Source organism: Heloderma suspectum, chromosome 3 (assembly GCF_057233095.1).
Source record: "Heloderma suspectum isolate Gila_16-S chromosome 3, 16-S_ref, whole genome shotgun sequence".
NCBI lineage: Eukaryota > Metazoa > Chordata > Lepidosauria > Squamata > Helodermatidae > Heloderma > Heloderma suspectum.
In genome coordinates, this window is record NC_139460.1 from 11,179,427 (window position 1) to 11,251,515 (window position 72,089).

General features: G+C 46.8%; 1 long non-coding RNA gene across 1 annotated transcript; it reads left to right on the plus strand.

The window, feature by feature from the left end:
• Window positions 1-18,558: 18,558 nt before the first annotated feature.
• On the plus strand, window positions 18,559-48,085 carry LOC146349348 (uncharacterized). The gene is made up of 4 exons (XR_014788793.1): window positions 18,559-18,628; window positions 21,337-21,401; window positions 23,471-23,559; window positions 47,559-48,085. It is a non-coding gene; the product is annotated as an uncharacterized LOC146349348 (long non-coding RNA).
• Window positions 48,086-72,089: the final 24,004 nt, after the last annotated feature.

The following is a 72,089-nucleotide window of genomic DNA, read 5'->3' on the forward strand; positions in this document are numbered from 1 at the left end:
GGATTCTCCCCTGTTCAGCCTCCTGGACCCCAGTCGTTGAGCCCTGGGGTGCTGACAGACCCAGCCGTTAAGCACCCCTGAGCTCGGTGAGTGGCTGGGAACACTCACTGGCACCACTGCGCCCTTGCTTTGGCCTCCTCAGGTGGAGGCTGGGGTGAGAGCACTGGGGGCTGGCCTTGCTGGGACCCATCCTTCCCATGCCGGCTGTTGAGGGCTTCCTTAATAGCCTGCATGGGAAATATGGGCCTTGGTGGCACTCCATCGCTCATCCCAAGGAGGCCAGGGCTAGAGCGCTAAGGGAATGCTGAGGACTCGGCAGTCAAGCCCTTGTGTGCATAAAGTGCAAGGCCTTGACTGCTGGAGCCCCTGGTGCAGAGAGGAGAGGCAGCTCACGTGGCTTGGCAGGCAGGGAGGCTTGCCAAGCGGGTCCAGGCCACACGAGCTGGGGCGGGGCAGCTCATGGAGCTCCACCCACCCCAGATGGAGATGGGTCCATCCATCCCTAATCACTCCCACTTGCTTGCTTGACGCCATTGGGCCAAAGTGAGAGGCAAGTGAACCAGCAGGTTGCAACTGTGAAGAGGAGGAACAATTCCAGGGGGGTTCTTTTCACTGAGGTGTGGGCCCTTGGCAAGGGCCCAGCAAGGTCTACCCTTCCAAGGAATGCACTGCTCTCCCCAACAGCAGGGCCTACTGGTGAAGCTAGAGGTGCTGGAGCACTCTAGAGGTGCTGGAGAAATCCTCCACTGTCTGAAATGAGGCCGGATTCCACAGAATCTGACCTCCGGAGTCCGAGGCAGAGAGGCTGCACTTACCTCCTTCTCTGGGTGATTTCCCACAGAGGGGCTCCTGCTCCGTACGTGACTTGATACACTAATGGCAGCTGCCATTAGCCCGTTGGGGGAAAAAATCCAGCCGTAAATGGCATATTGCATGCATTTTGCAGCCACAACGCACTGACTCTGACCTAAATGCAGCCATAAAAGGCTGCAATGTAGTGCAAAGCCAGTGCTTTATGGCCACAAAAGACATACAGTAAGCCATTTATGGCTGTATTTCCCCCCGCAATGGGCTAATGGCAGCCGCCATTAGCGTATCGTGTCTTCTAGTGAGCTGGAGAGTTACTCGGCCAACTCTGGCTGAGCTCCAGAGGATTCCACAGGGCCCCAAGTGGCCTGGATTGCCCTTCAACAGACCCCCCTGGACCGGACAGTGGGGGGTTTGTACATCACTGGTAGAAAACTATCAAAATACCAAAAGTGTTTGGTTTTCTGAAGAAACGAAGGACAGAAAAAAACAAGAAGAGGTTCGTTGCCCCCTTGCTTTTCTGGAAGCTGGTCAGAAGCAAAGCAAAATGAAATGGAATAAAACAAAATAAGCCCTGGCCAGGCTATTGTTTTGGCAGCCCGACGTGGTATCCAAACAAAGGGCTCTCTTGAGCCTTGTGATTTGCAAGTATATGATACTTCCCTGATGTGAAGGACAAAGTGAACATCGAGATCATTTCACAGAGACGGTTCAGTCAGCAATTTGAGCTGAGCTGAGCAACAAAATGAGGCAGCAGTTGCAGACCTGATGACCTGGGGAAATCAGCTGGAGATGAAGCCGGGACTGCAGCATCATTCTGCTCATCGTAAGACACCGGTTTGCTTTTGTGTTCAGAGAGAAGGATGGGTGTGTCCATTCACTCGGTTCTTTTCCCTCATGTCCTGGAAGTATTGTATCCAAGATTTATTTTATACCCAATTAAGCATTTCAGGGAAACTTGAAAGAAAACAGATTTTATGGTGGGTTGTACATCGTCCAGAGTGGCTGGGTGACCAGTCAGATGGGCGATTAATAAATTTAATAAATAAATAAAAATAAATTATGGTGGTGGGAAACATTGCACAAATGTTGTCCTTAGGTCCAAAGCTTTATGGCTCACAGTTGCTCTTCTTTAGGTAGGGATGTCGTGGATGCCTGACTGGGTCCCGGAGTCCATTGGGCTCCCCCCCCCACCCACACCCTTGGACTGCGCCCGCCAAGACCCTGGCCTCACTCACCCCCGCTTGCTCCCTCCCAGATACTCCCCGCACTCACCTGGACCCATCCAGTATTATACCTCTAATACTGCATAGATGTAGCTTTCCCAACCCAAATGTGCACATATTTAAATATGTGCATTTTTGAGCTCCCTTTTTTCATAAAAAAAACAAGTTGGCAAAATGGAGGGTGCTCACTAGATAGGACGCAGGGTGACTGTGGGTGGCTCGCTGAGCTTGTGGGGGCTTGAGTGCTGGTCCAGGGGGTCTTGAGTGGGGGCGGTGCTTCAGCAGGCATCTGTTGATCCTGGACGGGGGTGGGTTTGCACATCCCTATCTTTAGGTGACTCTTGAAATTTGAAAACAGGCTTTAAAAAATTGGAACTGGAAGTAGCAATAGGCAAAGTCCCTTCTCCTCAATTCAAAATTGGCTTGGCATTTACGAACTTTCTCAGAGCTTTCTGGTGGGTGGAAAAGTTTGTTTGATCAGCTTTGTTTTAGCTGTGATTAGTGTCCAGGACCTGTACCATAAAAACATTCTGCACATGTGCAGAATCTCATTTTCCATTACAAGCTGTAGAAGAATTTCTCAAGGAGATGATGGTCGAGATTTGGAATAAATCTGGGCAGTGTGAACTAGGCAAATTAATATTCCAAACCAAGAAGTGACAAACTCCCTCAACATCATTGATCAAAACAGCTGTGCTTTGATTAGTTCCATCTGGGCACCACACTTTAAGATGGATGCAGACAAGCTGGAAAGGGTTCAGAGGAGGGCAACGAAGATGGTCAGGGGACTGGAAACAAAGCCCTATGAAGAGAGACTGAAAGAACTGGGCATGTTTAGCCTTGAGAAGAGAAGACTGAGGGGAGATAGGATAGCGCTCTTCAAGTACTTGAAAGGTTGTCACAGAGAAGAAGGCAAGGATCTCTCCTCAATCATCCCAGAGTGCAGGACACGGAATAATGGGCTCAAGTTACAGGAAGCCAGATTCCAGCTGAACATCAGGAAAACCTTCTTGACTGTTAGAGCAATACGACAATGGAACCAATGACCTAGGGAGGTGGTGGGCTCTCCCACACTGAAGGCATTCAAGACGAGGCTGGACAGCCATCTGTCAGAGATGCTTTGACTTGGATTCCTGCACTGAGCAGGTGGCTGGACTCGATGGTCTTATAGGCCCCTTCCAACCCTACTATTCTATGATTTTATGATCATGCTTAGGTCCATCTCAGTCTGGTTTCTATCTTTGTTTTGGCACTGGAACAGTCTTGGTCACCTTGATGCTGGACCTATGCTAGGACAAGGACAAAAGCAGTGTGGCCCTGCTAATTCTCCTGGAGCTTTCAGGTAGGGATGGATGAACAAGTGATGTTTGACCACACTAGGATTCTCAGAACATCAACTAGCTGCCCGCCTCACCTTGATTTGCACTTGCGTTTGCTATCACTGTTCATTTTGCGTGGACGGAAAAGTTGTGCAAAACAAACAGCTATCCAACATGAAAGTTGTGCAAAAAATCCCCAAATTGGGGCAGATTTCCAAAATTGTACACATTTCCTCCATAGACTAAAGCATGGGTGATTTAAAAGTTGCGCATTTCAAGAAATTGTGCATTTTTCAAAATGTGCCCAGTTTGAGACAGTTGTGCATTTTGAGGACATTGTGCATTTTGAGGACGTTGTGCATTTTCCAGAGAAAATCTGCTCCTGTTCGTGTTTGGAATTGTGAATGGGGCATTTTTGAGTGATTTGTGAACTGAACTGAAATTCTCAGAATCCCTGTTCTCAGTGACAATTGTGCCATTCCTCTGGCTGGGCTGTTCAGGCTGGAAATTTGGGCATTGCACTCTAGTGGTTCTGTTCCTACTTGGATGGCCATTTCCCAAATGTGTTACTGGGATACTACAGCTCTGATCCATGGCATCTTTGCTATGGTATTCTGCAGGGCTCAGTTTTGCCCCTCATGCTATTTAACATCTACATGAAACGGCTAAGTGTGATCATCTGTTACATTTATGTCTCTGTCTTCACTTATGAAATGGTGGAGGGTTATGATATTGGGATTATAAAGAGATAAGGAATGAGCTTGAATTTTGAATGGTGGTCTCCATTTTGTAAAGTGACAAAAGCTTCAACACACCGAAGTCTAGGCCTGTATAGTGAAAACAGTATGAATGATTCCAGATGAAGCTTTTATTGTGCAACTGCAGGGCCTCATTTATGGAATCTTACGAGGTGTCCAGCCATTGTCATCTTACATTTGTAGCCCCCCTGTGTTTTCCCACCACTTCTTCCATTTCCCTCCACCTTACCAGACAGAATCCGCTAAGGAAGAAAAGATGGTATAGCTGCACCATGCCTTTTAATTGTTAGCCATAGGAATGCTCCATCTGGAAGCACTCCAAGTAAATGTAACATTATTTTAATACTCTACATGACTGACATAGATATTTTGGTATCCATTTCTCACCTCTGGCCTGGTCGGTGAAATCAAATAAGAGAGGTAGGGCAGCTTAAACACCATCACCACCAGTCAGATGGCTCTCCCAAAGAAGAAACCTTGAAAAATACAGTACACCAGGGGTCCCCAACCTTTTTGGACTTGTGGGCACATTTGGGAATTTAAGAAAATGCTCTGGGCACCAACACAACTTGGATCCCTTGGAAGGGGTGCCCAGTCACATAATGGCTGATGACGGGCCCTGGGTAGTCAAAAGAGGTGTGTGTGTGTGTGTGTGTGTGTGTGTGTGGAGAGAGAGAGAGAGAGAGAGAGAGAGCAAGGCTAGTGGCTGAAAGGGAGGGGGAAACAGCAAGGCAAAGGGGTAGAGAAAGAGGAAGGCTGGAGACTAGGAGGGGGAGAAACAGTGAGCTAAAAAGTGGGGAGAGAAATAGTGAGGCTAGAGGCTGGGAAGGAGGAGAAAATATTGGGGGGAGGGGAGAGAAAGAACAAGGGTAGAGGCAATGGGGTAGAGGGGAGAGAAAGAGCAAGGCTAGTGGCTGGGAGGGAGTGGGAAACAGCAAGGCAAAGAGGTAGAGAAAGAGCAAGGCTGGAGACTAGGAGGGGGAGAAACCGTGAGCTAAAGAGATGGGGGAGAGAAATAGAAAGGCTAGAGGCCTGGAGGGAGGGGGAAAACAGGAAGGCAAAAGGGTAGAGGGGAGAGAAAGAGCAAGGCTAGAAGGAGAGAGAAAAGAGTGCCCTAACATTTTCCAAGGGTTTTAATGAAAACAACCATCTTTTTTGCAGGGGTTCAGGGAGTGGAGAGCTTCATGGGCACCCATGTGTACCCTGTTGGGGACCCCTGCAGTATATGCTACGCTTTGCCTTCTGGAAAGGAGAACTAGTAGGTATGAAAGGAAATCTCAGTGAGTAGTACCAGCAACTATATGGAAAAACTAGGAGTTGGTGGCTGGCGCAGAGAAGAGCTATAAAGAATCAGGTGCTTTATCGCTGATGTGATTAGATTAGAGACAAGCCCATTTTGAGAGGCTTCATGCATGCCGTCTGCGACACTGCAGCAATTTCCCCTTCTACATTCAAGTTAGGTATCAGGTGAATGATAAATCATTTGCATCTATTTCTCAATGAATGGAGGGGAGGCAAATTAGTATGCAAATATAACCATTGGCAAGCAGGACCGTGTCAACCCAAACAAAGTCAAATTAGTTGACGATTTTCCAAGAACAAATTTACATATCGGGGGAAAAAAACAGACACCACAGAAACTTCAACCTGCTCGCAGACCACACGTCCAGGTGATCCAACTGGGAACAGAGTATGCTTTTGGAAATGTTGTCTGAAAGAATGTGATTAGGAGGAAAACGGATGGTCAGTTTAGGCATTCAGTCAAATCCTGGCAAAGCATTTTCAGGACTTTGTCCCAGGGGGATCGCTGCTGATGCCTGCTCTCTGGCGTCCGATCAGTGCACAGTGGCAAGCTGCCATTGAAATGCCCCACAGTGCCCTCAAAGCTAGCACTGCTCCAGGGCATTATGGGAGATTAAAATGGCAGCTTCCCACCAGGCACTAATCAGAGCACAGCAGCCAGGTAAGCCTGCCCAGGGCCTCACTGCCATAGGGCCCATCAGAGCTCACTTTGCCACTTGGCCCCTCAAACCAGGGACTGGTCCTGTTCATGTGTACATGTTTGTGTGTGTCAAATAAATAAGGGGTTGTATGAAGGGATGGCATGGGTGCCCAGCTGGGGCTTGAAGCCCAGGAAGAAATTGTCGGCTCTGCCCCATAGATGCTGCCCCCTCCCTAAAAAGGCCATGTCCACAACAATACAGGCATTTATGCCTGTAATGTTGCTGACATGGCCCTTTCAAAGCCCCCTTTAAGGGTCCCCATCCTTCTGCCTCCCCCTGAGCAATTGCGCCTTCCTCTGTTGGTGCCCAGCAAGAGAGGCATGGCTAGGGATGTCAGAGAATTCCGCACGGATTTTAAATGGGATTGAATTCTGACAAATCCGGTCCACGGAATCCTCCTCGGAATGGGGCAGCCTGGTTGACCCAGACCAGAGCTCACACAGACCCTTTTCTTTTTGTCCGCTGAACGGCGGATTTTATGAAAATAAATCACAAAAAGAAATCTGTAAATCAGAAATGGAAGAAGAACGCAAACGGCTTTACCCTTTTAATGATATAGGCATTTTCCCTGTGACCCGAGGCTTTCTTTTGCTGGGGCTGAGTCGCGAAGTCCACGGAAATCCTCCATCTTTTCTGTTTATTGTCTGTAGAGGTGAGGTCAGGTGAGGTCAGGTGAGGTGAGGTCAGGTGAGGTGAGGTCAGGACAGGTCAGGTGAGGTAAGGTGACTGGAAGTTACGTGGGGAATCCCCAAGAAGGGCTTTACCCTTTTAATGAAAATAAATAGGCATTTTCCCAATGACCCAAGGCTTACGGAGACTGATGGCGGGCATGTGAAAAGGATTTTTCGGTGGTACTTATGGAATTGTTTATGTAAGTTCAGGGAGCTAAAAAAAACATGCAGGAATCCAGGGCATGTGGAGGGAGGAACGGGACAGCCCTCAGCTCTGCGGAACCCTCATGGAATGAAGCCGCTCTGCGAGGATTCCAGGAAGGAGGAACGGGTCACCTCACCCCCCTGCAGATTCCCCTCTGGAACGGACAGTGGGGAATCCATACTTCCCTAGGCATGGTGGCTCAGAGGCGGCAGGATGGGAACTGAGAGAAGCACCATGGGCCTTCCCTCTCAGCTCTCACTCTGCTGCTTCTGCCACTGCAAGCCCACAACCGGCCACCATTGTGTGCACAATGGTGGCTCATTGGGGAGGTGGGCTCGACGGACACCCGAGGACCTATGGGCAGCTCACACCCCAGCATGAGCAGGGGTGGGAAGCTGGCAGGGGAGTGGAGGATGAGTTGGCAGCAGATGAGTTCGTCCATCCCTGCTTGCATGCTCCCATTTATAAAAAAAGATCCCTGAATATTCAAAATTAGCACATCAAGTCTAAGGGTTCAGCCTAGCCTTCTCCCTGATATATTATTGTATAATATTATGGAAAAATAAAATGTGGAGTTCTTTTCCCATGTGGGAGCATTCAGGCACACGGAAGCACCTTCTACGGTCTGGAAGCGGCACAAGCCCAGGAAAGCGTTAGCATTTGGTTCTGCTGAATGTATAAGTTTGTTCAAAGCTAGCAATCATATGTTCCTCATGTTTTTTTTTAATTATTGTAATGCAAAGCTCTAGAAGGAGTATGCTATGAGGAGCTGATGTTTATTTGCTGCCCTAGACACATACAGTCAGGTTTTGGTCCAGGAACTGGGGGTCAACTCCAGTGTCTGGGTGTAACTAGGGGTGTGGATTTATTGAAGAATGAATGAAAAATGGAGGCAAAGGTGTGGCTTTGGGGTGTGGTGGTAGTACCTATCCCCAAATCCCCAAGAAGTACATTTCCTCCTATTTTTTACTGTGATTCAGCTAAATTTGGTCCCATTTAACTTCAGAACCTATACCAAATGGGTTCTAACACCCCAGTGGGTAACCAAGATAATCCAAATGGACAAACATCACTACAGGTAAATTGTAAAGTGAAAGCTATTTAACACTTCATTTTAGATTAATTACAACATTGAAAGAAAGTGGTGGCAAGGTGGTTATAGGAGGGTTAGAAACTTCCTTTGTGATTACAGGGAAAGAAGAGAATGCAACAAAAACATGAGATTAATGAAAAGAATTGTCATTGCCAATGCTGGTGCCATGAATTTAGCTAGTAAGATAATGGTTTGGAGTCCTAACATTGTTATGGCCCCTCCTCCTTTTCTCCTGGTTACTACTCGTGATATAATAAATCTAAACTGAAACAAATCTAAACTTAACTAAAACATCACAGTTGTGTCCCTCCTCTCTCCAGGTCCAGTGCCATTTTTTTGGGGTGGGTGGCTTTTCTTCTTCATTGAGAGATCCCAGCCAGTTAGAGATCACGTACAGAACATAATGACATCACAGTGGCACACGGCCAATCAGATCTGGCTATACAGTCATCTTCCTGGAGGCAAACACAACCAATGCTTTGTCCTCCATTGAAATTGGTGTGGAAAGGAGATACACTTTGGCCAGGTTGACTCAGTGAAGAGGATTAGGGACGTACGAATTCCCTTACCTGGAGTCTGGGGGGAGGCGCAGGGGGAGGCTGGCAGAATCCTCGCTGGCTTCCCCCCCAGAATCCTCGCTGGCTGGCTCTGCTCTGCGGTGAGTCCGTGGAGCCACCAGCCAGCTCCGTTCTGCAAGCGATACGGCTGCCATTGCCGTGCCGTATTGCTGCTGAGCAGAAACAGGAAGTGATCCAGACACAAATGGCGTCCGCTACGCCGTTTGTATCTCTGTTTCTTCTTGCGATAGGCTACGCATCTGTATTTACGTAGATATTTACACAGCCTATTGCGTGAAAAAACAGGGACACAAATGGCTTCCTCTAGGCCGTTTGCGTCCCTGTTTTTCCCCGCGATAGGCTACAGAAATATCTATGTAAATGCAGACACGTAGCCTATTGTGAGGAAAAACAGGGACACAAATGGTGTCGTGGATGCCATTTGCATCCAGATCACTTCCTGAACGGAGGCGCCGGGAGGGAGGATTCAGTCCACGTGGGTCTGGGAAGCGGAGGTGAGTACATCTGTTCCTCCATGAATTCAGCCTCATTTGAGTCTGTGGTGGATTCTGTGGACATCCCTAAAGAGGATATGTCCCTGGGAATTGTTTTCACTCCCTTTGAGTCCTTGCTGAAACAAATCACCAACCCTTTCGGGTGGGCAGTGGTGGGGTGATTTTCAAAAACATGTTCATTAAAATCAACCCATCTTCAGTTCAGCTTTGTTTGACGTCAAGAGTAAAACACCCACTATCCACCAATAAACCTCCCATGATGATGGTTCCATGAAAAAGAGTCAGAGAAGCAAGTAATTACAAGGGAAGAATGATGCAAAGGGAGCAAAGGGAGAAGCCACTTAGGAACAAACACCATTTTAATGTAAATCGACTGATGTTAGGTAATCTATACAGAGTGCTTGGCAAAGTATTTCCTCTCTAACATAAGGTTTGCTTGCAGCCCTCTCAGGAAAATTCTTCCTGCCCTGGATATGAGCAATAAACCAAATTATTTTACTGCAGACAGTAATTAGACAGGAGGGCTGCTAGTAAACCAAATACATAAATATATAGAAATCCTTCCCTATGCTCTCTGCTTGCTGTGCTAACCCTCTGCGCTCTTTTTATGGTGCTCCATGGAGTCGCCGTTTCCTGTCCCTCTTGAACATGCCTCGCTCGTTTTCCAAGGGCAGCCAATCACAGGCCAGCGCACATATTGAGTGGATATTTATGGCACCAGAGCTGCCTTCATAACTCAAAGCCTGTGGGAAGCCGTTGGACTTCTGTCTTCAAAAGCCGCAGTGGAGCAAAGATGGTTGGAAAACAAGAGGAGGGCTGTAACTGGAATGGCAACGTTAGTTTGCCATGGAAAGGAAGAAAGATGGGATTTTATAGTCAAATGGTTTAGGCTGCAGGGTGTTGAGGAAAGCACTGTTCAATTTAACTATTAATTAATTAATTAATTAATTAAATTTCTTAATTCCCATCTGGCTGGTTACCCGGCCACTCTGGGCAATGTTTGACGGTTCAATTTTAAACAGTAAAATTATACATTAAAACATTATTTAAAAATACCCACCCCAAATGCCTGCCTGAATAATCAAGTTTTCAGTGCATGGCGGAAGGTCATCAAAGAGAAGGCATGGCGGAGTTCCCTAAGGAGGAAGTTCCACAGAGTGGGGGCCGCCACAGAGAAGGCCCTCTCCCTCATCCTCAATAGCCTAGCTGTTCTGGCTGATGGGACGGAAAGAAGGCCACCAAGGCTGACCTTATTAAGCGCCCTGTCTGGTGTTGCTGGAGGCGCTCCTTAAGATAGGCTGGGCCAGAACCGCATAGGGTTTTAAAGGTCAAAACCAACACCTTGAATTTGGCCCGGAAAACAACTGGTAACCAGTCCAACTCCCTCAGCACTGGAGTGATGTGATCACGCTGGCGGCTGCCTTTAGTGTATTTTACTTCTGTTGTTAAACAATACCATTCAACTTAACGAACATCCAGGTCTTTTTGGATAAAACTGAAAGCCAATCATTCCAGGATTTGCTGCAGCATGCATCATTGCAAAAGTGTGTGTATTCTTGTGATAGGTAGTTTTCTGAACATATGGAGCTGCCTTCTACTGAGACAGACCATAGAATCAGAGAACTGGAGGTAGGGACGTTCATCGCTATATGTAATCCATCCATTTTTGGGCTCGACATACTCCCAAGGAGCATTTGACTCGGAGTTGGCTCACATTTGTGGGCTGAGCCATGTGGCTTTTCCTGAAATCTGGGAACTTTTTCTGGTTTTGTTAAGTTGCGTGATGTGCTCACATTTTGGCTGCAGTTTGCACAATTTATGCAAACTGTGCCTCCATTTTGCACACATTTACATTTATGTAAATAAATAAATAAATAAATAAATACATAAATAAATACAACCCAGGGAAATCCATGAGCTGGCCCAACTCGATACACAGTGAGTTGGGTCAGCTGCAGAGAAATGAGCCAAAGTATGGCGGGGGGGGGGGGAGGTGAGCTGATGAAAGCTTGGTGAGTTCCCCCCTCTGGATGGATTCCTCTGGCATCCCTAGTTGGAACGGACATCACAGGTAATCTCGTCCAACCCCCCTTGATGCAGGAGATCCAGTACTACCAGTGGTGGTGCAAGATGTCCTGCTGTCTGAGGTGGGGGACACGCACCAGTGCCACTGCCCTCCTCCCCTCCCCTCCCCTCCCCCTCTTTCCCCTCCTCCCTGGACAAGAGATTGGGCAGGCAACTTCTCTGGAATGCCCCAGTGACCGAATGCAGTGCTTTAAGGGGTTCTTTCTCAAAGTGTGGCCTTCTGAGGTGGCTCTGCAGGCTGCCTGTACAGGTCATCTCCAAGGCTGTCTCACAATGCCATGTTTTGAGGAAGGACCACTCAAAGCATGACATAAGGGACTGGGTGCTTCTCGGAGAGCCCACCTGCCTACTCTCTCACTTGGGGAGGGGGCTCAGAGTAAGAGATCATAGAATCACAGAATAGTAGGGTTGAAAGGGACCTATAAGACCGTTGAGTCCAACCCCCTGCTCAATGCAGGAATCCAAGTCTGAGGATCCCTGACAGATGGCTGTCCAGCCTCATCTTGTGAGCCTCTAGTGTGGGAGAGCCCACCACCTCCCTAGGGAATGGGTTCCATTGTCGTATTGCTCTAACAGTCAGGAAAATTTGTCTGATGTTCAGCCGGAATCTGGCTTCCTGTAACTTGAGCCCATGATTCCATGTCCTGCACTCTGGGTTGATTGAGAATTGATCCTGGCCTTCCTCTCTGTGACAACCTTACAAGTACTTGAAGAGCGCTATCCTATCTCCCCTCAGTCTTCTCAAGGCTAAACATGCCCAGTTCATTCAGGCTCTCCTCATAGGGCTTTGTTTTCAGTCCCCTGATCATCCTCGTGGCCCTCCTCTGAACCATCTCCAGCTTGTCTGCATCCTTCTTAAATTGCGGTGCCCAGAACTGGACACAGTACTCCAGATGAGGTCTAACCAGTGCTGAGTATTCACTATTCTGAGCAGAGGGGAACTAGTACTATGCTTCTATTAATGTAGCCCAAAATAGCATTTTTTTTGAAGCCACGTCACATGGTTGGCTCATATTCAGCTTGCGATCTACAACAATTCCAAGATCCTTCTCGCTTGTAGTGTTGTTGAGCCACGTATCCCCCATCTTGTAACTGTGCATTTGGTTTCTTTTTCTGAGGTGCAGAACTTGCCACGTATCCCTATTAAATTTAATTCTGTTGTTTTCAGCCCAGCGCTCCAGTCTATGAATTCTGTTTCTGTCTTCCAAAGTATGAGCTATCCCGCCCAATTTTGTGCCATCTGCAAATGTGATCAGCATTCCCTGCACCGCCTCCTCCAAGTCATTAATAAAAATGTTGAGGAGCACTGGGCCCAGGACTGAGCCCTGCGACACCCCGCTCGTTACCTCTCCGCAGCTTGAGAAGGTCCCATTGATAAGCACTCTTTGAGTCTGATTCTGTAGCCAGATGGGTGTGTGTGGCTGCTCCTCCAAGGAGACCTGCTTGCCACTCTCCTGCTGTGGCATTTGCCTCAGTGGGTGAGAGGGGCTGGTGTGGTGGCAGTGGTGGCAGTGCCCGCAGGTGTCCTCCCAGTGCTGCGTGGTAGCAATCTGCCATCTCTCCCGATCTGCTGCATGAGCAGGGGGTTTACTCTGATATGATAGCACTTTTCAAGTACTTGAAAGGTTGTCACAGAGAGGAAGGCCAGGATCTCTTCTCCATCACCCCAGAGTGCAGGACACGGAATAATGGGCTCAAGTGACAGGAAGCCAGATTCCAGCTGGACATCAGGAAAAACGTCCTGACAGTTAGAGCAAGATGACAGTGGAGCCAATTCCCTAGGGAGGTCGTGGGCTCTCCTGCACTGGAGACATTCAAGACGAGGCTGGACAGCCATCTGTCAGGGATGCTTTGACTTGGATTCATGCGCTGAGCAGGGGGTTGGACTCAATGGTCTTGTAGGCCCCTTCCAACCCTACTGTTCTATGATTCTATGATTCTGGGGGAAGACCGGCCCTGACTACTACAGCCATTCAGCCTCCTCTTGAAAGCCTCTAACGAAGGAGAGTTCACTGCATTCCAAAGCAGCCCATTCTACTATCAGCTTGGACTATCAGGATGTTCTTCCTAATATTTTGTCTAGACCCCTTCATTTTAATTTGAACCTGTTGGATTGGGTCATACCCTCTGGAGCAGGAGTAGGCAACTTCAGGGGACACAAGGGCCATGTTTACCCCCCCGACCCCCTCTACAGGTTGCACTTCTGCTACCACTGCTGCACCACTGAATTCCACAGTAGTAGCGGCCAAAAGTATCAGGCGTTTCCCACCAAAATTTGGCAACAAACTGCTATGGAGTGCTAAATAAGTCAAATTAAGCTTGTTCTCAAATTAAATGTGACCTTTGTACCACTCTGTAGAGATAATCTGCTCATTTTTTGTTGTTGCCACCATAGTGGCAGTGGCAAGGGGCAGTGGAGGCTACATCTGGCCCTTGATAGGGATGCTGGAGAAATTCGAGATGGATTAAAATGAGCTCGGATGTCTAAGGATCCAACCTATGGAATCCGCTGCAGAGCGACCCCCTCAGGCCGTGTGGAGTCCGTGGACTTTCGGATGATATTTTTTTTTACTTTCCTGAAATTTACGCATCTACATAAAAAATACATAGGTTTATGCTGAGGAAACATTGAATGGAATGGGGGACAATACACTAAATGTTACGTCCTGGGGTAAATTATATAAATACGTATGTAAATACTTATGTAAATATTTACGTAAGTATTTCCGTATTTTTCTGCATGATGAAAAATTTTTTTTGCATCCATCTATGGGCGGATGCCAGAACAAAAGGCACCTGACAATCCACAAATCACAGACAGATTGGATTTTATACACTCCATACATCCCTAGCCTTTGAGCTACCTGTTGCCCACCCCTGCTCTGGAACAAAAGAAAACAAATTTGTTCCATCATCTACATGACAGCCCTTCAAATATTTGAAGATGGCTATAATATTGCCTCTTAACTGTCTCTTCTCCAGGCTAAACATAGCCAGCTCCTTCAACCTTTATATTTGTCCATATCACCCAGTACTGTCTCCTCTGCCTGGAATGTATTTATTTTAGTATTAGACTTTCATCCCACCCTTCTGCCATGGAATGCAGGCTAGCACAGAAGTTTCTCCCCTGGGTCATTTTATCCTTATAGCAACCCTATGAAGGAGTTTAGGCGAAGAGAGAGTGATAGGCCCAATATCACCTGGTGAGTTTCATGGTTGAAGGGGAATTTGAACTCAGGTAATTTCATTTCATTTCATTTATTACATTTTTATACTGTTCAATAGCCTAAGCTCTCTGGGCCCTTTACAAAAATTTAACAGCTGAAAAATACAATATTGTACATAATATCAAAGGCATTTACATACAAATGTATAAACGGATAGTACACACATGCAGGTGCACGCACACACACACACATACACACACAATTTTAACAAACAACAATAAGAAATCCCAGGACCCAATTAAAACCCAATCATATGCTGCCAAATGCCTGAGAGTAGAGAAAGGCCTTAATTCAGTGTCAAAAAGATGACAATGTTGGCACTAGTTGGGCCTCACTGGGGTGTTTGTTCCACAATCTGGGGGCTACCACTGAGAAGGCCCTCTTCTCTATTGCCACCTTCCAAGCCTTTCTCGGAGGAGGCACTTGGTGGAAGGCCTTAGATGATGCGCATAGTAGGTTCATGAGTAGGTAATGGCTTTCTTCTCAGAGTTGGAGTTTTCCAGCCATCTTGGAGCTAGAAGTGATGGCAGATGTGGGACCACTGCCCCAAACAGCATTCTCCCTCTCTCTGTCCAGTGATATGTGACAGAACATGCATGACATGACATCAGGCTGTAATGCGGCACTTAACTGTTACATCTGAATGGAGGCAGTCAGCTATGCGGTTGTTCTAGACTGTTCTTAGCAATAAAATTGTTCTGTTACATATCAGTTTTGGCCTCTTGTCTGAAATAACTTGACACAGGAGTCTAAGACATGAGACTTAGAATGATTGCTTGCCATGACACAGTTTTCAGTCCCAGAAAGCCCCAACTTTGGCAGACCCTTTGAAAAATGCACACAAATACGCTTTCTTCAATGGCAGAAGAATGTGTACATTTCAAAGATGAGCACAATTAATGTGAACATTTGGGAAATATGCACAGATTTTCATTCAGAAAGAAAGAATAAAGCTCATAATCTGGTATGGATTCAAGATTGAATGAGCTGTCAGATGGAACTTGGAAAACTTTGGTGAGCTTGAGTTTTGCTGATTCGCGCATCCCTAACCATGAAAGGGAAGCCTCTGGGAATGATTGGGACCCCTGATGTATATAGTACAGACTAGAAGTAACTGGAGGAGGGGAGATGTAATGGGGAGCTCAACTATCCCTACCATACGTGGTGCTGTGCCCAAACTATGCCAGTCAGCAACACTGCTGTTCCAGAATGTTCTTAGCAACACAGTTGTTGTTTTGTTTAGGGGTGTGCAAACTCACCCCCGTCTGGGTTCTCTGGCCACCCATCCAGCCCATGTCCCTGCTCGCCAGTCCACAGAGCACGCCTGAGCCCCTCCCATGCTCAGCGAGCAGCCCGCACTCACCCCGGTGGCCTTGTCAAACTTAACAGTTGCCATTTTTTGAGAAATAAAATGGCAATGGCAAAAAATGTGCATGTTTCCGTATGCGCAAAATGTGCATATTTGCAAATGTGCATATTCGCATGAGCAGAAGTGTGCATTTTTGCAAAAATGCACATTTTGTGCACACGCAAATATGTGCATTCGCAAAATGCACATTTTCATGCATGCAGAAATATGCACATTTTTGCCATCGCCATTTTATTTCTCAAAAAATGGCGACTGCGAAGTTTGACAAGGCCGCCGGGGTGAGTGCAGGCCATTCGCCAAACATGGGCAAGGGGTGAGTGGTGACAGGGACTCAATGAGCAGGGCTTCGTGGTGCAGGCAGGGGCTGTCCTGCCAGATTCCCAGACTGAACTGGGTGCCTGCTCCATCCCCAGTTTTGTTAAGCATCCATTTTGGCTTGGCTTCTCTGAAAAAAACTGACAGTGGCACTGTTATTGTCTCCACCTCACCACAAGCACCAGCCAAAGAAGCAGAATGGGGACAGCCACAGTGCAAGGACATCACATCACATGTTCAGTAGACATTACAGGAAAGAGAGGAAGAGGAATCACACAGTGGCTGCATTCTTATGTAATGTCTACTGTTCGCTTGAGATCCTTTGAAGTGGAAATGTTGGGGATTGAGCCTAGGACTTTCCACATGCAAAGCATGTGGTTTATTATTGATCTATGGTCTCTCCCCAATTAGGTCTCTCCCTTTGCACCAAAACTCAAACAAAATAGTATCTTCATGGTTGTGTTCATCTGATAACTTGCATTAGACTGCAGGGTGTTGTGTTTGTTTGTTTGTTTTTTTGCATACAAACAGCACGGTTGGTGCCTTAGTACTGCCAGTATATTCCTTATTGATATTCATGTTAGTAGGAGCTGGATGATGCTAATTGGCCTAGAGAGGACATGAAATTTCACCCCATTCCAAATATTCAGGAGAATTCACTTATTTTGCAAAATTTGTTTTAGGATGGAATAAGCTTCATCTTGAGTAAATTTGACCACAAAGTTCCCCAACTCTAGATTGGATCGCAGGTTGACTACTAGCAGTCATAACATTTTCTCTCTCTCTCTTGGCATGCAGAAATCAATAGTTGTTGTTGCTGTTGTTGTTTTAAATAACCTTTGCTCTGCCTAATCATTTCCTAGAATTTTAAATCAAATTAATTCTAAACCAAACTAATTTCTGCAACTACTTTAATTGCAGAAAAGGGCAAGTGAAATGCTCAAGGGGCTGGAGGATCTCCCCTATGACAGAAGGTTACAATAACTGGGATTGCTTAGCTTTGAAAAAAGGAGGGTCAGGGGAGACATGATAGAGGTCTACAGAATTATGCATGGTGTGGAGAATGCAGATAGGGAGACTTTTTTTCTTCATCTCTCAAAATAGTAGAACCCGGGGTCATCCTATGAAGCTGATTGGTGGGAGATTCAGGACAGATAAGAGGAAGGACTTCTTCACACAGCGCATAGTCAGACTATGGAATTCGCTACACAGGATGTAGTGATGGCCACCAATTTGGATGGCTTTAAAAGGGGGTTGGACAGATTCCTGGAGGAAAAGGCTATCCATGGTTACTATTCCTGATGGCTATGTGCTGCCTACAGTGCCAGAGGCAGTGAGCCTACGTACACCAGTTGCAGGGGAACATGGGTGGGAGGGTGCTGATGTGCTCATGCCCTGCTTGTGGGTTCCCGGTTGACAGCTGGTTGGCCACTGTGTGAACAAAATGCTGGACTAGATGGACCCTTGGTCTGATCCAGCAGTGCTCTTCTGATGTTCTTATGTCAATAATTTCTTGGGGCCCCTTTCTCAATTCAAGGTTGCACATTGCCCGCTCTGAGCAAAATAATTGACAATGGCTCTGAGATTTCCAAGTTCATTCAGCACTCCAGGGTATGTTTTCTCAGGTGCAGCTCACATAAATCCATTCATATGAGTCAGTTCTGCTTGGACCTCATCCTTTTGTGCACGGGTCTGCATTTATCTCTTACTTTTATTCCTATTTTTCCCCATCACATTGTTATTCATCTGCTTTCTATCTATTTTCCCCTGAAGTTGTCTTTTAAAATTATTGTTATATTTACTTCTGCCCGTTATACGAATCACTGTGATTTGAAAAAGTGAATGTCGCTTTTATTTCATTATATGAACTTCAGTCTGTACACACTACTTTGGATATGTTTCTGTTTAGAAAGGCAGGATATCAACCCTAAAACTAGGGATGTATGAAATTGGCCTTACCTGGCTCCGCCGGGTTCTGCTGGGGGCGGAGGCGCTCCGTCCCTCCCCCCGGAATCCTCGCTGGGGGGGGAGGCACGGAGCGCCTCCCCCCCGGAATCCTGGCCAGCCGGCTGTGCTCTGCAGGGATTCCGCGGAGCTGCCGGCTGGCTCCGTCAGCAGCCGGACATCCGGCTGCTGGCTAGCAGGGAAGCAAACGGCGGCAGCCGTAGCCGCCGCCGTTTGCGTCCCTGTAGTCAGCCGTGATAGGCTACGTAAATCTTAACGTAGCCTATCACGTCTGACTTCTTTTTAAAAAAAGTGCGTGGATTCCGGGGGGAGGGACGGAGCGCCTCTCCCACCCAGCAGAACCCGGCGGAGCCAGGTAAGGCCTTTGCGTACGCGTGTTTTTTTTAAAAAAAGTCAGATGTGATAGGCTACGTAAAGATTTACGTAGCCTATCACGTCTTTTTTTTTTTACATGGGAAATGGCGGCAGTGGCAGCCAGTCGGAAGCCGCCGCCACCTGGAAGATCGACCCCAGGTAAGTCTCGTCCCGGGGAGATCCATGGGGGGGGGTTTTGGGGGGGTGGCAGGCCGTTCTGCCACAGATTTCAGGGGGCCAAATGCGATGCCATTCAGCCCCCCTGAGATCCGTGGCGGAATTCTCTGACATCCCTACCTGAAACAAAAGAAAATTAGAGGTGATTCAGATGTGTCCCATCTCGCCTCATTGCAAGAGGCTCGACTAACAGAACTCTGAAGGGTGTTCGGATCATGCTGTGTTGTGTAAGCTTCCCTGGCATCTTTTTGTTATAGGGCAGCATATCAATAAATGAATTCCTCTCATCTTCAGGCTGCTTTGTTGCCTGCATCCTGTCCACTTCTGACCATCCCGTTCTCTGCATCAAGCCAAAGGGAGAGCTGTCCATCTGCCCACTTGAAAATATTAGTTTAGCACTGGGAAGGCAAGCCTCTTTTTTTCCTGCCCCAAGCACCACACTTGATAGATTTGTAATTAATATGCAGAAGCAAGAAAATTGCTGCATGATGAATAGATTACAAAGCAAGCTCTTTCATCTTGTTTGCAATTCCCCCCCCTTGCCAATGGCTGTGATTACAATTCACGCGCCATTTCCATATTTCCTTGAGCATTTGAAGGAGCGCACTGATTTGATGGTTTATTCCATTTTCAATGCGTTGCAGGTGTTTGGTGACAATCAGGATTGCTATCATAGGTTGCTTCCATCTTAAGGCCCTTTAGGGCTGCTGATGCTCTCCTTTTCTGCAATCAGCTGGAACTGGAATGAAAATGGTGGTTCCACACAGCATTTAATATAGTGCTCTATTACCCAGCAATCCCCTTCCCATGGCTACATTCCTTCAATAATGTTTACTGAAAAGTAAGTCCCATTCAACAAAGATCACCTGCTAAGTTGGTTAGTAGCCCCCCCCGCTTACAAGTTCTGCCCCTTTTATTGCTTCCTATTCTGCATGGCTGTGGGATTCATGATGAATTGCCCCTTAATTAGACAGCTCCTGTTCCCCATGGAAGAGAGCGTTTAATTACTGGGTTAGAAAGAAAGAAAAAAGACGTAAAGGAAAGCAATAATTAAGCCCACTTGCATGACCCATTGAGACCCCCCCAAGTTATCTATTGAGAACTTTTAGCTCATTCCTGGTATTTATACTCTAGACTGCTGTCCCTGTGGGATCCTCAGAGTGAGTATCAACATATCTAACAATAAAACATAGAAAACAATAACACTGTTTAGAACAGGGGTGTCGAGCCTCTTTCAGCCCAAGGGCAGAAATTCCATTTCAGAGAAGCTCTTGGGGGCCACATTCCAGCAGTGGGTGGAGCCAAAGGCAAAAGGGGCAGGGGGAACTATCAGAAATACCAGCATATTTTATTTTTAAGCTCTCAATGCCCGTAACTGAGCCTTAGGAAAGGCATTTTAACCTTTTAGCAAGGGAGGTGGGGACACACGAAAGTCAGGAAACCACAAAATGATTGGTGATTTGGGGAAATGGACTGGGGCCAGCAGAAGGGGGCATGGCCATCTCGGGAAACCTAGGGGGCTGTCAGAAATGACTCCGAGTGTGTGGAGATGCCTGGCAGCTCAGATTCAGAATCAGAATCCAACCAGCCAGAATAGAGGGAGGCACCCTCCCCAGAAACAGTGAGACTTGCTTCCCAAGACGGTGACACACAGGTGGCCCAGCCTGAATGGCTCCCCCATTCCTCCACCATGATAACCCAGGTTTCGAAGGGGGAGGGATGAGGGCAAGGGACGTGACTTGAGGGTTCATCACAGAACCAAGTGGGAAAGGTTAGGGGCAGGGCTCAGAGGCTCTTCCAGGTTGGCAGTTCTTATTCATAAAGGCGTGTTGACCTCGTGGAATGAGAAAAAAACCACACAAAGCCAGGGGACCAAAAAATGGTCAGTGGATGGAGGAAGGGAGTGGGGCCATGGGGAAGGGGCAGGGCCACCTGGAGAACTCCATGGGGCTGGATCGGGCCCCCAGGTGGGCCCACTTTGGCCTGTGGTTCTGCACTCCTGATTAAAAAAAAAAAAGATCGAACAACTCATCTACCAGCAGCAATAGTCACAAAAACAGAGAAGTTGAGATCACACCGTTCCATAAAACACACACTTAGAGGAAGTCACGTTGAGTTGATTTCTCAGTACTCCTAGCTAGCTCACCCAGGGCAGAGAACTTTGTATTATGGGTGCCAGTAAAGAAAAGGCCAACATGCATTCCTGCACCGCCACCACTAGGAACACATCATACAAAAAGAACCTTGATAGAACTGTAGGTGCAATCATATCAAGATTGCATTTTTAGCTGTGTGTGTCTCATCAGTGCGCACCTGCATCTTGGAAATGCAGAGAGAAGAAAGGATTCATCTGTAATTTTTAAAATATAATTATATATATATATATATATATATATATATATAAAAATGAAACAATGTGTCCCTAAAAATACATCACTTCCACTAGGAAACAAGACCACATAATTTGGAACTCTGAAATCTGGAGAGAAACTAAGAATTTTGGAAGTGTCCTTAGAAGTCGGTAGAGAAGGTGGGGAGAGAATAGCAGATGATAGAAAGGATGAGAGCCAGTGTGGTGTAGTGGATAGAATGTTGGACTGGGAGACTGGGGTTCTTGTCCCCACTCGGCCATGATGCTGACTGGGTGACTTTGGGCCAGTCACTGACTCTCAGCCTAATCTACCTCACAGGGTCATTGTGAGGATAAAATGGAGAGGAGGATCATGTATGCTGACTTGGGCTCCATGGAGGAAAGGTGAGATATAAATGTAATAATAATACATGTAATAATAAATCAATAGAGACCCTCTGGGCAGCCTAGTACTGCACCAAGTTACAAGCTATCTCTGTTGCCATCTTATGACAAATCTCTAGTTGTTTATACATCCCTTGACATCTAGAAGAATTTATATATGTCAGGTGTACTCCTGTTAGATCATTTCCTAATATTCTGAGTCTGGTGGTAAATTTCTAGCCACAAGCTGTAGTCATGTGGCAGTTTTCCATCCTTGCCATCTTTCTCTTACCCTCCCCATGATTTCCCACACTTCTATCCTTGACACATGAAATTCTACTTCACAATCTCATTCCGAGTTTGGTTCCTGTTAACTTCTTACCACAGAGATGACCCAAAGCCACATGTATTGTTCTAGACTAATCACTTCCAGTCTTTTACTAACTGGAGTTGTTCAACATCTGTATGAAGTCATTGGGAGTGGTCATTAGGAGATTTGGGGCAAGGTGTCATCAGTAAGCTGCTGACACCCAGCTGTAGTTGTCTGTAACAACTGAGTTGGGAGAGGTCATGCACATTCTGAACAGGTGCCTGGATGCAGTTACGGGCTGGATAAGGGCCAATAAATGGAAGCTCAATCCTGATAAGACAGAGACTCTATGGGTTAGTTGTTCCCAGGTCCAGGAATTGGGTTGTTTACCTGTTCTCCTTGGGGTTGCATTCCCTCCGAAGGAACAGGTATGTAGTTTGGGAGTGCTCCTGGATTCATCTTTGTCACAGGAGGACTAGGTGACCTCAGTGGCTTGGAGTGTCCATTACCAACTTTGGTTGGTGCACCAACTATGCCCATTCCAGGGAGTCAAGAGGGTTAAATCCCTTCAAAATGCTTTGAGGGGTTACTCAAAACAACAATGATAGAAGCTCAGCTAGAATGTATACCACAGGTTAGGAAAGGTAGCACCAAGTTCAAGAGGTCACTAGTTATAAATGGCTACTAGTCCTGCGGTCTATATGCCACTTCCAGTATCAGATGCAGTATGCCTATGTAAACTAGTTGCAGGGGAACATGACTGGAAGGGTGCTGTTGCACTCACGTCCTACTTGTGGGCTTCCCACAGGCAGCTGATTTGCCACTGTGTGAGCAGAATGCTGGACTAGATGCACCCTTGCTCTGATCCAGCATGGCTCTCCTTATGTTCTTATGAGCTTTGACAGAGCACTATGAGAAAGCTGGCCAAAATGGTCTCACCCATGGAAGGGGAGTTGTTGCTTCAGCAAGGTGCACAGGCCTTCTGAGGCCTTGCAAAGGTTGAGTAGATTAGTCCTGCTATGGTTCCATTTCTTCTGAGGAATATCTGTGCTTTGAAAGGGCCTCTGCCTTATTCTGCAGCTGATGGCTCTTATGATATGAGTCTTCCAAATATGAGGAGTCTGGTAAAGAAATGTCCTCTGGCCTGGAAGGAGTTGGAGTGGGGGACCATGGCTCTTCAAGAGGCACGTCTTCTTCCCCATCTGTGTCCTCCTCTGTGCTTGAGTTAGGGTCCAAGCCAGGGAACACAACACTCACCACATCAGGTTTCTTTTCACCAACTGCTTTCAGAATCCCTGAAGCTCACATCTCAGGGTTTTGAGACAGATTTCCCTGCTCCTGACTCTGAATGACCTTGAATGCAGTGAGCCAAGCCTATGCTGTGAGGAGCTGCAGTAAGTAGGGATGTCCATTCTGGTGGGGAATTCGCAGAACCGTCCATTCTGGTGGGGAATTCGCAGGGGGGAGGTGATCCATTCCTCCCCCCAGATTCCTTGCGGAGTGGCTCTGCTCTGCAAGGATTCTGCAGAGCTGAGGGATGCCCTGTTCTGCCATCCACATGCCCTGGATTCCCCCATTTTTTCCGGCTCCCCAAACTTAGGTAAATAATTCCGTAAGTACCACTGAAAAATCCTTTTTGCGTGCCTGCCGTTGGTCTCTGTAAGGGTAAAGCCCTTCGAGGGGATTCCCCATGTAACTTCCAGTCACCTGACCTCACCAGACCTGACCTCACCTGACCTCACCTGACCTCACCTGACCTCACCTGACCTCACCTCCACAGACAATAAACAGAAAAGATGGAGGATTTCTGTGGACTTCGCGACTCAGCCCCAGTGAAAGAAAGCCTTGGGAAAAAGCCTCATAAAAAGGGTAAAGCCGTTCATGTTCTTCTTCCTCCATTTCCAATTTACGGATTTCTTTTCATGATTATTTTAGTAAAATCTGCCATTCGGCAGACAAAAAAAAAAAAGAGTCCATGTGAGCTCTGGTCCAGGTCGACCGTGCCGCTCTGTTCCAAGGAGGATTCCATGGACGGGATTTGTCAGAATTTGATCCCATTTAAAATTCGGGCAGAATTCTCTGACATCCCTAGCAGTAAGTGACTTGCAACTGGTGCATTTCCTGGGCCTCTTCAGTTTCCTACTCTTTTGGGACATGGGTCTTGGCTATTATTTCCATCTGGGTTCTCATTTCTGCCTTCAGGTCTGACTGCATGCACCTTTCTGCATGTCCTGAAAATTTACATTCTTCAGGCTCTTGGCAGAGATATAACTAGTTTAGATGAGGTAGGCTTGACACTGTTTCATTGGGCACCCTAGAACTGCAAGGCACCAGAGGCCCAAGATCCTGCTGCTCAAAATCCAGAAAAGCCTCCCCCTCCTCCCTCAGTCTTCGCAAATACAGTGCTCCATAAACATAGAACTGGTGCACCAAGATCGGGGATATACAGTTCTGGAAGTTTCAACCTAACACAACTTGGTCTCCTCTCACATCAACCTGACTGGGCACTGAAATTGGCATCAGAGGTCCTCCTCCAGGTACCTTTGCCAGGCAAGGTGTGCCATGGGACAACCAGAGGGCTTTCCGTTCTGTGGTGCCTTTTTCATGGAATTCTCTTCCCAGGGTGGTTTGTCTGATGCATATATTGTTATCTCATAAGTGCTAGCCAAAGATCTTTGCTATTTTCCCCATAAAAGAAGAATAGCTGAAGAGGGTAAAAATTATGCTTGTTAAAGAATGATTTTTACAGGTAAAGTCAGGGGTCCACACATTATGTCTGGACTTAGGAGCCAAACATTATTTCTATTAGCCAGCAAGAATATAGTAAGATGCCTCTGAATACATCCCTTTTCCACCTAGCAAATGGCAGCCTGCACCTCCTATAGGATAAGGAGAAGGGCCAATAGCATAGATGGCATTGTTCCTCATAAGTCTGAGTCTCTTCCAGGTCTCTTTCTGAAAATTAGAAATTGCACCCATCTCTCTGGCAAGCCCTAGCATGGTACAGCACAGCAGAGCGAGCATCTATTTTCAAAACGAGAGTTAGAAACTGAGAGTTGGTGTGAGAGCCATACTGAGGGCAAGTGTGGTGTAATGGTTAGAGTGTTGGACTGGGCCTCAGAAGATCTAGTTCTAGTCTCCACTCCACCATGAAGCTTTGGGCCAGTCACTGACTCTCAGCCTAACCTACCTCACAGGGTTGTTGTGAGGATAAAATGGAGAGGAGGAGGAGGATCATGTAAGGTTCCTTGCAGGAGGAAAAAAAGGTGGGATATAAATTTAATAAATAAATAAATAAAAAGGCTAGAAGGCACAGTCTTTCCGACTCTCCTAAGGAATCCAATCCATATTTTTCTTTTTCCCCTGCAGCGGCTCCCCTTCACAACCCAGTCTGTTGCTGTTATTTTTTTTTCTTACCTTAATCAATCTCCAGAGGACAAAGCAAAGGGAGTTGTTGTCTCCCTCCTCTTTATGATGTGGAAAGTGGGAGAGAGAGAACAAAGCCAGTTGCAAGTGGGGTTCAGGCATGCAAAAAGGCTGAGGGAAATAAAAGGGAGAATTGTTATTACCCTCTGCCTTCTCCCCTCCAGGCAGTTAATCAATATATATAGCAAAACTTCATTTTTCTTAAATATCTCCCTCCAGGCAGAATGAAGTGCACAAGAGATTGTTGACTGGAAGGTATTTGGAAAGAATATATTCTTAGAGTTAGAGGTTGGAACTGTGGTTCAAAGCATTTATTAGAAGCTGCTGCTGTAGCATTCCAAGGGGTGGAGGGTGCAGAGGAAAGAGAGCAAAAGAGACTGGGGGGGGGGAAGCAGTTTTGCACATGAAGAGACAGAGAGAGACAGAGAGAGATGATGATCTGAGCAGCACCGCAGATAAATTGAAAATGGTATAGCAATGCCCCCCACACTCAGCTCCCCTCTTAGCCCCCCACTCAGAGCTGTATTTTTCTTAGGAAGAGAAGAGAAGAGAGGGGAAAGGGAAGAAACCATTGCAGATGCCATTCAGAGATAGAGAACACAGATTCTCTCCTCCAAATCTACTCCAGGTTTTTCTGACAACCTAATTTAGTTGGTGTAATGTAACCTCCCTCCTTGAGCTTTCTTGCTCATGAAGTTCAATGGTGGGTTGTTGTTGTTGTTTTTGCCCCTGGACTGTTGTCAATTGGGTTTGTGGAAGGTTGGCTAAAGCATTTATTTAAGCCCACCTTTTGACCCAAATTAAGACCTCAACCTGGCTTTCAACATAAACATTAAATAGCATGAAAGCAAATTTTAAAATTCAGCACAGGAATAAAACAGGAAGAGATGTACAGCACTATCTTGTGCATGTTTACTCAGAAGGAAGTGCCATTATGTTCAATGGGACTTACTCCCCATCAAATGTGTATGGGATTGTAATCTTAAAAGCATGTTACCCTTCAGTCCCAATGCCGGCCAAATAAAGCCGTAATGAGCCTTTTAGATGCTAGAAGAAGTTTTCCCAGCCTGCCTTTAAGAACATAAGATGAGCCCTGCTGGATCAGAGGAAGGGTCCATCTAGTCCAGCATTCTCTCCACACAGTGACCAACCAGCTGCCCATGGGAGGCCCACAAGCAGGACATGAGTGCAACAGCACCCTCCTTTGTTTTACTGCATGGTATCATGTACTTTGTAGTTCAACAATTGCTCATAATAATATGGTTTGAAAACAGGCTGGTTTAGCTATCATATATGTGTAATTCATTTGCAAGAATGAAGTTGGCTTGGTCAGAACATCTTTAAGTATCATGAGAATACAGATGGCCCATTGCAAAAAGTTGACTTTCGCAAGAATGCATTATATGACAAGAACACACAATGACTGTTCATGTAATTCTGAACTATAACACATTAATTTCTGAAATGCCACCAGAATTTTTGGATCAGGACGCAGAGGTTGCTGAACTAAAATATGCAATGCAAATCCTGATCTTCAGATTTCGGTGACAATTTTTTTCTTTGGTTAAGGAGCAGTTTGTTCAATCAACCACAGAGTGACCCAGTTAAATCTCTCACTTTCTGCAGAATTACAGTCAGGACAAAACTGAAGGCATATATATGTCAGATTTTTACTGAACATTCAGTATTTTGAAGCTTCTGTCATATTCAGGCCTTCCTTACATAAAATATAGTGGAGTTTAAAATCAATGATCAGTATATGATTGAACTACTGAAAGCTTTCCAGAAAACATATCCTGAAAGTTTTATGAAGGCATTCTATAGGCATCTGAGTGTCACTGCAGTCAGAGGCTTACATCCGCCTTACTTGGCTAAACCTCCCATCTCTCTATTTTTAATTTTATATGTGTCAATTATGTGACATCTACTGGAAAACACTTAAAGACAGGTGGATCCATGAGCTGGGATTATCTACAGCTACATTAGGATGACAACATATGGGATGTGCAACAAAATGTTGCAGAGTGGTTGCAGTACAGGATCCCGGCCACTCCATTCAATTCCCCCTTCCATCTGGTTTCCCATTCTCCCTTCCATCTGGTTTCCCATTCTCCCTTCCATCTGGTTTCCCATTCCCCCTTCCATCTGGTTTCCCATTCCCCTTCTCCAACAGTCAGTCAGCATTCTAATGCTCCCTTGTCATTGGACTGTTCTTGGGATTTCACCTTCCCTTACAGTTCCCCCCACCCCACTGAAGAGTTTTTGTACTTCTACAGACGTTAGGGTTCCCCCAAGTATGCTGATTCCTCTTGTGCATGGGTGGTGCCATTCTGGCTACATAAGCAACGACACTCAAAGCTTGCGCATCAGAAACAGAGGGAATGATCGTTCTTCACCTACCATCGTTTAAGTTGTTTGTACATCAGGGGGGTCCCCAACCCTTTGGTTCAGTGAGCACTGCTGGAATTATTTGAGAGTGTTGTGAGAGCTCTCACAAAATATCTGCCATGATGGTGGGGCTTGCCCTTTTGTAAAATGGCTGCCATGGTGCTTGTGGCAGGTCACAAAACACTCATTTCCCAGAAGACAAACCGGTGAGACTGGAGCTGTCTGCAAGGGGCCTCTTGAAATTCTCCACCCTATATGGACAGAGGAATTTGGGGGGACAGTTTCACCATATTTCTCCAGGGGGAGGAGAACTTCTGAACAAGTTTTCATATGCAGGGCTCACGGTTGGCGGGGTTTGTGGCACAGATTCTTTCTTTTTTATATAAGGGGTTTTGGTTTCGTTGTGCTGCCACTGCAAGTGGCAACAGCATCAACTGTGTTTGGAGCCTGACCCCCATTTTGTATGTACCACAATGCAGGTGTGTGTGTGTGTGTGGGGGGGCAGTGTTATGTCTAGTTCCAGGGAAGGGGTGGACCTCGTCCTGTGCCAAAATCTGCCCTCCAATTTCCTGAAAGTTTGTTTCTGCTTTGAAAGAAGCTTCCATTCTGCCCCATTCTCAGGGTGTTTATAATTAATTGTGCGGTGTTTTTGAGCTTACCTAATCACTTTGAGGCAGCCAAGGGTGCTGCGTGTTTCTTTTCTTTCTATTACACATAGAAATGCAGCCGCCCAGGCTGCATGATCTGGGGAAAAAAAAAAGACCTATGGGAGGAATTACCTTGTGCTTAGGGATGTTGTGGGAGTCTGAGAGGGGGGTGGAGTCCAGCAGACTCCCACCCTGCTCAGACTCCCGGATTCCAGTCTGCAGACCACTGTGCTTGCCCGACTTGGCACTCCCTAAGTTGGGCAAGAAGCGCAGCAGTCCCCTGCCCCCTTGCCGAGCCACCATTTTGTGCAAAATGGTGGCTCGTTCTTTTTACATGAAGGGGCTTTTTATGCAAATGGCAGCCATAAAGGGGCCATTTATGCAAAATTACAGGCACTCACCGGATGCCCATGGACTGTCCGGCAACTTGCATGGCAAAAGGGTCAGGCAAGCAGGCGGGGGTCCATCGAGCAGCACGCAAGGCGGACCTGGGTGAGTTCGCCCATCCCTACTTGTGCTGTCTCTCCTTGGGGTTTAATTGAAGTGTGGGAAGCCAAAGGGGCTACAGGCTGTTGGAGAGCTGGTTGTACAGTGACAAACAGGACACTTGCAGACATTCCTCAGCTACCTGCTATGCAATGAAAGCACAACAATCCCAAACCCAGCCAATGACAATTTCTCTGAAATTATCTTCACTATTATATTTCTTACGGAAAGCAACTTCTTTTCTATCAAATTGAATGAGAATCGTTGAAAACAACGTGGGAGAAATTTTCAACACAGCACTAGGTAAGACTAAAAGAAATGTAACTTGGCCAAGAACCTAAGTACAAGAGAGAGATGGGGTCTCAGCGCTGAAACACAAAACTACTCTTTTGAATCCAAATAAACATGGCGCTGGAGGGGTGTACCTCGCTTTGCAGCATGCCAGCCTCCCGTGTATTTTTTTTTAAATAATTAAGAGAATCTTAAGAAATTAAACAAAAATCAGGGGGGGGGGGAGGGTAGCATGGGGGTGGGGGTGGGGGTGCCAAGGCAGGTGTCTGCAGGCCAGCAGAGGCTCATGACTCTGATGTCCGTGGGGCTGTGAATCTGCGCTGGGTTTCAGTAAGAACCAGTCAGAACTCTAAAGGAGCTCTCCAAGAAGCTGTTGGATCTTGGATATATGCTGATTAACTAGAAATTCATACATTCTCAATGCCTTATTAAAATATATAAGCAGAGCCCATGAGAACAATTTTATAGTTTGCATCTCTTGCTCTTGCCTTTTGGGGGTTACATTTTTGCTTCCACTGCCTTTCTCTCTTTTTCTTCTTCTTGTTTTTACTCTATGAAGAAATGCAGCTTCCTTCTTATTTTAATCATTGTTTGAAACGGCATTCTTTCACAGGCTTTACTGCAGTTGCAAACTGTCGACTGCAGTTTTTCAAATGTGTGTGTGTGTGTATGTGTGTGTATGTATATATATATATATATATATATATATATATATATATATATGCCTGTCAAATCAACAGTCACTTATGGAACAGTCTCATCTTTCTCAAAACATCTTTGCCATCTTTTCCTTTCTTTCTGCCTTTACCAGCCACTTCATGTCTTCCTCTGTGTGTACTCAGAAATGTAGACATGCACATTCCCAACATCCTGATAGAATTTTGGTTTCCTGTTTTAGGAATTAAATGTGCAGACTATATGGGCAATATTCTGATACGAATATAGGTCCTGGGTTGGCTGTTTTAACTGAAAATGAGCACACAATTTGGTGATAAACTGACTGGGATTCGCATTTCAGATGCAACGGAATAGGTGAGGGTGGAAGCACACGGCACCCTCTTTTCCACCCAGCGGAGGCTGGTGGCGCCAATGTCTGTGGGTCTGTGAATCTGAGCTGGGTTTCAGTCAGAACCAGGCAGAACTCTAGAGGAGCTCTCCAAGAAGCTCTTGGATCTTGGATATATGCTGATTAACTAGTAATTCATACATTCTCAGTGCTTTATTAAATATATAAGCAGAGCCCATGAGAACAATTTTATAGTTTGCATCTCTTGGTCTTGCCTTTTGTGGGTCACATTTTTACTTGTGCTGCCTTTCTCTCTTTTTTTCTTCTTGTTTTTACTCTATGAAGAAATGCAGCTCCATTCTTATTTTAATCATTATTTGAAATGGCATTCTTTCACAGGCTTTACTGCAGTTGCAAACTGTGGACTGCAGTTTTTCAAATGTATATATATATATATATATATATATATATTAGGGGTGCACAAATCCCCTTACCTCGTGTCCGTGGGGGGGGGTCCGCCAGGGTGGGAGGTGATCCGTTCCTCCCCCTGGAATCCTCGACGGGGGGGAAGTGATCCGTTCCTCCCTGCTGGAATCTGAGCTGACCGGCTGTGCTCTGCGGAGCTGCCGGCCGGCTCCATCCCGGCTCCTATCTGCGCGGAATAGTGCTCTCCAGATGCAAATGGTGTCAGCTACGCCATTTGCATCCCTGTTTCTTCTCGCAATAGGCTACGCGTCTCTATTTACTTAGATACTTACGTAGCCTATCACGTCAAAAACCAGGGACGCAAATGGTGTCCGCTATGCCATTTGCTTCCCTGTTTTTTTCACGCGATAGGCTACTGAAATTTCTACGTAAATAGAGATGCATAGCCTATCGTGAGGAAAAACGGGGACGCAAACGGCGTAGCGGATGCCATTTGCATCCGATCACTTACTTCTGGGTTCTGCACAGACAGTGGAACAGAACTGGCTTGGGGGGGGTATTCGGTCTGGAGAGGCACGGGTAAGTGTGTTTGTTCCACTGTGGACTTCAGGGGGCCAAATTCACTGGAATTTGGCCTCACTGGAGTCCGTGGCAGATTCTGCGTACATCCCTAATATGTTTGCCTGTCAAATCAACAGTCACTTATGTCCTCATCTTTATCAAAATGTCTTTGCCATCTTTTTAGGGATGTACGAAAGTCACTTACCTTTTCGAAGGGTGACATTCGCAGTGGGGGGGAGGTGCTCCATCTCTCCCCCTGAAATTCTCTCTGGCCAGCTCCGCTCCGCGGAGATTCTGCAGAGCCACGGGCTGGGGCCACACGCAGCTGGCCGTCCGGCCGCTGGGCAGCCTGCAGGGATGCAAATGGCGGCTGCTGTAGCCGCCACCATTTGCATCCCTGTATTTTGCCGTGATAGGCTACGGAAATATTTATGTAGCCTATCACGGCAAAAAAAGAAAAAGAAAAAAACAGTGGATGCAAATGGTGGCAGCTACGGCGGCCGCCATTTGCATCCCCTTTTTTTCGCCGTTTTAGCCTACGTAAATATTTACGCAGGCTATCATGGCGAAAAAAAAAGGGAACGCAAATGGTGGCCACTACGCCATTTGCGTTCGCTGTTTGTTTTTGCCATGATAGGCTACGTAAATACTTAGGTAGCTATCATGGCCTCTGCAGGGACACAAATGGTGTCCCTGCATTAGCCGTGATAGGCTACATAATTATTTACGTAGCCTATCATGGCTATAATGAGGAAGCGAATGGCGGCTGCAGACGTGGCCACCATTCGGAAGTCAGCGCGGACAGCAGCAGGTAAATGCTTTGTTTCGTGCGCCTTTCATGGGGTGGGGGGTGGGGGGGTTCGTTTCACCCCAGATTTTGGGGGGCCAAATGCACTGGCATTCGGCCTCACCGAGATCCGTGGCGGAATTCTCTGACATCCCTACATCTTTACCTTTCTTTCTGCCTTAACCAGCCACTTCATGTTTTCCTCTGTGCATACTCAGAAATGTAGACATGCACACTCCCAACGTTCTGATAGAATTTTGGTTTCCTGTTTTAGGAATTAAATATGCAGATTATATGGGCAATATTCTGATATGAATATTCTGTAGGTCCTGGGTTGGCTGTTTTAACTGAAAATGAGTGCACGATTTGGCGATAAACTGACTGGGATTCGCGTTTCAGACTCAATGGAATAGGTGACGGTGGAAGCAAACGGCACCCTCTTTTCCACCCAGCAGAGGCTGGTGGCGCCGATGTCCATGGGGCTGTGAATCTGCGCTGGGTTTCAGTCAGAATGACTCGAACACTAAAGAAGTTCTCCAAGATGCTTCTGCAACCTTGGATAGGTCCTTTAGAGTTCTGGCTGGTTCTGACTGAAACCTGGAGCAGACTCACCGCCCCACGGATATCGGCGCCACCAGCCTCCACTGCTGGAGGCACACTGATGCTCACAGACACTGTATTGGAGACCCCAGCTGTACATGAACAGCAGAAGGATTCTAAGCAGAGAAGTCAGGTGGGAGCAGTGGAGGCTGGTGTCTCCGATGTCAGTGGGGCTTTGAATCCTCTCTGGGCTTCTGTCAAAACCAGTCAGAATTCTAAAGGAGGTCTCCAAAGTGCTGAACCCTATCTCCCAAATGGGTTCAACACCTTAGATGGCTCCTTTGGCGTTCTGACTGGTTCTGACTGAAACCCAGCACAGATCACAGCCCCACCGACATCAGAAACACCAGCCTCCCCTGTGTGGAAAAGAGGGTGCCATTTGCTTCCACCCTCAATGATTCCATTGAGCCTAACATCTCAGGAATCCCAGTCACTTTATCACCAAACAGCACACTCATTTTCAATTAAAACAGCCAACCCAGGACCTATATTCATATCAGAATATCACTTATCTCATTTGCACATTTAATTTTTTAAAAAAAGAAACCAAAATTCTATCAGAAAGTTGAGAGCGAGCATGTCTACATTTCTGAGTACACACAGAGGAAGGAGTACACAGAGGAAGACATGAAGTGGCTGGTAAAGTTAGAAAGAAAGAAAAAGATGGCAAAGATGTTTTGGCAAAGAATTTAGGGATGGGGGAGAATTTCTCCCTGAAACTTCGGGGGGCCAAGTGCCAACGCATTCAGCCCCCTGAAATCAGCAGTGAAATTCTCCGCCCCCAATGCCCCCCCCCCGGGATGGGACTTACCTTTCACGAATGTCCCTCCCAGAGGCGGGTCCTGGCGGCGGTTCGTCAGGTCTTCGTCAGGGGTGGGGGTGGCAGCCGGTCTTTCGACCAGCTGCCGCCGCCACCATTACAAGGAAAGTAAAAAACAAAACAAAATCCCGTGATAGGCTACGTAACGATTAACGTAGCCTATCACGGCTAGATCTCCAAAGTCAGCCGTGATAGGCTACGTTAATCGTCACATAGCCTATCATGGGTGACTTTGAAAAAAAAAAAAAAGCACGTACGCAAATGGCGGCTCCCACAGGGAGCCGCCATTTGCGTTCCTTATTTGGTCTCTGTAGTCTAGGTAAAGATTTACGTAGACTATGGCAAAAATAAGGGCAACGCAAATAGCGTTGTCCTTATTTTCGCCATAGTCTACGTAAATCTTTACATAGACTACAGGGACCAAATAAGGAACGCAAATGGTGGCTCCCTATGGGGGCCGCCATTTGCGTACGCACTTTTTTTTTTCCAAAGTCACCCGTGATAGGCTACGTGACGATTTACGTAGCCTATCACGGCTCACTTTGGAAATCTAGCCATGATAGGCTATGTTAATCATTACGTAGCCTATCACGGGTGTGGTTTTTTCTTTTCTTTTCGCAGCTGGGTAGACGGGGCGCTTCTACCTGGCCTGAATTTCGCCGGCGAGGGATGGGGCGCCTCCCAGCTGGCCTGAATTTCGGCCGGGTGAGGCGGGGCGCCTCCCCCCCTCGCATGAACTTTGGGGGGAGAAGCGAAGTGCCTCCCCCCCACTGCGAAGCAAGCTTCGAGGACAGGTAAGGGACTTTCATCCATCCCTAGCAAAGATGAGGACAAAGATGAGACTGTTCCATAAGCGACTGTTGATTTGACAGGCGCATATATATATATACATACATACATATACATTTGAAAAACTGCAGTCAACAGTTTGCAACTGCAGTAAAGCCTGTGAAAGATGCCGTTTCAAACAATGATTAAAATAAGAAGGAAGCTGCATTTTACTTTCTTCATAGAGTAAAAACAAGAAGAAGAAAAAAGAGAGAAAGGCAGCAGAAGTCAAAAATGCAACCCCCCAAAGGCAAGAGCAAGATATACAAACTATAAAATTATTATCATGGGCTCTGCTTATATATTTTAATAAGGCACTGAGAATGTATGAATTACTAGTTAATCAGCATATATCAAAGAACACATTTAAAAAATTGTCACAAATCCCAGGAGCAAAATCTGCATATTCAGAAATCAAGTGATAGGCACTTTGACAAAATCTGAATGTAATTTCAGCCAACAGAAGGAAAACCAGAAACCCAAACCCAAACCAAGCCATGTTCTTGGAATCCGTTGATTTTGAACTTTTGCCCCAGCTGATTAATTGGGCTGTAAGTTCCAAGACTGCCAAAATGGAGACATCTGAAGATTGTCAAGTCATGGCAGGCTCTACTTTCCAGACAAAAAAAGGGCCTCTGTTCACTCACCCACTCAAATGCCAATCAAACGACTTCTCCCGGAATGGCTTCATCATCATACTGCATAGAAAACAGGCCTAGTGCGATACCGAGAACTAGGATTTAGATGGTTAGTTCGCTCAAGGCATTTTTGTAGAAACTTAGGCTTAGACGAGGTCAGCCCAACATGGGCAATCCTGGCAGGCAGAGGCACTCCAGGACCTCAGGCAGGGGTCCTTCCCATCACCTTCCACCTGTTCCTTTTGACGGGGGTGTCTGGGATTAGAATTATAGAATTCTAGAGTTGGAAGGGACCTCAGAGATTATCTAGTCCCACCTGCTGCTCAGCGCAGGATGTAACTACAACATCCCTGACAGGTGGTCATCTGGATGTTGCCTAAATGCCTCCAGCAATGTACAGCCCACCACCTCCCAGGGCAGCCCATCCTGCTGATGACGTTCCTTCTAATGTTTGGTGAAATCTGCTTCCCTACAATTTCTACCCTTTGGTTCTAGTCCTGACTACTGAAGCAATGGAGAACGTATCTGCTCCATCTTCCGTGTGACAGCCATTCAGATATTTGAAGATGGCTATCATGTCTCCCCCCTTCATGGATCACTGCCTTGTTGTGGCGAAGGGGCTTGCGTAACTCAGTGAAGCCATAAGCTATGCCGTGCAGGGCCACCCAAGACGGACAGGTCATGGCAGAGAGTTCTGACAAAATGTGGTCCACTGGAGAAGGAAATGGCAACCCACTCCAGTATTCTTGCCAAGAAAACCCCATGGAACGTATCACAAGGCTAAAAGATATGACGCCGGAAGATGAGCCCCTCAGGTCGGAAGGTGTCCAATATGCTACTGGGGAAGAGCAGAGGGTATTTCCAAGTAGCGCCAGAAAGAGTGAAGCGGCTGGGCCAAACCCGAAAGGACACTCAGCTGTGGATGTGTCTGGCGGTGAAAAGAAAATCCGATGCTGTCAAGAACAATATTGTTTAGGAACCTGGAATGTCAGATCAATGAATCAAGGTAAGCTGGAGGTGGTCAAACATGAGATGGCAAGATTGAACATTGACATCTTGGGAATCAGCGAACTAAAATGGACAGGCATGGGCAAATTTAATTCAGGTGACCATCATATCTACTATTGTGGGCAAGAATCCCTTAGAAGAAATGGAGTAGCACTCATAGTCAACAAAAGGGTGGGAAAAGCAGTACTGGGGCACAATCTCAAAAATGATAGAATGATCTCAGTACGAATCCAAGGCAAACCATTCAACATCACAGTAATTCAAGTCTATGCCCCAACCACTGATGCCGAAGAAGCTGAGGTTGATCAGTTCTATGAAGACCTACAACACCTTCTAGAACTAACACCCAAAAAAGATGTCCTCTTCATCATAGGGGATTGGAATGCTAAAGTAGGAAGTCAAGAAATCACCGGGATAACAGGCAGGCATGGCCTTGGTGTACAAAATGAAGCAGGACAAAAGCTAATAGAGTTTTGCCAAGAGAACATGCTGATCATAGCAAACACTCTTTTCCAACAACACAAGAGGCGACTCTACACATGGACGTCACCAGATGGTCAATATCGAAATCAGATTGATTATGTCCTTTGCAGCCAAAGATGGAGAAGCTCCATACAGTCAGGAAAAACAAGACCTGGAGCTGACTGTGGCTCAGATCATGAGCTGCTTCTTGCAAAATTTCGGCTTAAATTGAAGAACGTCGGGAAAACCACTAAACCATTCAGGTATGACCTAAATCATATCCCTGATGAATATACAGTGGAGGTGAGGAATAGATTTCAGGGATTAGACCTGATAGACAGAGTGCCTGAGGAACTATGGACGGAGGTCCGTAACATTGTTCAGGAGGCAGCAACGAAATCCGTCCCAAAGAAAAAGAAATGCAAGAAAGCCAAGTGGCTGTCTGATGAGGCTTTACAAGTAGCTGAGGAAAGAAGGGAAGCGAAAAGCAAGGGAGAAAGGGGAAGATATACCCAACTGAATGCAGAGTTCCAGAGAATAGCAAGGAGAGACAAGAAGGCCTTCTTAAATGAACAATGCAAAGAAATCGAGGAAAACAACAGAATGGGAAAGACTAGAGATCTCTTCAAGAAAATTGGAGATCTCAAGGGAACGTTTTGTGCGAAGACGGGCATGATCAAGGACAAAGAAGGCAGGGACCTAACAGAAGCAGATGAGATTAAGAAGAGGTGGCAAGAATACACAGAAGAACTATACAGGAAAGATCTGAATGTCCCTGATAGCCATGATAGTGCGGCCACTGAACTTGAGCCGGACATCCTCGAGAGTGAAGTCAAGTGGGCCTTAGGAAGCATTAGTAACAACAAAGCTAGCGGAGATGACAGTATTCCAGCTGAGCTATTTAAAGTCCTAAAAGATGATTAAAGTGCTGCAATCAATATGCCAACAAAACTGGAACACTCAACAGTGGCCACAAGACTGGAAAAGGTCAGTTTACATTCCAATTCCAAAGAAGGGCAACGCCAAAGAGTGTTCAAACTACGGCACAATTGTGCTCATTTCACATGCCAGCAAGGTGATGCTCAAAATCCTACAAGCTAGGCTTCAGCAGTATGCGAACCGAGAACTACCGGAAGTACAAGCTGGGTTTCGAAGCGGCAGAGGAACTAGAGATCAAATCGCCAACATTCGCTGCATCATGGAGAAAGCAAGAGAATTCCAGAAAAACGTCTATTTCTGCTTCATTGACTACGCTGAAGCCTTTGATTGTGTGGATCACAACAAACTGTGGCAAATTCTTAAAGTGATGGGAGTACCAGACCACCTTACCTGTCTCCTGAGAAACCTGTACGAGGGTCAAGAAGCAACAGTAAGAACCAGACATGGAACAACCGATTGGTTCAAAATTGGGAAAGGAGTACGACAAGGCTGCATATTGTCACCCTGCTTATTTAACTTATATGCAGAGTACATCATGAGAAATGCCGGGTTGGATGAATCAGAGGTCGGAATTAAGATTGCCGGGAGAATTATCAACAACCTCCGATATGCAGACGATACCACCTTAATGGCAGAAAGCGAAGAGGATCTCAAGAGCCTCTTGTTGAGGGTGAAAGAGGAGAGTGCAAAAGCTGGTTTGAAACTCAACATTAAAAAAACGAAGATCATGGCATCTGGCCCCATCACTTCCTGGCATATAGAAGGGGAAGAAATGGAAGCAGTGACAGATTTTACTTTCTTGGGCTCCAAGATCACCGCAGACGGTGACTGTAGCCATGAAATTAAAAGACGCTTGCTCCTTGGGAGGAAAGCTATGGCAAACCTAGACAGCATAGTAAGAAGCAGAGACGTCACCTTGCCGACAAAGATTTGTATAATCAAAGCTATGGTTTTCCCAGTAGTAATGTATGGCTGTGAGAGCTGGACTATAAGGAAGGCTGAGCGCCGAAGAATGGATGCTTTCGAACTGTGGTGCTGGAGAAGACTCTTACGAGTCACATGGACTGCAAGGAGGTCAAATCAGTCCATCCTAAAGGAAATCAACCCTGAGTGCTCATTGGAAGGACAGATAATGAAGCTGAAGCTCCAATATTTTGGCCACCTAATGCGAAGAGAAAACTCCCTGGAAAAGACCCTGATGCTGGGAAAGACTGAAGGCAAAAGGAGAAGGGGACGGCAGAGGATGAGATGGCTAGATAGCATCACCGATGCAATGAATATGAACTTGAGCACGCTCCGGGAGAGAGCGCAGGACAGGAAGGCCTGGCGTGCTATGGTCCATGGGGTCACGAAGAGTCGGACATGACTGAACGACTGAACAACAACAACAATCATGTCTCCCCTTAATCTTCACTTCTCCAGGCTAAACATGCTCATATTTCAACCATTTCCCATGCATGGTATCTTCTTCATATTACCCACTAGCACATCCACAAAAACACCACCCCTACTGTCTCATAGCTGTCATATCTACAACCATCTGTCCCCTTTAGAACAAAAGAATATAAGAAGAGCCCTGCTGGATCAGACCAAGGGTCCAGCTAGTCCAGCATTCTGTGCACACAGTGGCCAACCAGCTGCCCACAGGAAACCCACAAACAGGACATGAGTGCAACAGCACCCTCCTGCCCATGTTCCCCAGCAACTGGTGTACATAGACTCACTGCCTCTGGGACTGGAGGTATTCAATAGCCATCAGGATTACTAGCCATTGATAGGCTGATCTTCCCTTTGTTAATGGTGGCGTTAATGGAGGGCTGCCAAGTGCACCGTGGGGACAAACATCATCTGTCAAATTAAAAGGAACATATTTGTTATGCTGAGTCATGCCGTTGGTCCAATCTAGCTCAATATCGTCTACATCAGGGGTAGGCATATCTGATGCCCTCCAGATATTTTGGACTACAACTCCTATCACCCCTTAGCATCGGCCATATTGGCTGGGGCTCACTGGAGTTGTAATTCAAAATATATGGAGGCTCCAGGTTCCATACCCCTGGCTTTCATTAACTAGAATCAGTTCTCCAGGGTTTCTGACGAGGGATGGGCGAACTCACCCCTGTCCGCACCGTGTGCTGCTTGCTAGACCCCTGCCAGCTGCTCGACCCTCCTTGCTGTTTGGGGTGCCCAGTCCACGGGTGCCCAGCGAGTGGTGCTTGGTGTCCCACTCCTCTGTTGAAGACCATTACAGACCTAAATAGGCCATTTACACCTGTAATATTATGTCAATAGGCCTCTGTATGGCCACCATTTCCTTAAAATCGGCCTTACGGAAAAGGCCAAACCTTTCTGTGCAGAATGGTGGCCTGTCACTGTCAGAGCAGTGGGGCCCGCTGTGCTTGCCTGACTTGGTGCTCACCGAGTCAGGCAAGGGTGGCCGTCCCCGGACTCCAGGGAGCTATGGCTGACTCTGACGCATCGACCACCTTTTCCTGTGAGCACACTTTTTTGTTTCTAGAAAAGGAGCTGTATGGGCATTCATGCAAAACAGCTAGATTCCCTGAATGTCAAGTTAATCTGATTGGAGCCCAGTTAATTAATACGCCTTTTGTAGTCTAACTGAAAAGGGAAAGAAAAGAAAGCCAGCAAGACAGAGCAGGGGGAATGTGCAACTAATGTAGGGATGGCGGAGAATTTCTCCCCGAAACTTCGGGGGGCCGAGCGCCAACGTGTTCGGCCCCCCGAACAAGTTTCGGGGAGAAATCCTCCCCCCCCCGCCCCCCGCCCCCCCCCCGGGACGGGACTTACCTTCCCTGAATGTCCCTCCCGGCGGCGGGTCCGGCTGATGGTTCGTCCGGTGTTCGAGCGGGGCGGGAGTGGCAGCCGGTCTTTTGACCGGCTGCCACCCCCACCATTGCAATGAAAGAAAAAAAAAAAAACACGTCCCCTGATAGGCTACGTGACGATTCACGTAGCCTATCACGGCTAGATCTGGAAAGTCAGCCGTGATAGGCTACGTGAATCGTCACGTAGCCTATCACGGGTGACTTTAAAAAAAAAAAAAAGCGCGTACGCGAATGGCGGCCCCCATAGGGAGCCGCCATTCGCGTTCCTTATTTAGTTGCTGTAGTCTACGTCAATGTTTACGTAGACTATGGCGAAAATAAGGGCAACGCTATTTGCATTGCCCTTATTTTCGCCGTAGTCTACGTAAAGATTTACGTAGACTACAGCGACCAAATAAGGAACGCGAATGGTGGCTCCCTATGGGGGCCGCCATTCGCGTACGCGCTTTTTTTTTTTAAAGTCACCCGTGATAGGCTACGTGACGATTCACGTAGCCTATCACGGCTGACTTTCCAGATCTAGCCATGATAGGCTACGTGAATCGTCACGTAGCCTATCAGGGGACGTGTTTTTTTTTTTTTTTACTTTCGAGTTCGCGGCCGGGCGAGGCGGGAAGCCTCCTCCCCGGCCTGAATTTCGGCCGGGCGAGGCGGGAAGCCTCCCCCCCCGGCCTGAACTTCGCGGGGGGAGCAGCGAAGCACTCCCCCCCACCGCGAAAAAGCTTCGGCGAAAGGTAAGGGACTTTCGTCCACCCCTAATAATGCCCTGCTTGTGTTGCTGTCTGGAAGTGTTTCATTCCATTTTCCCTCCTAACTGGCTTTCCTATAATGAATAATTTTTATGCTATTTGCATAAAAGGTTAACACTCTGCACAGGGTGCTCCTGAACATCTAGAAAGAAAATGCCACACTCGTGTCTCAGCACCGGTGTTGAGGCTTATTTAACATCTACATTACCAGCTTTGTAACAGTATTTATTTATTTATACCTCAACTTCGGCAAAGCTTTCGACAAAATGCCCCATGATATCCTGATGAGCAAACTTGCTCAAAGTGGGCTAGATGAAACAACGATCAGGTGGATCCAGAGTTGGCTGCAGAATCGGACTCAAAGAGTGCTTATCAATGGGACCTTCTCACACTGGGGAGAGGTAATGAGCAGGGTACCACAGGGCTCAGTCCTGGGCCCGGTGCTCCTCAACATTTTTATGAATGACTTGGAGGAGGAGGTGCAGGGAATGCTGATCAGATTTGCAGATGGCACAGAATTGGGTGGGATTGCTAATACCCTGGAAGACAGAAACAGAATTCAAAGTGATCTTGATAGGCTGGAGCGCTGGGCAGAAAACAACAGAATGACATTTAATAGGGATAAATGCCAAGTTCTGCACCTAGGAAAAAGAAACCAAAGGCACAGTTACAAGATGGGGAATACTTGCCTCAACAAAACTACAAGTGAGAAGGATCTTGGAACTGTTGTCAATCACAAGCTGATTGCCTCCAAACCCCCAAACTCAGAGGCAACTTCCTATCCAATGCAGGGCAAGAGAAATGTGGAGGGGATGGTCCCCTCCGTGCTTAAGCTGCCCTGCATTGATGGCTAGGAAGCCGATTTCAGCTGTCTAGCCACTGGAAGGCGGAGAGGGGTGGGGCAGGTGCCGGCTGATGCGTAGGAAGCGTCAGCACGTCACTTCCACCCTCCCCACCCTGGCACACCAGCAGGAATGCCCCATTTTCATTGCTCTGTGCTCCTTTTCTAGCATGGAGCAGGGGACCGTTCTGCACTGCCTATGAGGCAGCATAAGAGGGGGTGGGAGTTGGTTCTCGGACTGGCATCAGGGGGGCCGGGTGGGAGGATGTCTGCTGCACTCCACCCCCATCCCAGATTTCCACAATATCCCTACTGATTTGCAAAATGAATGTCTCCTAGTGATGGTCTTTCGAGAAGGGCTTCCTGCCTTCCTCTGAAGATCTTAGTGCATGGGTAGGATACTATGGCAGGAGTCATATTAAGCATGTTCATCACTATTTGCTGGTGTTACAAACCAAGTGAGAAGGAAGGATCTTTGAGGCAACATTGCCCTAAAAGATCCTTCTAAAAAAGATCCTAAAAGTAGAAGCACTCATGAAGCTATAGAAAAACCACTCACTCTTTATTTTTCTAACAAATACATCACTCCCCCCCCCCCCTGCACCAGACACAGACACTGTGATAAAATCATGACCCACAGTCAGGGCTGTATGTACTCTGCACGACAGAAAAGTGTCCTGTGCCAAGATAATCCAAATTCTACACCACAAAGAAAAGCTGGATTCAGTCACTAATATTAATTATGTATGTTTTATCATAATTTATTCCTGTTACTTACTCAGATTACACACTTCATTGGGAAGAGGCAATTATCGATGTATGGCACTGAATCCCTAGGGCTAAGTACTGGAAAACATTGTCATCCATCTCTCTGGATTCCGAGAGTCCAGTAGGTATAACACACATACTTTCAAGATCATCTTCTCAGCAATGAGGGTTGGAAACTTGTTTAAAAAACAAAACAAAAAATAAAAAAAATAAAGGTAGGAATCCCCAGGAAGTTAAATTCTGTGCCTATACGATGTTCTCTCCTCCCACAAAATTGTAGTGTATACATTTCCCTGCCTAAAATCCTCAGTGAGTGAAACCTGGAACAGATTCACTGCTACCAGCCTCCTCTGCTAAATTCAGGGATTGTGAGCCACACAGACAAATAGAAAGCAGAGATCCCCAAATTTAGGTTGGGTTACCAGCCAGTCACAAATCCCCTCCCCAATCCTCTAGCACAAGAGTAGACCACCTGGTGGCCTCCAGATATTTTGGACTACAACACCCATAATCCCTTGCCATTGGCCATGCTAGCTCGGGAAGATAGGGATTGTACTTCAAAACATCTGGAGGCCACCGGGTTGCCTAACCCCATGCAGAGGGCTTGGAGTGGAGGTGGGGAAGGAGGCATTTAGAGAAGCTGAGAAATGGAAGGCAAAGACTTGCAGTCTCTCCCCATCTCCACCCTGTGGTGCAGGCCGGAGCATCCTGCTTGCTAGAGGAGCAGGGCCACTTGCCCTTGGGTCTTTGTATGCCAGGCTCATACAGTAGGGATGCCAGAGAAATCCACAAAGGAATCAAATGAGCTTGGATTTTTATGAATCTGACCCATGGATTCGGCAGCGGATTGGCTCTTCCAAAGTTGGGTGGATTCCGCAGGCTTGAGGACCATTTTTCTAACTTTCCCGATTTTTTTTGTTGCAAATTTAATAATAGAAAAATATTCAAAAAAACCCACAACAAAACCCAGCCAAAAATGTGCATTTCCCCCATAGGCTAAAGTATGAAAATGTGCATGGGGGAGGGGAGATTTGTGCACTGGGGGGACGTGTGCATTTGGGGGGATTTGTGCATTCAGGGGGATTTGTGCATTTGGGGGGGCATTGCACATATTTGCAAGTGCAGATTTGTGCATGTATGGATTTGCGCGAAGTTGGCAACTCAAAAAAATCTTGAGTGGACAATGTTAGGGATGCTGGAGCAATTTGAGATGGATTAGAATGAGCTCAGATTCCTAAGAATCTGACCTGCGGAATCGACTCTGGAGGGCCCCCCTCAGGCCACGCAGAGTCCATTGACTTTTGGATGATTTTTTTACTTTCCCCAAATTTACACATATAAATCCGTAAAAAAATACATGAGTTTCTGCTGAGGAAACATTGAATGGAATGGGGGACAATACCCTAAATGTTATGTACAGAAGTAAATTATGTAAATATTTACATAATTACTTACATAAATATTTAAGAAATTATTTCCATATTTTTCTGCATGATGAAAAAAAATATTTGCATCTGTCTGTGGGTGGATGGCAGAACGAGAGACATGTGACAATCCACGAAATACAGAAAGAGTGGATTTTACATGGTCTGTACCTCTCTAGATGGAATGAAAGGTGCCTGACAATAGGGATGGCATGTGTGCCCAATTTAGTGTGAGAATCCGGTGGACCTGCTCCTGCCTGCATCCCTGAGCCCCAGTCACTGAGTCCCTGCCCCTACTCACCCCTGCCCATGCTCGACGAATGGCTTGCACTCACCCTGGCAGCCTTGTCAAGCTTTGCTGTCACCATTTTCTGAGAAATAAAATGGTGATCGCAAAAACACGCGAATATGTGCACATGTGAATATGTGCATATTCACATATGCGAAAATGTGCATTTTGCAAATGCGCATATTTGCGTATGCATGAAAATGCATATTGTATGAAAAATGCACATTTTTGTGCTCACACTAATATATGCCTTCGCAAAAATGTGCATTTCACACATGAGAGTATGTGCATTCACAAAATGCACATTTTCGCACATACAAAAACATGTGCATTTTTAAGATAGCCATTTTTTTTAAGAAATGGCAACTGCAGAACTCGATGAGGCTGCTGGGGTGAGTGCAGGCTACTCGCCAAGAGTGGGAGGGGCTCGAGCACAGTCTGAGGACTGGCGAGCGGGGGCAGGGGTTGGGCAGGAGTCCAGAGAACCCAGACGGGGGTGAGTTCGCACATCCTTACCTGACAATCCATGAAATGAAGACAAAAGGGATTTTATTCAATCCATACATTCCTAGTGTGCAGACGTTGCCCAGGCCAAAAACCAAACCCAAGATAGCCAATGATATATCCATATTCAAGGCAGGAGGAAGCATTTGGCTGTCTCAGAGGTAGAGTCATACTGGGGCCTGGGAGAAGAGGATGCCACCTGTTCTTCCTCCATTCAGCAACAGCCTCAACTGATCTACCACGAGAGACAGCAGTGCACAATGGAGGAGGCTCCCAAGTCAATTCCTGTCTAATCCAAATGTCTGCAAATCACACTCCAGCCATAAACGGGGTCCACGCCACAATGGAGTGTCTGCTGGAGTGCAGTCATTGACATCCACCATTTACCGTGATGTTGATTTCCTCCCCCATACCATTAGTTAGCAAAACGGTCCTCCAGGTTGACCCTTGGGTGGCTGTAGAGATGTTGCTTATTCCTTCAATCCTATCATCTGCCACTAATCCAATCTATAAATCAAAAGGAAGACTTTGCTCCTTACCCTGTGGGAGATTTAGTTTCCTTAATACCATTTTATGAGACGTCCCATCAAAGGCTTTCCAGAAATCCAAGCAAAGGATATCCGCTGGGTCACCTTTAGTGATTCTTTTATGAATGTCTGCAATGAACTCAAACAGGTTAGTGAGGGAGAATGTTCCCTCTGAGAACTCCCAGCGGTTTGACCCCACTCTGCAAACCTAGCGCTGTCCTTGTTTTAATGAGGTCCATATCATCTTTTATTTCCAATTTGCACCGTAGCTGAGGTACTTTTATGTGCTGTAATATGCTTGTGGGGTTTGGGTAGCCGTAGCTTCTACTCTTTCATGCCCTCCATTGTTTTACAAATGAAAATTGGGTAGCTGTTGCTTACTTTAAACACCCCGATTCTCATACTGAGGATGACTGCCTGACTATTACACAGCGCGGAAGGTTCCCTCCCAGGTACATGTGTTAAGTTTATCCATTTACTAAAAAATAATCTTCCCTGCATTAATTTAAAAAACAAAGCAAGGATTTGACCGTTAGTTAGAGACCTATTGCAAACACATATTTCCCCTGCAGTGTTTCATCAAAGAGTTAAATCTAGGGATGTCGCAGGAGTCCAAGAAGGGGGTGGAGTCCAACGGACTCCCCCCACCTCTGCCTCCCAGACCCCATTTGCTGAGTCGTCTCCAATTTCTGGACTCACTTGTCGAGTGCCTGTGCGATCCATGAGTGCCCAGTGGCCGGCCAGCCCCTTAGCAAACTGCCATTTTGTGTAAAAATGGCAGCTCAGGGTTTTCCAGATATGTAATCTTACACAAATGGCAGCCATAAAGGGGCCATTTATGCAACATTACAGGTGCCTGGCAGGAAGATGGAGAGAGGAGAGCCAGTGTGGTGTAGTCGTTAGAGGGTGAGACTGGGACTCAGGAAATCTGGGTTCCAGTCCCCACTCAGCTATGAAGCTCACTGGGTGACTTTGGGCTAGTCACTGACTCCCAGCCTCACCTACCTCACAGGGTTGTTGTGCTCTAAAATGGAGAGGAGGGGGAGGACCATGTGAGCGGCCTTGGGTTTCTTTCAAGGGGAAAAGAGGCAGGATATAAATGTAATAGGGATGGCGTGGGAGCCTGTTTTGGTCCGCAAATCTGTCAGACCTCCAGCACACCTGCGCCCTCCGAGCTGAGCCCACTGTGCCCGCCCCCCACTCACTGGTCCCCCGACTGCCCTCCCGCATTTGGTAAGCAGCCTGCAACTTACCTGGGCCTGTCTGTCTCTGTCCCGATTGCCATGTTTTTTAAAAAACATGGCGATCGGCAGCCCGTGCCCATAGACTGTGAATCGGCCATATACTCTAGTTTCACAGGACTATTTTGCATATAAGTCTAAGGGCACGGGCTGCCAATTGCCATGTTTTTTTAAAAAACATGGTGATCGGGACAGAGATGGACAGGCCCAGGTAAGTTGTGGGCTGCTTATGTGGGGGGGGGGGTTGAGTGCAGCCTGGAGGGCCAGCGAGTGGGGGAGGGGCTGGTTGGGCACCTGGAGAACCCAGACAGGAGGGCAGTCATCCATCCCTAAAATGTAATAATAAATAATTAAAATAATAAATTAATTAGATGTTTTGTAAAAGCTCTTTTGGTAAGTAGCCAAATGGAGGCCTCTAGTACTGAGAAAGATCTGCTTTGTGTTCTTACTTTGTGTTGTGTGGGAGCCACTGTGGTGTAGTGGTGAGAGTGCTGGACTGGGAGCCGGGAGATCGGGGTTCTAGTCCCCACTTGGCCATGGAAGCTCACTGGGTGACTTTGGGCCAGTCACAGACTCTCAGCCCAACCTACCTCACAGGGTTGTTGTTGTGAGGATAAAATGGAAGAGGATGACGGTGTAAGCCGCCTTGGGTTCCTTGCAAGAGGAAAAAAGGTGGTATAGAAATGCAATAAATAAATAAATTACTGTCTTAAATGGGTAGTTTTTCAGGGCTCACCTGAGGTCCCAATCCAGCCCACCGGGGCCAAGTCCTTTCCCCCTGGTCTCACCTGCTTTCCCCAGCCTCCAATCATTTGGTGGTTTCCTGGCGTTTGTGCAGTTTTTTTCTCCATTCTTAAAGGTTGACATGCCTCTCCCAATTGTGATTTACTGGCAGAAAGAGCTTTAAGCTAAAACAAGCTGATGTGTTTGATATCTTTATCTCCTCCCCTTTTTTTACTTTGGTCCCACTCCTTTTGCCTTTGGCCAATGGCATGCAGCCCCTGACAGCTTCTCCAAAATGCAGTCTGGCCCTCCGGCTGGAAGCGGTTCAACAGTCCTGGATTAGATCAACAGAGTACAAACACTGAATTTCCTTGCCCCTGCATGAAACGCCTTGATGGACTGGATTTATTTGAGATCTGGTCCCCAATGAGATAGCAACAGAAACCATGAGAAGGGGCCCTCAGAGGAAACATTGTACTCTGCTCTGCTCTTTTATGCTGATACTACTTGTGCCCTTTATCTGGCAGGTACTCGCTCAATTTCAATGCACTGTCGAGCTGAAAGAGATTCCACCGGCGCTCTCATTGCTACTTTTAACTCATGTCCATCAATGCTCATTGACTCTTTCTCATCCCCCTTCCAGCCAACAAAGAACACTTCTGTCACCAACTACTTAATATAAACAACACAAGGAAGGAATGAAATCAGCTACGTTTGTTAGCAATTTCAGGGAGACACAATGACAAAGCCGGTGTGATCTCCTTGGCCTGAATGCAGCTGTTGAAAGATGGAGAAATCTGGGGAAGGGATAAATTCCAAACAAATCGAGCATGGAAGCCCAGCATTGCCACAGGTGTCTTCGAACAACCGGAGGAGGCCATTAATCAGCAGGTAACACCCATTCTCCTCTGAAAGATGGACAAAGACGATGGATGCAGGGTTTCTTGGACAGAAGCTGTATTTTCAAACCTCTGCGGCAGAAAAAAGAAACATATGCCCCTTCCCCCTCCAGCAAAGGCAGGATTAATCGCTTTACCCTTGAACTGAGGTCTTGCAGAATATACAACCTTGCATGTTGTATTCAAACAAAGGTAGTCAGGGGTCTCCAGCCTCTTGCCCTCTGTTATGTTTGACTCTTGGTTTATTTAAAGTAGTCCAGATGCAGTCTGGAGTCTTTTGTTCAATATTTATTATTGTTTAACCTGCTCTGAAATGGGAATGCGGGAGGGCACTCGGGGACAACACATTCAGTCTTGAAAGGCAGCCTGGCCTGTCTCACTGTTCCCTGCAACAGCCTCTCCAGTTTTAACTCGTATCCTTTAAGCTGGATGGCTTGTGGAGGGACGCTCCAAATACTTTTACATTCAGAAGTGGGGGGGAAATCCTTCCGACATCGACCCAGCAGCTGATGAACATGGAGATGGAGCTAAGTGGAGGCTAATTCAAATAGCTAGTACAGTGCTGGCTCCAGGATTTGGGGTGGGCTGGGGTGGTGGTGGCTTGCCCCCCCTCCACCCAATGGATGCCTCTGACCTGTAAGAAGAGAGGCACGTGAACTGCCTTTTCTCTTAGGCTGCGTTCAATCTTTTTGGAAAGTGGAAATGGCAGAACTGATGGGAAGGTGGGGTGTCTGTTTGTCTTGGGGACTTGGCAAATGCCCAAGTTTTCCACCTTTGGAGCCAGCCTGGAACTGTTTTTCTTAGCATGGTGAAGTCCCCCGTGACTTTGTCAGGGAACAGTGTGGGGAACCAATCTTCTGAACTGGTTAACACAGGTCAAGATCTGTCAGTCGCCAAGACCTTGGTAGGTCCTGAACCATGGATACTGTACTGCAACGGATCAGGGAAATGATCAGTGTATTGGTCTGCATACCAGTGCTGACTGCTCTGACTGGCAGTGGCTCTCCAAGGTTTCAGACAGGGACCGTTGCTCACAGTGCTTTGCATGGGCAAAGAGGGATCTTACCTAGGAGGGAATTTTGCAGACTTGGTGCCACTGCTGATATGGCATGAGTGGTCAGGAGCCTCCATGCCCAATTGTAGAGGCCAGGCAGGCTCATTTTGTGAGAAGGTCTGATCTCTATATGACGTTTGTCGGTGATCCCTAAGCAAAGTCTCTCTGATTCAAACAACACATTTCTAATTAGCTAATCAAAGCAGGGACCTGGCAAACTCTCCCAGATAAGGCATTCCAAAGTAGGGATGCCATAACCAAAAGGGCCCTTTCCTTGGTCACCAACCACCATACCTCAGACGATTGGGGGCATCCGGAGGTGAGCCTCGACTAGGGATGTGCGCACCCACCCTGTCCAGGTCCTCTGGGAGCCCACCCAGCCCTTGCCACTGCCGGCTGGTCCCCAGACTGTGCTCGAGCTCCTCCTATGCTCAGTGAACAGCCTGCGCTCACCCCGGTGGCCTCATCGAGCACTGTGGTTGCAATTTTTTTTTAAAAAATGAAATTGTGATCACAAACAATCGCTTCTTTGTGTATGTGTGAAAATGCGAATGTTTACGAATGTGCATATTTGCACATGGATGAAAATGCACATTTTCACAACAATGCACATTTTTGCATGCACATGAATATGCACTTTTTCAAAACGTGCATTTTTGCATACACATCCGCAAAAATTCACATTTTCGTGCATACGCAAATATGCTCATTTTTGGGATCACCGTTATATTTTTCAAAAACGGGCAACCGAGGAGCTCGATGAGGCCACCGGGGTGATTGCGGGCTGCTTGCCAAGTGTGGGCAGGGGCTCAGTGAGCAGGGCTTGGGCGTGCGGGCGGGGGGGGGTTCAGCTGGATTCCCCGATGGGACCAGGCACCCATGCCATCCCTAGCCTCAAATAATGACCTCCAGGAACAGGTGGGCTAGTGTGGAGAAAGATGGTCCATCATAACAGGAAAAGCCCCAGGGGAACAACAGAAGAGTTAATCCAGGGGTATCTTTCAGCCTGGGGGGCCAAATCCCATTTCAGAGACGCTCTCAGGGGCTACATTCCAAAGGGACAGGGCCAAAAAGATCAGCATGTTTAAAGCTCTCACTTCACCCAAGCCTTTAACTAAGGGGGGGGGGCATAGCTCAGTGTGATCGAGCACATGCTTTGCATGAAGGAGGTCCTAGGTTCGATCCCTGGCTTCTCCAGGTAGGGTGAAGAAAGAATCCTGCCTGAAATCCTGGAGAGCTGCTGCAAGGCAGTGTCGACAATATTGGGCTAGATGGGCCAAGGGTCTGAGTCAGTATAAGGCAGCTTCCAATGTTCCTAAGCCTGAGAAGAGACATTTCAAGCTTTTAGAATGGGGAAAAATGTATGAGAGCTGGGAAACTGCCAAATGCTCAATGGTCAGGGGAAAGGGGGAAATCCAAAGGGTTTGATTAGGCCCCCTGCAGGGCTAGATTTGCCCCATGGACCTGAGTTAATCAGTCATCAGGACCCCAAGTAGAGAAGACAGGGAACCATACTATGCTTTCATGTCAGGATGAGTTTATTATTTGCATTCTGGACAAGCAAGGGTGTCCTCACATGGGGAGAAGCAGAAAGTTCTGTACCTTTTGGTACAGAAAGGTGCTCCAGGTTTCCTAGGGCACAACTGAAATTCAGATTTGCACCATGGGCTCTTGATGTAGTAACTTACCGCTGCAAACAGAGAACAAAGCCCGGTTTAAGGTTACATCTTGAACTAATGATCATCCTGTGCTGATGGATTCGGATGAGGCTGGGTGGCGCAGAGACATTTGAGAATCCAAAGGGCTGAGAGGTATAGCTTCCAAATCATGTTAAGTACCAATCCCCCTCTACTCAGCACTGGTTAGGCCTCATCTGGAGTACTGTGTCCAGTTCTGGGCACCACATTTTAAGAAGGGTGCAGACAAGCTGGAGAGGGTTCAGAGGAGGGCAACGAAGATGATCAGGGGACTGGAAACAAAGCCCTATGAAGAGAGACGGAAAGAACTGGGCATGTTTAACCTTGAGAAGAGAAGACTGGGGGGAAATAGGAGAGTGCTCTTCAAGTCCTTGAAAGGTTGTCACAGAGAGGAAGGCCAGGATCTCTTCTCGATCATCCCAGAATGCAGGACATGGAATAATGGGCTCAAGTGACAGGAAGCAGGATTCCATCTGAACATTAGGAAAAATGTCCTGACAGTTAGAGCAAGAAGACAATGGAGCCAATTACCTGGGGAGGTGGTGGGCTCTCCCACACTGGAGGCATTCAAGATGAAGCTGGACAGCTATCTGGCAGGGTTGCTTTGACTTGGATTCTGGCACTGGGCAGGCGGCTGGACTCTTTGGTCTTATAGGCCCCTTCCAACCCTACTATTCTATGATCCTGTGAGTGACCATGCCTAGGGAGGTGCCTCCTTGGATCCAGGAGTTAAGAGGGAGCTTTGATCATTTCCTCCTGGGAGTGGCTCTGTCCACTGAACACTTCTGGGCATTAAGGCCAAGTGAGGAAGATGAGCCATAGCAGCAGCCTGCAAGAGCCAGTTGCTGATGCACCCCAAGATGGAGATTGGGGTTCAAATATGGAATCAAGAGAAGTGGGCCAATGTGTATTGTCAGTGAGCCACAGATGACCAAGTTCCCCAGACGGGCCAAGATAAAGTGCTGGATGTTGGTTGATTGAGAACAGAAAACCAACTGATATTGCTTAACCAGCCAATAGTGAAATGATAAAAACTGAAAAGTGAATGTTTTTTTTTAAAGTATGCGCCATTGGCAAAGGACACAATATTATTTGACAAGGATTCCAATAGCAACTCTGCCAATAAATGGATTCCTACTTAAATGTCAGGAGACAAAATGTGAATCCAAATTACTGCATCGTAGGAAGTTCAGCAAATAGTAAGAAGGATCACAATTGTGGTGCATGGGTCAGGTTTCCTAAGGGTGAGGAGACAGGTCTGAGTAAGGTGGCACAGGCAATTGTTAGAGGAGCAGTGAGCCCTGATGAAGCCACACTTAAAAGTGAGTGTATCTGTTTGCTGATTAAACAGCTGGGAATTTCACCCATTCACTCGTCTTTACTTAATGAAACATTTGTCAATGTGTACAGCCTGTGTCATCTCTCCAAGCTGCTAGTTCAGATGCCCTTCAGCCTTTGAAAAAGCACAAGGTGAGATTCTCGGCATGCTCTATTTCATGCCCCAGAATCAAACTATGGCAATATTGCAGCATCACAAAATGTGCACAGTTCTTCATTCACCTGACCGACTCCACTGTCTTCATATATAAACCTGACTGGCATACATCCCATTGATTTAGGATATCTGTGAGGCCTTGGGTCACTCAGGATGAGCCCTAGCTATCGACTCCATAATTCAAAATGGCTGGTTATCCCAAATTTAAACAAAAATGTGAAAAACAATAATGGTGAATGATGAAATACTTGCCAATATATGTAGGGATGTACGAAAGTCACTTTTCTGTTCGCAGATTATGCTGATGCTGGGGGGGAGGTGCTCCGTCCCTCCCCCCAAAATTCTGGCCGGGGGGGAGGAGCTCTGTCCCTCCCCCCCCCGAATCCTGGCCGGCCAGCTCTGCTCCGCAGGGATTCTGCGGATCCGCCGGCCAGCTCCACCAGCGGCTGGACATCCGGCCGCTGGCTAGCAGGGACGCAAATGGCGGTGGCTGTAGCCACCGCCGTTTGCGTCCCTGCAGTCAGCCGTGATAGGCTACATAAATGTTTATGTATCCTATCACGGCTGATTAAAACAAACAAACGCTCGTACACAAATGGCGGCGCCCATGGGCACCACCATTTGCGTTCCTTATTTTGGCACGTCTTAGTCTACGTCAACATTTACGCAGACTATGGCGAAAATAAGGGGAACGCAAATAGCGTAGACACTACGCTATTTGCGTTCCCCTTATTTTCGCCGTAGTCTACATAAATGTTTATGTAGACTAAGGTTTGCCAAAATAAGGAATGCAAATGGCGGCGCCCATGGGCGCCGCCATTTGCATACGCGGGCTTTTTTTTTTTTTAATCAGCCATGATAGGCTACGTAAACATTTACGCAGCCTATCACGGTGTTTTTTAAAATTTAGCTGTGATAGGCTACGTAAATCTTTACGTAGCCTATCACGTTTTTTTTTTTTTTTTAAACTTGGAAATGTCGGCGGCGGCAGACGGTTGGAAGACCGGCCACTGCAGCCGCCGCCGCCAAACTGCCCCCGGAGCTGCTGCCGCCAGGAAGATCCGCCCCAGGTAAGTCCTGTCCCGGGGGGGCGGGGGGCCGTTCTGCCACCGATTTTGGGGGTGCCAGTGCATTCGGCCTCCCTGACATCCGTGGCAGAACTTTCGTACATCCCTAATATTACGTGACTTCTGATTCAGACTTTGCACACCTGTCCAGACTGCACGTGGGGCAGGTACTTTATCACTCCACCCTAGTAATTAAGTTACAGCCTAGGGATAAATTTTAGCCTGTTCACCTGCACTGAACTTTGCCAGAACCCCCACTTGTCTTATTCTACATAGCTGACCTTCATGCTTTCATGATCTCAACCTCTCCAGAATCATGAGATCTAGAAATTTTATAGTTTTTTTAGCCTTAGCTTTTCTTTAGTTATTACACTTTTATCCCACATTACAACAAACCTCACAGTGGCTTACAGTCATGCAAAATCCAAATGCAGTATATGCACAGTGTAAAATCCAAGATAAGATGTTCAATAACCATAGAACTAGAACCATAGTAAAGGGCTGTTGAACTGGCCTATTTAAACCACATGACTCATGAGATCAAAAGTGTCCAAAATGGCTTCGTAGACAAAAAATCATTGTACTTCCCCAGCAATAATCTGCATACTTGGGCCTCACGTGGGTCTCCCCAGGAAATGCATTTCATAAAACTGGGGCTGTGACAGAGAAGGCCCCGCAATACACACTCATTGGTTTTGACCTCCTGATCTGGGTTAGTGTTGGAAATTAAACAAATCTGGAAGCCAATTTCTCCATTTAGACCATTATAGTGGACATGCAATCTGTAGATACCCAAGCAATCTGTAGATAAGAGATAGCAAGTTTCTCAAGGGACTACCCAAGGATGCCAACTTGGCAATATTTCACTGCCTAGACCAGGGGTGGGGAACGTGTGACCCTCCAGATGTTTTGGCTTACAACTCCCTGCAGCCCTAGCCAGCTTATCTAATGATGAGGGATGATGGGAGTTGAAGGCCAAAACATCTGGAGGGCCACAAGTTACCCATCCCTGGGTTAGACTAGTTGAGCTCTCTTGTTTTGTCTGTAAGCAGTGCTAGAACTTGAAAAGCCAATAAAACCCAGATACACTTGACCTACACGATTATATCAGGCTCCACTCATGATGACTCATCAAATTCTTCCCTGGCCAGGTTTGCCAGACCTTAGAGCGCCTCTGTTGAACCTCAGGTCCATGGGCCCAATTTGGCCCACCTGGGGTCCAAATCTGGCCTCCTGGGATTCCCCCGATGACCATGCCTCTTTCCCCTAATCCCTTTCCCTAACCTCCTTCAAGTGCCATCATCTGCCCTTACCAAGCACCACTAAGCTCCACCCCTATTCCACCAGGCACCACCCCTCAGTTCCCAGGCTCCACCCTCTGTATCTCAAGATCTGAGCCCCAGAGGATCAAGTTTGAATGACCAAATTCTGCCCATGGCTGTTTGAGGTCCACCCTTTCTCCCCAGGGAGCATTTTTTTTGTGCCATCAAAACCTGCCAGTCCTGATTCACCCCCAGACCAAAACTACAGCTTTCTTAGTAGGTCCTCAATTATTCAAGCCAATTGGAGAAGGAAAATGGACAGAAAATGACATGATACAAGCAAGGTCACATTGTACTTTAGAGTAGGATTCAGATGGTTTACAGCCGCAAGCCTTGTGCTTCTTGTAGACAAAGCTTTCTTTCTTTGATGCTTTATGGTGTCCTTTCCAAAGGCTTTTAAGGATCTCAGAGCATCATTAACCAGGTAGAAATAAAAACTGCACTGGCATTTATGGCCTCACAAGCTTGCTTTGGTGTCGGACAGACAGCAATATAGTACCTACAGTAAAAAGAACACGCCAAGTAGCCCTCCAGAAAAACCCCAAAGTGTTCACTCATGTACACCACATCTCAGAAAGCAAAGATGATAAGACATTGCGTAGTCACTTATCTCGCAAACGCTCTGACTCAGATGTAGCTTGGTCACCACTCCTCTCCCTAGAGATAGGTTCATTGTCATCACACTGTAATTTGCACAACGGGGCCACTGCCCAACAAAGATCTGAGATATGCAAAGCAGCTGCTTGTTTTAAGAAAACATTCTCTTGTTTGGGAATGGATGATTAGTCTTCCGGCTCAGGAATTAAAAATGTGAAAGAACTGTTGTGAACTTACCAAGAGAACTCACAGAGTGTCCCATGGGAGTTGCTGCTCATTTGAGTAAATCCTCCATCCAGGACTTTCAGGAGAGATTTAATTCCTTCAGCATTTATAAACAGTGACCAAGAATCCTGAAAAGAGAGATCACGAGAAGAAGAAAAAAGAAAAAGAGAGAGAGAGAGAGAGAGCATACGTTAGATGGAAGTCAGGCTATCACATAATTAAAGAAAACATATATATTCTAGTTGCTTTATTATTAAGTGATAATAATCTGCATACATTTGCAAAGGAGAAAATAGTTCGAAATAGGGACGGGAGAATCAGTGAGCTTTTCTACCCAAGGCATTTATTGTGTGCTCATGATTCCTTACTCCCAATTGTTCATGGGTTCTCTAGATCAGGGGTCCCCAACCCCCAGGCCGTGGACCAGCGTTGTGTCCCAGTGGCCGGATGTCCTTCCCTGGCCGGAGCCGGCCGGCAGCTCTGCAGTGAGTCCAGGGCCGACGAGGATTCCCGGGGGGGGGAGGGATGGATTGCCCCCCCATGGACCCAAGGTAAGGGGGGTTTCCACACCCCTACTGCAGCCTGGTCCTATCCCCCCCCAGTCCGTGGAAAAATTGTCTTCCACGGACCGGTCCCTGGTCCCAAAAAGGTTGGGGACTACTGCTCTAGATGAGATCATGATCCTGCAGTTTCATTTCTGTTTTTTTAGAGCACTTCCCCCCAACCTTTTTTTTAGAGATGGAAAATGGAGCATTATTTCTGAAAGTGAAAGGAAAGGTATTTTTACTATTTGGGTAATTGTGCTATTCTGCTATAGCACAGCGGCGAGGTTATGTAGCGGAAAAGCAAGATAGGAAAAGTTCTTTGTGTAGACCTCAAATCTTGATTCTGAGACAAAACTGAAAGCAAATACAGCGATTAACATCTTTGTGTAGAGAAGCTCAGTGTGGCTCAAAGTCATTGAGGAGCTCTGAATTCCACGTTGAAGCTCAATCCACCATGTGTTTTTCTTTTTGTTTGAACAGGAAAGGTATCTATTTCGGAATACATTTTTTTGGAAAGTATCCACCCAAATGCATATTTCCCCCATAGACTAAAGCATGAAGATGCATACATTTTGTAAAATGCACCTTTTTAAAAGTGCGCATTTCCCAAACATAAATGTGAGATTGGACTCCACTTGCAGCTGTAAAGCCCTGACTTTGACCTAGTTGCAGCCATTTATGGCTGTATTCAGGTCAAAATCAGAGCTTTACAGCCCCACATGGCATACAATATGCCATTTGCGTCTGTATTTGTCCCAGCAATAGGCTAATGGCCGCTGCCATTGGCGTATCGCCTAGTATAGGGATCCAGACAGCTGCTCTGCACGAAATCCTCCAGAGCTGGAGGTAAGTGGTGCCGTTCCACTGTGGAATCCGGAGGTCGGATTCTCTGGAATCCTGCCTCATTTGAGTCCTCAGCAGAATTCTCTACCATCCCTAGAATAGAGTAAAAGACCCATTGGCATAGACACTAAGCATCAGGCAACACCCTCCTCTAGTGATGGTGGACCACAGGCCAACCTTGAAGCCAGAGGAGAGACACCTCAGCACAGGGGTGTAGGGATGGCATGGGTACCCAATTCAGTCTGGGAATCCAGCGGACCCACTCCTGCCTGCACCCCCAAACCCCACTCTCAGAGCCCCTGCCACTGCTCACCCCTTGCCCGTGCTGGGCGAATGGCCTGCAGTCACCCCAGCAGCCTCGTCAAGCTTTGCAATGGCCATTGTTCAAAAAATAAAATGGTGATCACAAAAATGAGCATCTTTGCACACATGTGAAAATGCACATGCCCGCAAATGCACATATTTGCATATGCAAAATGCACATTTTGCCAACGCACATGTTTGTGTATGTGCGAAAATGTGTATTTTCCCAAAATGTGCACCTTTGCCAAAGTGTGCATTTCACACATGAGAATATGCACATTTGCAAAAATGTGCATTTTCAAGCATACAAAAACATCTGCATTTTTGCAATTGCCATTTTATTTTCCAAAAAAATGGTGACCGCGGAGCTCGATGAGGCTGCTGGCATGAGTGTGGGCTGCTCGCTGAGCATAGGAGGGGCTCGAGCGCAGTCTGGGGACTGGCGAGCAGGGCAGGGGCTGGGTGGGTCCAGAGAACCCAGACGGGGGATGAGTTCACACATTCCTACAGGGGTGGGAAAGATGGGACCTGGTCTGCTAAATCTTGAAGTCATGGCAATAAGCATAAATGCCTACCATGGATGGGGGAAGCACCAAGACTGGGTACCACTGGGGAGAGAACCTGGGAGCAAGCTGGGAGAGGGGTGCAACCCCCAGGCAAAGACTTTCCTCTCTCCCCGAGGGAAGAGATGCTCTGACCTGGATTCCTGCATTGAGCAAGGGGTTGGACTCGATGGCCTTGTAGGCCCCTTCCAACCCTACTATTCTATGATTCTATGAGATAGATATCTTGTTAAAAGAATCTCTAGATAGGGTGAAGGGGAGGAAGGAGAGAATGAAAGGGAACTCACTGTAAAAGGAGTGAAGGAACTCAAAACAGACAAATGCGAATGCAGCTTTCTTGACTTTGGACTCTTTTTTGCCTCGCATAGGGTCAGTATGTTCGAACCATCCCCCATGGATGGGCCCCTGCCTGCCCAGCCCATCAAAATGGTCCAGGTTGTTCCATGTCTGACCGCCATGTCACTCGAAGTAAACAATGAAACAAAAATGTCTAGGAGCAGATAGAGTGTGAATTCTCTATACTGCTGTTCATTGACAGATCTGGCACAATTTTCCTAAGGTGGGATCATGACCTAGGTGAGCTGACTCACTGCACACATTAATTAACTCACATGTAGTGTCATGCAGTTGTCCATAATGTTGGGTGTGTCCAGATCCTTCTATGGGCCTGTTGAATCTTTGCAATTGAAATTTGTATTGTTCAAGTGACTTTTGTATGGCGTCTTTGCTTTCAGGACGTGTTTTTTTGGTTTTTTAAAATCTCACCTTGTAATACAACTCCTTTCTGTCATTTTTGAAACCCAGTGATCTTGGGGATTTTAGTATCTGTGGGTTCCATCTATGTTGGCCTTGGCAGGGCTCAGCATGAGCAGAGGCCATGATGTGGTCTATGGAGGGGTGGTGATCAGGTCCAAGGATGGAGAGGCAACTCTGTGATCTAGCCAGGCCACTATTTTTTCCTCAGGTCTCTTGATCTGTCTGGGCAGAAGAGTAGCAGAACCACCTCTGGCCAGAGTATGGGTGGTGCCGCAAACCTGCAGGGAACTGTTGCTCCAAGTTGACCTGCCCTCTGGTTCCTCACAGGCCTATTCACAAATGTATGTCATAAATAGTTGCTGCAGTCATTGGTCAAGTGATTAATCTGCATGTATAAACCAGCCCTCAGAAAACTGGAGCTATTGTTTCAGTTTTTCAATATACTTCTTAGAATTAGGTGTATACTGTTTAGTTAAGAACATAAGGAGAGCCCTGCACAATCAGACCAAGCCCCATCTAGTCCAGCATTCTGTTCACCCAGTGGCCAACCGGCTGCCCAGAGGAAATTGGAATTGTTGCAGATCAAAAGCTGAATATGCGCCAACAATGTGACATAGCTGCAAAACAGGCAAATGATATCTTGGGCTGCATTAATAGAAGTATAGCTTCCAAATCTTGTGAAGTACTAGTCCCCCTCTACTCAGCACTAGTTAGGCCTCATCTGGAGTACTGTGTCCAGTTCTGGGCACTGCACCTTAAGAACGATGCAGACAAGCTGGAGAGGGTTCAGAGGAGGGCAACAAAGATGATCAGGGGACTGGAAACAAAACCCTATGAAGAGAGACTGAAAGAACTGGGCATGTTTAGCCTTGAGAAGAGAAGATCTGATAGCGCTCTTCAAGTACTTGGAAGGTTGGTTTCACACTTGATGTTCAGTTTGCAGTGACTTCATAGAGCAGCAGTGTTTTTATTTTTATTTAAATGCCTTTCTTTCTTTCTTTCTTTCTTTCTTTCTTTCTTTCTTTCTTTCTTTCTTTCTTTCTTTCTTTCTTTCAGTGCAGACTTTGGTTTGTAACCATTTCAGGCTATCTCAGAAGCCTGAGTCATGTTATTATGAGCCACACGCAACCATCATTCCAAAATGCCATTCGGTTTTAAGCCAACTTGTAGAATCTTGCAAAACATTGCACACAATCCTAGAGGCAATTGTCCTTTGATATGTCATCCCAAATGGTGTGTCTATTTTTTTTTTGGTTTTTTTTTGAAGGGAGGGGAAAGAGCTCCTGTTAATAGTTCTATTCTTGCTTCAGGGTTTCCTGTCTCCTTTGTACTGTATGTGTGTTGTTTTTATTCCTAGCTGGTCTAATGGCTCTAGTCAAAATAATTGACTTTTGCACACATTAAGGTTTTGTCCATCATACACCTTGCACAGGTGCAGGAATTTTAAAGTAGGGATGTGTGAACTCACCCTTGTCTGGGTTTTCTGGACTCTTCCCCAGCCCCTGCCTCCCCCTTGCCGGTCCCTGGACTGCACTTGAGCCCCTCCCATGCTCAGCAAGCAGCCTGCACTCATTCTAGTGGCCTCATAAAGCTCCACGGTTGCCATTTCTAGGAAAGAATAAAATGACGATTGCAAAAAATGTGCATGTGTTTGTATGCATGAAAATACGCATTTTGCAAATGCGCATATTCTCATGTATGAAATGTGCATTTTGTGAAGGCATGCATTAGTGTGTGTACAAAAATGTGCATGCTTTGTAAAATATGTATTTTCATGCATGCATGAATATGCACATTCGCAAAATGCACATTTTCGTTGATGCGCAAATTTGAGCATTTTTGTGATTGCCATTTTCTTTCTCAAAAAATGGTGACCACGAAGCTTGATGAGGCTGCCGGGGGGAGTGCAGGCCATTCACCAAGCATGGGCAGGGGGTAGGCAGGGGCAGGGGCACGGCGAGCAGGGCTCAGGGGTAAAGGCAGGAGCAGGTCCACAGGAGTCCTGGACTGAGTCAGGTGCCCAAGCCATCCCTATTTTAAAGTCAGGTGAGGCACAGAAAGTCCAGATATTTTGATCTATTCAGGTAAACAAACTTAAAAGAAGACAACCCTAGGCATCACCCACGACTTTTGAAACATCTTGGTTCCAGAAACCAATATGGATGCTTCATGAGAGCATTTTTATCTTGTAGAACAGCAACAGTGGGGCTGCCTCAAATGGCAGTGTTTAGCAAGAATTGACTTGCCATGGGTTGACATGGTCTTGAGGGCACTTCATCAGACATCCAAGCCATGAATGCTTGGATGCATTCAGACATCCAAGCCATCATCATATCTCCAATTCATTTAATTTTTTCAGGATCTGATGAGCTGGCATCTAAGCATGTGTGGAAAAATTTAAATCATGTACCCTCCAGCATGTCATAGATAAAAAAGAGAGACATGCTTGTAACGAGGGGCCAAGCATGGGGGAGGGGGCAAATGGGGTATTTTACCTGAGTTCAGGTGGCCCAGATCTGGGCCACAAATAGGGATGTATAGAATTTCTTTTTATTTTGCAAATTACTTGAAAATGCCCTGTTCGCAATCCCAAATGCAAACATGAATGGGAGTGCATGTTCTCCAGAAATGTTCCTAAATTCCTGGATTTGCATTTGAGTTCGCAAAATGTGTCCTTCAAAATGCACAACTTTCTCAAAATGGGCACATTTTGAAAAATGCACAGATTTTAAAAAGTCCACAAGTCTCTCAAAAAGCACAACTTTTCCAATTTGAATGAACCAAAAAACTGGTTCTAAACAAGAAGGGGAGTGAGATGAACTGAGCTTTGAAGTAAAGTTCAAAGTATGTCAGCGGGTTTGAGCATCTCTGTGTTTCCAACTCTAGCTGCAAGCCTATTACAATGAGGAAAAATCAAAGAAAAATGGTTTCACATACTAGATGTTGATGCGAATTGATTCCCCTGCATAGATCTGATTTGTTGACTCCAGGCAAATGCACTGTTAGAATACAGCAAGATAAGACAGTTCCAGGCCTCAGCCCACCTCTGGAACAGATATAAAGGGGAGATGGAAAGATAGAGTCACAGTGCTTGTATAGAAAACTTTAGGACTTGTAGTGTGAGAGACAGTCTACATGACCCACTGTCAAGAACTACAAGTCACAGAATTCTTTCATTCCTGTGAGCATGTGTAGGGAGAGTCAACACGGGCTGGCAGTAAGAATGGATTAATCTGTCAGTTTCACTTCCTCCCACATTAAATCCTCGCCCCTCTAATCTCACCTTTCCAATCCAAATATGAAGAAATTTGTGCATTTTGGTAAATTCGTATCAGAAAATGACTCATAAATTCTTACCCTTCTGCACTGGCCAAATTCAATAGATCCAAGTATTCCAAGCATGGTGAGGACCTGCTCTTAAAGGAACAAAAAAGATGTCTGATGCCACCATCTGCCCGATTTTGTGGGACCAGTTCCAGTTGCTGCGGCCTGGTGATATGGACAAGGTGCTCACAGCAGTGCGACCAACCATGTGCCCTCTCGATCCCTGCCCCTCTTGGCTAATCAAAGCTAGCCAAGGGGGTATGACTGGGTGGGTCCAGGGAGTGACAATGCTTCCCTACAGGAAGCGGTGGTCCTTGCTGTCCTTAAGAAGGCAGTAGTGCGACCACTCCTGAAGAAGCCCACTTTGGACCCAATGGTATTAGACAACTATTGCCCAGTTGTGAATACCCCTTTCTTAGGGAAGGTAGTTGAGAGGGTTGTGTCAAAGCAACTGCGGGAGCTATTGGAGGAATCTTTTAAAATGTTTAAATTTCTTTAGTGTTTTTAGATTGATTATGTCCTTTGCAGCCAAAGATGGAGAAGCTCCATACAGTCAGTAAAAACAAGACCTGGAGCTGACTGTGGCTCAGATCATGAGCTGCTTCTTGCAAAATTTTGGCTTAAATTGAAGAACGTCGGGAAAACCACTAAACCGTTCAGGTATGACCTAAATCATATCCCTGATGAATATACAGTGGAGGTGAGGAATAGATTTCAGGGATTAGACCTGATAGACAGAGTGCCTGAGGAACTATGGACGGAGGTCCGTAACATTGTTCAGGAGGCAGCAACGAAATCCATCCCAAAGAAAAAGAAATGCAAGAAAGCCAAGTGGCTGTCTGATGAGGCTTTACAAATAGCTGAGGAAAGAAGGGAAGCGAAAAGCAAGGGAGAAAGGGGAAGATATACCCAAATGAATGCAGAGTTCCAGAGAATAGCAAGGAGAGACAAGAAGGCCTTCTTAAATGAACAATGCCAAGAAATCGAGGAAAACAACAGAATGGGAAAGACTAGAGATCTCTTCAAGAAAATTGGAGATCTCAAGGGAACGTTTTGTGCAAAGACGGGCATGATAAAGGACAAAGAAGGCAGGGACCTAACAGAAGCAGATGAGATTAAGAAGAGGTGGAAAGAATACACAGAAGAACTATACAGGAAAGATCTGAATGTCCCTGATAGCCATGATAGTGCGGTCACTGAACTTGAGCCGGACATCCTCGAGAGTGAAGTCAAGTGGGCCTTAGGAAGCATTAGTAACAACAAAGCTAGCGGAGATGACAGTATTCCAGCTGAGCTATTTAAAATCCTAAAAGATGATGCTGTTAAAGTGCTGCATTCAATATGCCAACAAATCTGGAACACTCAACAGTGGCCACAAGACTGGAAAAGGTCAGTTTACATTCCAATTCCAAAGAAGGGCAACGCCAAAGAGTGTTCAAACTACCGCACAATTGCGCTCCATTCACATGCCAGCAAGGTTATGCTCAAAATCCTACAAGCTAGGCTTCAGCAGTATGCGAACCGAGAACTACCGGAAGTACAAGCTGGGTTTCGAAGAGGCAGAGGAACTAGAGATCAAATCGCCAACATTCGCTGCATCATGGAGAAAGCAAGAGAATTCCAGAAAAACATCTATTTCTGCTTCATTGACTACGCTAAAGCCTTTGATTGTGTGGATCACAACAAACTGTGGCAAATTCTTAAAGTGATGGGAGTACCAGACCACCTTACCTGTCTCCTGAGAAACCTGTACGAGGGTCAAGAAGCAACAGGAAGAACCAGAGATGGAACAACCGATTGGTTCAAAATTGGGAAAGGAGTACGACAAGGCTGCATATTGTCACCCTGCTTATTTAACTTATATGCAGAGTACATCATGAGAAATGCCGGGTTGGATGAATCAGAGGTCGGAATTAAGATTGCTGGGAGAATTATCAACAACCTCCGATATGCAGACGATACCACCCTAATGGCAGAAAGCGAAGAGGATCTCAAGAGCCTCTTGTTGAGGGTGAAAGAGGAGAGTGCAAAAGCTGGTTTGAAACTCAACATTAAAAAAACTAAGATCATGGCATCTGGCCCCATCACTTCCTGGCATATAGAAGGGGAAGAAATGGAAGCAGTGACAGATTTTACTTTCTTGGGCTCCAAGATCACCGCAGACGGTGACTGTAGCCATGAAATTAAAAGACGCTTGCTCCTTGGGAGGAAAGCTATGGCCAACCTAGACAGCATAGTAAGAAGCAGAGACATCACCTTGCCGACAAAGGTCCGTCTAATCAAAGCTATGGTTTTCCCAGTAGTAATGTATGGCTGTGAGAGCTGGACTATAAGGAAGGCTGAGCACCGAAGAATTGATGCTTTTGAACTGTGGTGCTGGAGAAGACTCTTACGAGTGCCCTGGACTGCAAGGAGGTCAAATCAGTCCATCCTAAAGGAAATCAACCCTGAGTGCTCCTTGGAAGGACAGATAATGAAGCTGAAGCTCCAATATTTTGGCCACCTAATGCGAAGAGAAAACTCCCTGGAAAAGACCCTGATGCTGGGAAAGACTGAAGGCCAAAGGAGAAGGGGACGGCAGAGGATGAGATGGCTAGATAGCATCACGGATGCAATGAATATGAACTTGAGCACGCTCCGGGAGAGAGCACAGGACAGGAAGGCCTGGCGTGCTATGGTCCATGGGGTCACGAAGAGTCGGACACGACTGAACGACTGAACAACAACAAGTGTTTTTAGTATTCTTTAGTATGTTTGATTTTTTTATCTGTTGTTCACTGCTCCAAAACCTTAGATGTGGAGCAGTATATAAATATTGTAAAGAAAGAAAGAAAGAAGAGGTGGCAACCCAAATTCACCGCTGACATGGTTGAATACAGAGACTTTTGAGCTGAGCACTTGAAGCTTAGTTGGGCCTGAATGGACACATCTGGCCATTTTGATTTCCTCCACATTCATTTACAATGAATAAACAAATAAATAAAAATCTCAAGTTCTTTCAGTCGTAAATATGAAGATATTTCATACGATGATATTTCAAATGAATATGAAGATATTTGCACATTTTTGTAAATTCTTATAAAACTGAAATGGAACTCTCATTCATCCCCACCTGTAGGGGTGCACGAAAGCCACTTACCTGGTCTCGCAGATTGCTTCGCGGTGGGGGGGAGGCACTTCGCTGCTCCCCCCGAAGTTCAGGCCGGGTGGGGGAGGCTTCCCTCCTCGCCCGGCCGAAATTCAGGCCGGGGGAGAGGCTTCCCGCCTCGCCCGGCCGAAATTCAGGCTGGGGAGGAGGCGCCTCACCTCGCCCGGCCGCGAAATAAAAAGTAAAAAAAAAACGCCCCCGTGATCACGTAGCCTATCACGGGGGCGTTTTTTTTTTTTTACTTTTATTGGAATGGCGGCGGCGGCAGCCAGTCGAAAGACCGGCTGCCGCCTCTGCCCCTGTCGAAGACCTGCCAAACCGCCGCCGGGACCTGCCGCCGGGAGGGACATTTGGGAAAGGTAAGTCCCATCCCGGGGGGGGGGGGGGGCGGGGGGGCGGATAATTTATCCCGAAACTACTTCGGGGGGCCGAATACGTTGGCGCTCGGCCCCCCGAAGTTTCGGGGAGAAATTCTCCCCCATCCCTACCCACCTGGCAACTGACTAGCAGGAGAGGGATCTTGCAAGTGCTGAGTTGACTTGGCCAGGCTCCATGTATGCCAGCTGGCAAGAAGGGCATGCTAGGCTCCACCACCATGGGGTGGCAGAGCTGAAGACGTGCCCCAAAAGTGTTTATGTCTTTTAGTGCTGTGAGCTGCCTTTGGAGGGCTTTGGCCCTGAAAGGTGGCCAAGCATTTTTTTAAAGTAAAAAAATAAAAGAATCAAAGGATCATACAAAAGTAGGGCTGGAAGGGGCCTACAAGACCATTGAGTCCAACCCCCTGCTTAATGCAGGAATCCAGGTCAAAGCATCCCTGACAGAGGGTTGACCAGCCTTGTCTTGAATGCCTCCAGTCAGTGTGGGAGAGCCCACCACCTCCCTAGGTAATTGGTTCCATTGTCATATTGCTCTAACAGTCAGGAAGATTTGCCTGATGTTCAGCCAGAATCTGGCTTCCTGTCACTTGAGCCCATTATTCCGTGTCCTGCACTCTAGGGTGATGGAGAAGAGATCCTAGCCTTCCTCTCTGTGACCACCTTTCAGGTACTTGAAGAGCACTATCTCCAGTTTGTCTGCATCCTTCTTAAAGTGTGGTGCCCAGAACTGGACACAGTACTCAAGATGAGTATCTGTTGAGGTGGCTATGGAGGAAGGAGAGCCCCACAGGCTATGCTGACAAGCTGTGAATGAAGTGAAGCAGCCTCTTGCCCCTCCCACTGAAGCTGGTAAGGGGAGAAGGGGCTTGAAAAACCACACATCTGGTTCCATCCAGCCCAGTCTTAGAACATCTGCCTCCTTTGGTTTTGGAGTCTGTTGAATCCAGGGGCTTTTCTCGTCAAAATCCAGAATGATGGAGACAGGTCTCGAGTGATCTGGGGACATGGTGCTCTGCAGCAAACTCAAAATATCTCTTATATCACTTGGAAGGTGAGCGAGTGTAGTTTTGAGCCCGGATGGAGTTCCAGCCAGAAGCAGAGAAATTGGGAAGATTGCTCAGAGAACATGTCAGTTCCCATTTTACTTCCTGTAACCTTTAAAGTAAAAGCAACTGACATCCTGACTTGTACAAGGATTGCTAATGAACCTCAAAGGCTGCTGAAATAATTAGACGGGAAATCAAAGCATCTCTCTCTCTTTCTCTGTGTGTATAATCTGAGAGACTGCACACATTCCTGTATCTTTGCAGATTCCTCACCAGGGAATAACATTGGGGGGTGGGGGAGAGATGGCTAAGTAATGTCCTTGGAAGCTTAAGGTTGAAGGTTAAAAGGATAGACTGCTGGAGAACAAGCCAGGGGTCAGGACCAAAGACCAATATTAGAAGCACAAGACATATCAGAGCTCAGGTAGACCTTGCTGCTCCAGAAAGGCCCAGCTGGAACAGGAAGTGCTTTATACTCCTTCCTCTCTGGGAGGATCCAGTAGCTAGCCTGAGTGGGCTGAGCCAGTCCAGAGCGAAGGTAGTTCCCACATAAGGCTGCCCTCTGCATTTCAGTGCATTAGTATATGGAGTGGCTGCACACAGATCCAGTAGGTCTTGAGAGTCACAAGCATGCCGAGAGGGACACTCACCACAGTAAATGGCCTCTGCTTGATAGGGATGTCTGTTTCTGGGAAATCTGCTTCAGTTTTTGACTCAGTGGCCTTTTCCCCAGACTACAGGAACTCCTTTGTACTCCCGCCCCCAGGTTCTACAGTTTGTGCAAATTCCTGAGCAATGTGAACTCAGGATGGTGCAGGTGCCCTATCCAGTCCAGGAATCCGGTGGACCTACTCCTGCCAGCACTTCCAAGCCCTGCTCGTTGAGCCCCTGCCCCTGCTCGCCCCCTGCCTGCATTTGATGAATGGCCTGCACTCACCCCAATGGTCTCGTCAAGCTTTGCGGTTGCCATTTTTTGAGAAATGAAATGGCAATTGCAAAAATGCGCATATTTGTGCACATAGAAAAATGCGCATCTTTGCGAATGCGTATATTCATGTATGTGAAAATGTGCATTCAAAAATGCAAGTTTTCCCAAAAATGCACACTTTCACACACACACTAATTGTGTTCACATTTTGCCTTCGCAAAAATGTGCATTTCGCACACGGGAATATGCACATTTGCAAAAATGTGCATTTTTGCGCATATAAAACGTGCATTTTTGCAATCGCCATTTAATATTTTTTTTAAATGGTGACCACAGAACTTGACGAGGCTGCTGGGGTGAGTGCAGGCTGCCTGCCGAGCATGGGAGGGGCTCAAGCATGGTCCGGGGACTGGCGAGCAGGGGCAGGGGCTGGGTAGTCGTCCAGAGAACCCGGACAGGGGTGAGTTCGCACATCCCTAATGTGAACACATTTCCAAGCAATCTGTGCAAATTTCTGAGCAAGTTGTGCAAATGTCTGAGCAATCTGTGCAGATTACAGCCAACTGTATGCAAATTGCAGCCAAATCCGTGCAAATGGCTTTAAAATTTGTGCGAATTATTAAAAAATCAGGAACCCCCCCCCCCCCAAAGTGCATGGAGAATCTACAAACTGGCCCAATTTGCTGCAGATCAAGTCAGGCACTGCAGCAGGAACTGAAACAATGTCCAGGGGGCTGAACCTAGGACAACACGTCAAACTCCCCCCCTCCAATGGATTTCTCTGACATCCCTACTGTTGGCAAATTCATGAGCATTTTTGGGGTGAGCAGGGCCCTGCTCAGGGCTGGCCCTACCATTCGGTAGAGTGGGACAGTCACTTCAGGTGACAGATGCTGGGAGGTGGCAGCAAGGTGTTGGAAGAGAGAGCTGTGTGCCATGAGGCCTGCCCTGAACCCTCTAAGCTGCCTTCAGGTACAGTGGAGAATGCTGAACTATCCCCAGTATTGAAGTAAGATTCAACTGCCAGTCCAGTTGGGTTTTGTACATGGAATGGGAGTGGGAGCCATCTTGTTTTTTTTGCCTCGGGCAGCAAAGTATCTTGGGCCAGCCCTGGCCCTGCTCACCTTGATCATGTCAGCACCACGGCTGTCTCTCTCTTCCACTGTTCAAGGCCCAGCAGCAGCAGCAGCAGCAGTGGGCACTCCCAGGACTGGAGCACAACATTCTTCCCTACTGAACATGGAGTAGCCCCAGCAGGAAAAGAATGCTGTTCATGAAACATGAGATGTCAACAAATGACGAACAGGTGGCAACCCTGCTTTGGAAGCTCCTAAACACCTTCCCTGATGAAGCGCCATTTATGTGCCGTGCTGGTGGAGAGCCCAAAGCACCCAACATTGATGTCATTAACATGCAATGACCTTCCCTCCCCAACTCACTGCCCTGAACATCTCAGACCAGCTGTAGCTCTTTTACCACCCCAGGCAATAATTATTCCCCCCACCTCAATGTTTGTCTGTAGTGGTTGGAGCTAGGGATGTTAGAGAAATCTGTTGCGGATTCAAATGAGGGCGGTGAGATGGCCCCACTTACCTCTGCTCCAGGAGGATTCTGTGTGGAACAGCTCTCGGCTGCTTGCTTAATCGGAGCCATTCACCTCTGCGCCGATTGCCATTTTTTTTTAACGGCGATCAGCAGGATGTGCCCATAGACTTGTACGCAAAACAGAGCCATGAATCTTGTGTATAAGTCCATGTGTCCATAGACTTATACGCAAGATTCACAGCTCTATTTTGCACATACGTCTATGGGTACATCCTGCCGATCACCATTTTTTTAAGCAACATGGCAAGTGGTGTGGAAGCGAACGGGTCAGGTAAGTGGCCCTTAAGCCAGGCGGCTCTGTGGAATCCTCGCAGAGCAAAGCCGCTCCAGAGGATTCCAGGGGGGTGGGAAGAACGGATCGCCTCCCCCCACCCCCGGGGCAGGTTCCCCATCGGAACAGATGGTGGGGAATCCGTACATCCCTAGTTGGAGCTGAGATTGTTTTTAATCTTTAAGGGGGTTCTGACTGCACCCTCTTTGCCTGTTTTAAGGGGAGAGGATGGCCACTTGATTCAGTTGTATGGAATGAGGGGAAAGGGGTTGTAATCAGCCCCCCCAAAAGTGCACAAGTGTCCCAAGGGTCTGGGATTGTATTCTCCTATCTCCTGGACAGGGTAGATTGGCCAGAGTGGTCCAGGCACTCGTAACCAGAAGACTGGATTACTGCAGCGTGCTCTATGTGGGGCTGCCCTTCAGGCTGGTCCGGAAGCTGGAGCTAGTGCAGAACGCAGCAGCTTGGCTGTTGTCGGCAGCTGCCCCTTTTCAGCATGCAACTCCTTTGCTAAGGGAACTGCACTGGCTGCCTATTCGCTCCTGGGCCAGGTTTAAGGTTCTGGTACTAGTGTACAAAGAGCTCGAAAGCATGCACATTTCGGTGATCCTTTGGTTGTCTTAATAAAGGTATTAAGGTAATGTCAGTGTTAGAGTTTTATGGATCAGCTTGGTTACCTTTGCTTTTCATAGGCACAGAGGCTCTGTCCAGGCAAAGAGTAGTTTTGTCTGTCCTTGATTGCACAGACAAAGCTATGTGCAGAGAACCAGTTCACATATCTCCCCACCTACACATATGGTCACTGTCCATAAGCGGCTGTGTTGACAGACTAGCGGTCCTGGTGTCTACAGTTCCTTGGAAAGCTCCTGTACAAACTGGACAATCCATCTTCTGTTAAGCAACAGATGCATGTCAGGTTTCCTAATGCTTATTCCTTAGTGTCCATCTTATCTATTTATTACTCCTTAGAGAAGAGTCTTTTCTCAATCTTTCATTTTATTTTTGAACAAACAAGTATTATTATTCTTTGAGTGCTTTTTAAAAGGCACGACCTCCCATTAGCCTCAAACATAAATTTCTTCTCCTGCTATCGAGGAGCCCTTTAAAAATAAGGCAATTCTGTAGTTAAGCTTAAAATAGGTACTTATGAAAGTAAAAGATGGCTCTTTCCTTCACCATAATTCTGGTAGAATTTTTGAGCACAGTCAGCGCTGCCAGGCAGAAACCACAGGGCCTTGTTTAGGGAGAGAAAACAAAACCTACGCTAAGGACAAATCAAGCCATTACAAGGCCTGGCTCGCAATGGACAGATCTCAGGAGCCACCACTCAGATCCAGTGGTTCCTTATTTTTGGCCGTCTTAGTCTACGTAAATATTTACATAGGCTAAAACGGCGAATCAAAAAGGGACACAAATAGCGCCCGCTATGCTATTTGCGTTCCCCTTTATTTTCACCATCATACTCTACGTAAATATTTACGTAGACTAAGACGGCCAAAAATAAGGAACGCAAATGGTGCCGGCTGTAGCCACCGCCATTTGCATACGCAGTTTTTTTGGTTTTTTTTTTTTTTTACCAGAGCCCTCCGCGGCCGGAAATCTGGCTGCGGACGGCTCTGGCCTGGGCCTGGCTGGCTGCTCCACGGAGCTGCCGCAGATCACAGCCGGCCATCGAGGATTCCGGGTGGGAGGAACGGAGCGCCTCCCCCCCGTCGAGGATTCCGAAAGGAGGGACGGAACACCTCTCCCCCACCATAAACATAATCTGTGGAAAGGTAAGTACATTTCGTACATCCCTACTCCCCCCCTGTTGAGGATTTCGGGGGGAGGGACTGAGTCCCTCCCCCCCACCGCAGATGTTCCTGGATGAAACCAGGTAAGTGTTTCATAGATCCCTACATATTGGTGAAAAAGCATGCTGAAAAATGCTTTATATGAGGAACATTCCTTGGACAGGATGTCTATCTTAGGTAAAATGGTGGTAAAATGGGTGCATTGATACAGACACAATTTTCATGCAAACTGCTTAGAGTTAACCCACTGAAATGAATAAGACTGAAGTTAGTTATGAGTATCTGAAGTCCTATTCATTTCAGTGGGTCTGCTCTAAGTACGACTAGCATTGGATGCTAGCCACTGACTTAATTTGCACTTTTTGGACTAATATGTGCATTGAAGCACAGTTGTCCGTAAGACTGCACACTTCTTTGAATTTTGAAGGATGTTTTCAGCTCAGACATTGGACGGGTTCACACGTCATGCTAAGCCACCCTGAGAATAAGCCATAGTGGATGGTTGACTTGTCTGTTATTCCTGACAATTGCCTGCTCCGTGGCCCATGGCTTGTTTCTCCCTCAGTCCCCCTCAGTCCCCCTGGCCGCTGCTGACACATATCCCAGGGGCCTTGGCAGCTGTTGCCTTATTCCCTGCATCAGAACCCTTTCTGCAATTGGCTCACTGGGGTTGATTGCTCCCAAAGGGAACTCCTCGCTCCTGCATCAGATTTCCAAAGGGGTTTCAGCTCCTGAATCCTTATGAATGGGAGAACGCCTTTGCAAACATAATAATAATACTAATAATAATAATAGGAGTCTTGCACAAATGTGCAGTACTGCAAGTTGGCCTTCTGCTGTTGAGCCCAGCATAGCCATATCCCCCTCGAGTCAATGTCCTTGGCTATTTCATCCTCCACTTGGTGCTTCCTTTGCTAGCGAACGCCTTAAAAAAAAGTCTGCTTCATATTCTTCTGAAGCTATAACTCCCACAACTAAGGCTCCTTCTCTCTTCCAGCCACCAGCTTTGTGGACTGAGTGGGTAAAGATAGGCAAATTTCAAGGCAGACGAGTGAGGCAGATAGCAAAAAATATGCACATTTCACGGCAGAGCAGTAAATCAGAGGGAAATATTCTGCAAAATTCCTACCAGTGGACATTCACTCCTGCGCATTTGTGCAGGACTGGAAAAAATTGTGAACACATTCGGGACACTCTCTGGTGTCCTTTCTCAAGATGGTTATGAACACAAAATCTGTCTTGCAGACGGTGCTGAGAAGAGCTCAGCAAGAATGGTGGTAGTACTGGCAGTGGTGGTAGATGGTGGCAGTAGTGAG